General features: G+C 46.6%; 2 protein-coding genes across 2 annotated transcripts in view; both read right to left on the minus strand.

Annotated features, from left to right (window-relative positions):
* Positions 1–806: 806 nt before the first annotated feature.
* On the minus strand, positions 807–31,666 carry LOC310794832 (protein NLRC3-like; the record flags this gene model as incomplete). Its single annotated transcript, XM_083656885.1, has 4 exons — positions 807–1,475; positions 25,619–27,384; positions 27,746–27,850; positions 31,642–31,666. 4 exons carry the CDS (start codon positions 31,664–31,666, stop codon positions 987–989), a joined length of 2,385 nt encoding a protein of 794 aa, XP_083513011.1. The 3' UTR covers positions 807–986.
* A 17,058-nt stretch (positions 31,667–48,724) lies between these two features.
* LOC310794833 (NLR family CARD domain-containing protein 3-like) overlaps positions 48,725–72,089 on the minus strand; it is a gene marked incomplete at its 5' end in the record, with an annotated part of 41,070 nt that continues 17,705 nt past the window's right edge. Inside the window, 6 exons of the mRNA XM_083656886.1 lie at positions 48,725–49,455; positions 59,889–59,935; positions 60,091–60,264; positions 63,649–63,822; positions 63,918–65,715; positions 67,340–67,354. Of these exons, the coding sequence (XP_083513012.1) occupies positions 48,932–49,455; positions 59,889–59,935; positions 60,091–60,264; positions 63,649–63,822; positions 63,918–65,715; positions 67,340–67,354 (2,732 nt within the window). The 3' untranslated portion in view covers positions 48,725–48,931. The remainder of the gene's footprint in view (positions 49,456–59,888; positions 59,936–60,090; positions 60,265–63,648; positions 63,823–63,917; positions 65,716–67,339; positions 67,355–72,089) is intronic.

Raw genomic sequence — 72,089 nt, forward strand, 5'->3', positions numbered from 1 at the left:
GTAACCTGGATGACCGCCCATCATCTAAAACTCAATCTCGACAAAACAGAACTTATTTTCATCCCCGGTAAAAACTGCCCTCTCACAGACCTTTCCATCACCATAGACAATACCACTGTACGGCCATCAAAAACTGTCAAAAACCTAGGTGTAATTATAGATAATCAGCTTTCAACCTCATCTTTCATCTCTGCAACCGCCCGCTCATGTAGGTTCCAACTATACAACATCAGAAAAATCAGAAAATTTCTCACTAGGGAGGCAACTCAACTACTGGTACAGGCACTTGTTCTTTCCCGCCTTGATTACTGCAACGTTCTCATGGCGGGGCTACCTGCCTCGGCCTTCCAATCCCTCCAGCTCATCCAGAACGCAGCTGCCCGACTGGTGTTCAATCTACCTAAATTCTCTCACGTCACTCCCCTTCTCCGCGACCTCCACTGGCTCCCAATTATAGCCCGCATTAAATTCAAAACCCTTGTACTGGCCTACCGGGCAGTTCACCGGTCAGCCCCTACCTATCTGCAATCTTTAGTCAGTTTTCAAACAACCAACCGTCCCCTCCGCTCCTCCACCTGCACAGCTCGCCTTGCCCCTCCATCACTACGTGACCCTGGGGGCCGCTTAGCCCACTCACGACTCTTTTCCTCCCTGGCTCCTCAATGGTGGAACGAGCTCCCCCCCTCTGTTATGCTGGCTGACTCGTTGGCCATTTTCCGCCGGAGACTAAAAACACACTTTTTAGAACTACACCTGGGCCCCTCGAAAAGTGATGTGTGTATTTTATGTTCCCGTCTTTATTTCTATTTATTGTTGTTTATTGTTGCATTTTATTGCTGTATTTTTATGCTATATTGTAATATGCTGTAAGTCGCTTTGGACAAAAGCGTCTGCTAAATGAAATAAAGTAAAGTAAAGTAAAGTAAAGAGTGAAGCATCATGTCAGCAGCTGTGTTTGGTAACAGTGTGTTTCTCTCTCACTCTATCTAACACAGAGACACTGAGGAACCATCATACCACAGATGGAACCCAGGGTACAGAGGTTCAGTGAAGGTGGAGTTGAACGTGTGGAGATGAATCAGTTTGTCAGAGGAAACGTTGTAGAAGGACAGAGAGCCAGCAGGCCAGTCAAGATACACTGCGACTCTGTTAGAGTGAGAGGAGGGGTGAGGTATGTCTGTGGGTCTGTTATTGTGCCGGGCTCTGTAACCATCATCAGAGCAGTACAGACTCCAGGACTTTTCATTCCCTCCAAGCTCGCTGTCATCACCCTGTCCTCTCCTGCTGATTCCTCTGTAAGTCACTCCTATAACAACCCATCCTTCCCACTCCACCTCCCAATAACAGCGACCAGTCAAACCATCTCTACACAGCAGCTGTGCCCAGCTGTCAAATCTCTCTGGGTGATCAGGATATGGCTGCTCCTCTTCCACCATCGTCACCTTTCTGTTGTCTTCAGACAGGAGGAGCTCTCTGTATGCTGTGTTTGGATCCAGTGTGAGTTCACAGGCATCTGATGAGACAACAAGACTCAATACAGAAACTCTTTTGATTCTAATAGAGCTGTTTATTATCTGTTGATTTATGAACACTTTGACCTTTAATTTCTTCACACTTTCATGGTGACACATTCTATCAGCCATCATCTTCATTCACAGCAGGACTGAATGAAGAGATGTCACAAGCTGCTGTGAGGGATTTTCCATGTCAGCAGTTGACTGTTTAATACTTTATTTAGCTGAAACAAAGGAGGCTATTCTGATGTCTCTGTCAAAGCATAACACTGCTTTTAACACCATTGATATCATTTATATAGTCAAACATGTTCAAGTCCAAACTCTACTTCAATCTGCCTTTTCTCATGTTGATACCAGAGTAGGACACACACACACACACACACACCACACACGCACGCACGCACGCACACACCACACGCACAGACACCTCACCTCACCTCACCCCACACACACACACACACACACACACACACACCCACACACACACACCACACACACACACACACTGCACGCACACACAACCCACACATGCACGCACGCACGCACACACGCACCACACACACCACACGCACAGACACCTCACCTCACCTCACCCCCCCCCCCCCCACACACACACACACACTGCACGCACACACACACACACACACCACACACACACGCACGCACACACCACACACACACACACACACACACACATCACCCCCCCACACACACAGACACCTCACCTCATCGCCCGCACACACACATCACCCCCCCCCCCACACACACACACACACACATCACCCCCCCCACACACACACACACACACAGACACCTCACCACACACACACACATCACCCCCCCCCCACACACACACACACCTCACCCCCCCCCCCCACACACACACACAGACACCTCACCCCACACACACACATCACCCCCCCCCCCCCCACACACACACACAGACACCTCATCCCCCCACACACACACACACACAGACACCTCACCCCACACACACACATCACCCCCCCCCCCACACACACACACACACACACACACACACAGACACCTCACCCCCCCCCACACACACACACACAGACACCCCACCCCACACACACACATCACCCCCCCACACACACACCTCACCCCCCCACACACACCTCACCCCACACACGCACATCACCCCCCCACACACACAGACACCTCACCCCCCCCACACACACACACACCCACAGACACCTCACCCCCCCCACACACACCTCACCCCCCCCCACACACACACATACACAGACACCTCACCCCACACACACACACACACACACACACACACATCACCCCCCCACACACACACACACATCACCTCACCCCCACACACACACACACACAGACACCTCACCCCCCACACACACACAGACACCTCACACACACACATCACCCCCCCCCCCACACACACAGACAGCTCACCCCCCCACACACACAGACACCTCACCCCGCACACACACACAGACAGCTCACCCCCCCACACACACACACACCTCACCCCGCACACACACATCACCCCCCCCCCACACACACACACAGACAGCTCACCCCCCCACACACCTCACCCCCCCCCCACACACACACACACAGACACCTCACCCCCCCACACACACAGACAGCTCACCCCCCCACACACACACCTCACCCCCCCCCCCCCCACACACACACCTCACCCCCCCACACACACACCTTACGTCAAGTTTCATGCTATACGGCATAGCACCACCTACTGGCAAACACAGGAAGCGCTTTATCTCGATAACCGTTAGTCCGATCAACTTCAAACTTGGGGAAAGCGCTTGGGGCAGGTGTGGGCAACATGTTTTTCCTGAGGGCCATACTGACTTAACCTGACGCTGCCAGATGGACGGTATAGCTCCACATAGGTTTCACTAAACCAGTCGATCTGGGAATGAAGTCACCAGACCCGCTGACGGAGGCGGGCACTTTTTCCAAGCTACTTGGCAGGTGATTGGATGACCCATCTGTCTATCACCGCTGGTGGGTGTTAACTTCAACCAATCAGATCGCCGAAGGTGCCTGCCTGTGGATGATCTCCATGGTATTCATTGATTGAGTCCTCACGGTCGTAAAGTCACCTTCGAAGCATTTAGTTAGATTATAACGAACTAGTTGTGTGGCTTAGCCTTCCCAAATGTTGAGGGTCGTTTTTTTAGAATTTAATACATAGAATTGGGAACGTTACATTCAATTTCATTCAGACTGCCTGTCACCTCCGCGGCGGCAGCCATGTTGGCGAGTGAAAAGAACTACAAAGACCATGTACCCACTACTTGCCCAGACGAGCCAGAGCCCGCCTACGGCCGCCGCTGATTCGTCAAGCCGGCATGGCTCGACCAATCATCTTAACTGCCTGTGCGGGTCCAGACCGTCACGGAGAACCAAATGAAATGTGAGTTCACGTGACGGGCGGTTTACCAGGCTAATACTGACTTACATCAAGTAAGTGAAGGGCCACACATTGGAGACCATACCTGCCAACACTCATGATTTTCACGGGAGTCTTCCTATTTTTAACCCTCTCTCCTGTTGTGATTGGTAATTTCTTGTTAATCTCCTGATATACAGTAATAGTGATACAAATCCAATGGCTGTAGCAGATGAGATTTATTAACATAATTCTGCCTTTTATTGAGTTTTTGGGGGTCGTTTTGTTTTTCTTTGAGTCCGGCCCTGGGGCCGCATTTTGCCCCAGGCCCGCTAGAAATGAACTGTTATAACAGAAGTAGAGTATTGGCCAGAATGACATGAACATTTGGACACTTATTCAGCAGGTATCTTGTATGTTGTGTTCAGGTGCACTGTAAAAAAAAAAAGAAAAAAAAAAAAAAAAATGCAATTCCATCGTGGGCCACACCGCATGCGTGGGCCGTATTTTGTCCATGTGTGGCTTAGGGGGACCTGATAGGGTGCAGTGCTGAATTTTGTGCAATTGGCATAGCGCCACCTACTGGCAACACAAATTTTGTTTATCTCGAGAACCATTCGGCGGATCGACTTCACACTCGGGGAATGCGCTGAGGGGGAGCTCACGGATTTCAGTGCCGGATTTCATGCAATTCGGCATAGTGCCACCTACCGATACCTTACACACACACACACACAAACACACACGCGCACACGCACACGCACACACACACACAGCATAATACCAGCAAACTAGATTTGAAGGCCGCATAGTGGCCTGATAATCAAGTATGTTATATATCCTATAATAAAATTGCCTAGATGGATGGGCGGGCGTGTGGTGTCTGTCAGTCACGATTTGATTTAGTTTTGTGTCACGAAAGTGACATCGCCCGATGTCACCTTGGTGACGTTCAGTTCCAAAAAAATACCCTTAGACCTGAGGGTGTTAACACATTCAGTGCCAGCGACGCCATATGGCGTCATTAGAAATTTACCGTAGAGTGCCAGCGACGCCAAATGGCGTCAATAACTCGAATTTTTTTTTTTGCCGGGGGGGTGTCGATCTATGCCTCTTACATCGCCTCTTACAATATTCAGAGGTATTGAATGTGTCTAACCTATTTTACAGAACCCTTAGGTGGCAACAGCGCTCTCCAGATGAGAGAACGTGGAGTGAAACACACAGAAGAAGTCATTGGGGGGAAGGAAATCGCATCGCATCCGTCCGTATGCAGCGGCTTCATTGAAGCAACGTTTAGCTGTGCCCCTGCAGCAGCCAATCTGCTATCACAATTGAGCACCTCGGTGTCCGCTGCAACAGCCTCCGTGTCCGCTGCAACACATGATCAGCCATGGATTTGTTATTATTCTCAACTCGAAGCATGGGAGCTGGTACACGCGGCTGTAAAAAAGCAGGATCTAGCGGACTTTTTCAGTGCTGAGCACAGGCAGAGAAAACAGCAGAGCAGAGAGACACTCCTCCCACAACGGGGGGGGGGGGGGGGGAGGAGGAGGGGGGGAGGTGGGCACGCAGAGCCAAGTACACAACACAGACCCAGACAGCAGGACAGGGTTGGCAAACGCAAGCCAGAATATCCGATGCCCACCAGCAGCAAAAGATCAGCAAGAAGCTGCAACCAGCAGCGCATGCAGGCGCCAGCGCTGCTGGTTTCAGCTAAAAATATTATTCTTCCAAACAAAATTCCCTTGCCTTCACTGTTTTATTGAAGGAAATTATTTTTGAGGTGTGACTACATCAGAAAATTAGCTTCAGAGTCAGTGATGTGCTTGAAATGTTTAATTTCACAAAAGGCTCATTATCTCAGCTCGTAGAAAAAAAGCTCTGTTTTTCGTTCAATCAAGCTATCTTCTCCGGCTCATAACTAAAGAACGGAAAATGGGATCAATAAACTTTTTTTTGCAGGTGATAGAAGAGAGTCTCATCGTTATTTGTGCGTGTTCAGTGTTTACATAGTAATTATTAAAGAAATTATATGACTGTTTTAAAATGCATTGCGGCCTATGTGGCACAGCAAGCAACCTTTTGCCCAAGGGCCGTGGCACTGAAAGTGTTAATGTCCCTATACTATTCCTATAGGGGTTGACAGTGTGTCTGTGACCTCAGGGTGTTAATGTCCCTATACTATTCCTATAGGGGTTGACAGTGTGTCTGTGGTGCTGTCTGGGCTAACTGTATCTGAACACGAGGTTCAAAAGGTTCTGTCCAGGATCAAGGTGGGGAAGGCCGCTGGACCGGATGGCATTCCTCCCCGAGTTGCCAGGCCCTGCTCTGAGCAGCTTGCCCCTGTGCTGACAGATATTTTTAATATGTCACTGCAGCGTCGCATTGTTCCAAAATGTTTCAAGGAGTCCATTGTAGTCCCAGTCCCAAAGAAATCTCCTGTCACATGTCACAATGATTACAGACCCATTGCACTAACATCAGTGTTTATGAAATGTCTGGAGCGTTTAGTGCTGGACTACATTAAATGTCAGATTCCTCCTACTCTTGATCCTTGGCAGTTTGCTTATAGGAAAAACAGATCAGTTGAGGATGCAGTCTCTATAGCTTTGAACTCTGTATATGAACATCTGGATAAAAGTAAAAGGAGTTCACCCACAACAGCCAGATCCTTGTTAACTTTTATCGCTGTATTATTGAGTGCACTTTATTCCTGCACTTTAAAAGTGAGCTGGATGACTCGGGCCTTTATCCACAGATGTACCTGTCTCATTTTATTGTTTTATTCTCTTATTTTACCTTACTTACTTTTTAAACTTTTTTATTGTTTGTCTTTTTATATGCTCTTTTATGTTGTCATGACTTGTCATATATGTGTCTATGTTTTAAGCTCTTGCACCCCAATTCCAATGTAGTTTCGACTGCAAATGGTAAATAAACTGAATCTGACTCTGACTCTTAAACCCGAACCCGTTCGGAGCCCAAGTGGCGCGTGGGTCGGAGTCCGTTTCAGACTGAAAACATAACTTGTCTGAGATGACAGGTTGAGAGGCGGGTCATAGTAGCATGTTGATGATTTTATTTGACAATTATGGGGACTGGATTGGGCTTTGGCCAATCCTGGCGTGTTCCACCCCCAAATCGAGTGGGATTCAGCATGTTGTGGCGCTCTCCTCGGGAAGAGCCTGGTGACGCCAGGTTTAGTGGTTGAGTGGAGCTCAGCGAGCCGCAGGCAGCCAGCTGCCGGAGCGGAGAGTGCAGCCCGTCGGCCTGGAATCTCCGAGGTGCGACCCCTGACAACCAGGCTCTCAGGCACGCGCCATTAACGCCATTATTGTGGTAAATACAATATTCCTGGAATGCGAGTTTTAACGAGCCAGTTACATTTCTTTGCATTCTTAGGCATAACCGTTTTCTTTATTGTGTATTTCAACATACAAATGGCCAAGTTAGTAGTTAGTTTATGGGATAGGAATTCTGCCAGATGACAGGCACTAGGCGCCATTTTCTCCTTCATTTAGAAGAGAAAATTATCCTGAAATGAAGATTTGATTGACAGCTGCCATGTCGTGATATGATTGGATGAAATGGGGTAGAAATGTTAACGTACTATGTGACTTCAGCAAACTTTAGTTTACGGTTATGAATGAAATCTTGAAAAATGAACTTTTGATGTGAAAAAGTGTGAAAAACTAAATAAATTAGATTTTTGTGATTTTTTTTGGCATACATAGGGTGCACTGCATACCCAGGTATTTGAACTAAAAGAAAAGAAAAGTTTTTTTGGGTTCAGCTCGACTTTAAAGCCCCATTCAGCAACTTTTCCAAGTTTTGCTATTGGGAAAACAGCGCCCTCTGGGTGCAATAGTCTGTATCAGTATCGCCATTCAAAGTCAACAAAACACAGCACCAGAAAGCTCTATGTACATGTGACATTGGGTACTCACCACATGATGAAATAATAATCCATAGTTACGTGAAACGTCATTTTCGTATCAAATCCGCACCGAGTTACTTGTTTTACTGAACCCAGCGCTTCCGCTGTACAGCGCATGCGCGGTATGCCGCTCATGCTGTCTACGGGACGCAATCACAAAATGCTTAGTGCCAGGAGAGGCCTTTGGAGGGCGGTGTGTGACCAATAGAGGCGACATTCTGCCTCTTAGAATACACTGGACCATCTTATATTAAGGTGAAAAAGTTACTGATGGGGGTTTTAAAGCCCCTCTCACACACATCAACATTTGTGCCAAAGAGCTTACATTGATAAGAACCAAAGCCTAACTGGGGAATCGCACTGGTTGCATTTGCGTTGCGTTGCGGCTGTGCTCCAGTTTTGCTACGTGCTCTGTGCTCCGCCAACACTAACCGGCTGCGTGCAGAGCACGTCACGGCTCTGCTCCGCCAGACAGCTAGAGTGACGAGACCGACAAGTTCTCGCGGTGAAATCGCGCGAGACAATTTGTATGTGGGATAAATACAATGACAAACAGGCAGAAGATCATTGTTCCCAACTGGAGAAGCAGAGGAGGGGTGGACTTGCTTGGTGTTGTCCTTGTAAAAAGGATGCGTCGTGTCATATATTATTTTGTGATTTTCCACTTCAATTATGAACTTTTCCTCATACATGTTTGAATGCTGTAATGCTGTAAACACCTCTGCCCTGTTGATTTCATGCCTGGCTCCGCCCAACTTGCTACAGCTTTGCTCCGTCACCCGTGAAAAATTTGCGTATCTTTTTCGGAGAGCTCCGGATCGTAACAGTTTGTTCCACTGCAACATAATGACTGGAGGCGCTGTTGTAAAAGAAGCAGAACAGTCCTCGATAGGTCCTCTGACAGATCAGGTCGTTAAGTTTATTATGTCCGAGGAGTCTATTTAATGAGCAACTTTCAAGTGATATAGGACAAAAGCTGGTTATGACAACTATGATGTCACTCAGTGGTGATGGCTAAGTAGGTGGGCCTGAGTAATATCATCAGTAATGTCACTCAGTGGTGATGGCTAAGTAGGTGGGCCTGAGTAATATCATCAGTGATGTCACTCGAAATGTTCACAACAGCATGTGGAAAGCCCTTTGAGCCTGTATGATATGACACATTTAGTTCAGCTTCTCCTTATATTTACGCATCTACTTCTTCCTTTATTCTTTCACAAGCAAAAGACCAGGCAAGGCCTGACAACAGCAGGGCCATTTGCAACTATTTTTTATCAGATATTGGCAAACACTGCTTTGTTTCATGTATCTGGTTTATATGCACAGTCCTATGGTCAGTTAGGGAAGCTGGCTCTATTGAAATCTTCAAAACTACACTCAAAACCCATTTATTTTCCCAATCATATGGTTGTGTTTGATGGTGTCATTCTCTGGAAACATTTATTAGCGGTTGAGTATATATAATCCTGAATTGCTGAGCGGGCTGTCTCAAGCCAGCAATATCAGTATAAACTTAGACTTAGACCTAATTTAATAATATGGCATCAGTCGACCCAGTAGCTTAGATAGAAAAACTAATAGCTGGTGAATAAACTTAGTCCTGAACTGCTGAGCGGGCTATCTCAAGCCAGCAGTATCAGTCTAAACTTAGACCTAGACTACCTAGACCTGAATTAGCAGTATAGTATTAGTCATCCTAGTAGTATGGACAGAATATCTAATATCCGCTGAATAAACTTAGTCCTGAACTGCTGAGCGGGATGTCTCAAGCCAGCAGTATCAGTCTAAATCTAGACTTGATTTTGTAGTATAGTATCAGTTGTCCCAGCAGTATAGGCAGGAAATTATTAGCTGCCAAACTTAGTTCCACCTCTGCGCAGATTCCTTCATACTGGCTCTCCCCTCTTCTCTCTCTCCTCCTCAGGTGTCCTTCACTGGCCTGACTTGCACCCCCGCCTGCCCGTCGACTGCCACCGCAGCCCTCGATCCGATCGTCATCGTCCTGTCGTCACTCTGGCCCATCTACCCACTACTCCTTCGCTCCCCCCTTCCCCGACCTCATCATCACCACCGACCCCTATCCTCCCCTCCTCTCATCTTGGTTGATGTCACCAATACGGACTCATGGATCCCTCAGATCACCCTCGTGGAACTCCTGATCATTTTCCCCCTTTTCACCTCGCTAATTAGCTAGTATTCCCTGAACTTACTAACACTTAAAGACTCAATTTTCTTTTGCTTTTGTTGGACACCTATTTACATTTTCAATTTTCTGTTCTTTTGTAAATTTTATTTCTATAATGTGAAACTCTGTAAATGGTTAGCCCGGCATCTTCTTGGCCTGTCCCGGAGGGGGGTCCCCAGAGGGGGTCCATAGTTGGGCCCTTACAGTACATCGGCCCTCACAAGGTTCCTCCTCAGCCAACAAGTCACTGAGGCAATCCATGTGGTGCGCACTGGGGGGGGGGGGGGGGGGCATCGGTGCTCTGCATCACTAGTAGAGGGATGCCGGTAGGTTAGAATAGCTTAGGTTAGGCGATAGATTAGCTACAGCCTAACTGTAGGCTGTAGACCTGTTATAGTGTTCAGGCTAAAATCAGACTAGAGCAGAATAGGACAGGGCAGACTAGGCTGTAGATTAGCTAGATTCCCTGAGTTCTAGTTAGTTCTGGTTAATGGCTAGAGTAGTCAGATTGTCTGATTTGCTCCCCCCTTTTCCTGCTCTCTCCTCTCTCACACTCTAAAGCATATCACTCATTCTACTCTAAAGCATGGCATCCCCTCCTTTCCGTGTTCTCTCCTCATACTCTCTCTCATACTCCCCCTGCTCTCCCTCCCCACCTCCTCCCTTTCCTGAACTATCCTCCCCCACTATTCTAAAGCATGGCACCCATTCTATTCTATACCATTGCACCCATTATCTTTCCCCCGTCCCCTGCTCCTTCCACACCTCTCCTTCCCTGCTCTCTCCTCCCCCACATTTCCCATTCCCTCCCCACCTTCTCCCTTTCCCTGCTCTCTCCGCCCCCACATCTCCCGCTCTTCCTCCCTCCTCCCCTTCCCTGCTCTCTCCTCCCCTTCCCTGCTCTCTCCTCCCCTTCCCTGCTCTCTCCTCCCCTTCCCTGCTCTGTCCTCTTTCTCCCTTCCCCACCTCCTCCCCTTCCCTGCTCTCTCCTCCCCTTCGCTGCTCTGGCCTCTTTCTCCCTTCCCCACCTCCTCCCCTTCCCTGCTCTCTCCTCCCCTTCCCGGCTCTCTCCTCCCCCACATTTCCCATTCATGTGGGAAATTGACCTCATCACTTTCCTGCTCTCTCCTCTCACATTCCCCCTGCTCTCCCTCCCCTGCACACTCCCCACCTCCTCCCTCTCCTGATCTCTCCTCCCCCACTATTCTAAAGCATAGCACCCATTCTACCCTAAAGCATGGCACCCTTTCTATTCTATATTTCTATATTTTCTATATTTCTCTATCATATGATTGTTCAATGTGTTTTACTTCGTTTCGAACTCAAGCTCTCACTAGTGCCTTAAACGCTGCAACGCAGCCCTATGGAAGACTGTTATTTTGCTCCAAAATTACTTTTCATTAAAACCTGACCACCCACCCGTAGGTGGCGTGGTACCCCCTGGGACTGACACGGATCCACGTGACTACGTCACGTCCTGCCAGTCCAGGGAATAATCACTTCCGCTTTCTTCCACCCGCTGTGAAGACGTGTTTTGTTATATTATATAGCTTTAGATACTAGGCTCGTTCCGGCTGACTTGCCCACCTCAAGAGGGTCGCGTGCACGGGATAAAGCAGGCTTCGGAGACCGACCCTGTACCCTTCACCCTGCGGCGTCGGAACAAGTCATCTAAAAAGCTAAGAGTATCTTCCTTAGTTAACTGTTGTCAGACTGCCGCCGTGCAGTCGATGTGAAACGTTTCCCCGGAAACGGGGTAACGTTGTTAGGCTTGAGCGCATGACTCAGGTCTGCACTCATAACTCTAGCTAGGTTTGCATACATGCAGAATAGCTTGTACCGTTAGCACTAGAACAACAGGCTAAATAGCACAGTTGTCACAGATAGCTAGATGCATCCGTGCGGTTGCTTCTGTTGCTAGGTACTTTAGGAACGCCGGCTTTAGAGCGCGTGCGTTAGATAGTTAGCTAGTTTGCTCAGTGCAGCTAGCTTGGACTACCTTGTAGCACAGATAGCTAACGTGCACACGTGCAGTTAGTGTCTGTGTGCTAAGTACTTCGCGCCAGCTACCTCTGTGTAGGGCGCGCCTTAAGCGAGAGTAGTAATGCTCTTCAGTGAAATAGCTAGTTAGCTAGCTTGCCCCCATGCAGCCAGTATCTAGCGATGTGTAGTACTCCAGCTCTTACCGGTGCAGGCTTAGCTTGCACGTTAACCCCGTTTTCCTGTTAGCACAGAGAGGGGGGAACAGCTAGGTGCTGTATTAGCTGTGAGGCTACGCTGGCCGGTTACGACCGGCACAATTAATTTGAACAGGCGTTGCTGGGACCTACATAAATGTAGTGTAGCTTTTACTGGCGTCTGAGATTTTAGCTGGGCGATTCGCTAGCTAGGTGAGCTCGCCCCGCACCTTGTGTGGGCCGCTTCTCTCAGTACTTACGCCATCTTAGCCAGCTTGCTTGTCTGCTAAGTGTTTGCTTGCCTCGTGCAATTAGCATCTACTAGATTGCAACTCCCTCTGAGGAGTTTCTTCTGAGATTGACTAGCTTCGCGGGCCGCTGGCCTAATGCTTGCGGTCACGCTTGCTTCCCCGTGTTACTCAGGGTAGAGACGCGCGGCACCGGCCTGTGCGTAGGCTTGTGTTAGCGCACGCTTGTCTCTCAGTGCTTATGCTAGCTTAGCTAGTGGCTTCCACGTCTGTTCTCTCGGGTTAACAGGTTGTGGGTATTGGTGCCCCCCCTTCGGGATGGGCTATTGCCGCTTACGTTACCATTGCACGCGCACGTTCGCTAGCCTCCGGGTTGCTTACTGTCTAGCATGTGCTTTTTGCTAGCTTGCTTAAGCGGTACTCCCGCTAATAGGGTGCGCCCTGCGGGAGCTTGCTATTAGTGGTTAGCTTCCTGCTTCCTCTTGCTACTGAGCAGGGAAGGTCAGGGAGGGGATGGGCCGTGTGTAAAACTACTTGGCCGAGTATGAATCGGCACGTTAAGTGCGTGTTCGGCCTTGGGCACGAGCACGCTGCACGCCTTGAACCCTCGGTCTGGTCCGCAGCTAAGCTCTTGAGAGCTGGCCAAGGTCCGCTCTCAAAGAAGTGTTAAAGCTAGCTTGCCTTGCATAGGTGCAGATAGCAATATTAGTACTGTTTAGCACAGAACGATAGCATTTTGCAGATAGCTGGCGTGCACCCGTGCAGTTAGTATCTGTGTGCTAAGTACATTGGGCGCGAGATACCTCCGCTACAATAGACATACTGCTCCTTGCTGGCGCTACGCGTCCAGCAGGGCTTACAGCTCGCCAAGGTCTGGGCTCAGTGCCAGCCTTTGGCTTGTAGCTCTAAGGACAAGCCCACCGCCCTTGGTGCCCAAGGCCCGGGGTGGTTGGGAGCTCTCCATGGGTCGCACTCCCTTGTTGGGGTGCCCCCTGCAAGTGCAGGGAGCCTGGCTGGGGGCACAGCGCACCTTGGTCCATGGCCACGGCCTGGCCTCGGTTGGCGGCGCCCAGGTCAAGCCCACCGGTTGGCTCACCAAGGCTGGGCTTAGTTCCAGCCTGCGGCTTGTAGCTTTAGACCCACCGTCCTCGGTGCCCAAGGCCCGAGTTCGGTCGGGAGCTCGCCCAGGGTCTCATACCCAGCATCAAGGCTCGCCTTGGTCCATGGCTACGGCCTGGCCTCGGCTAGAGGATCCTAGGACAGCCCACCATCAATGGCACCAACGGCTCATTGCTGGTCGGGAGCTCGCCTGAGAACGTTACGTTACCTCCGCAGTCCCCCCAGCCTGCGAAAGGCGCACGGCGGGGGGGGGGGGGGGGGGGGGGGGTGTTACTTCGATACAACAGCGTGTCAGTAGGCGGAGCTTGCGTAAGAAGTTCTCCCCCAGCATGCACAGCTTCTACGGAACTGTCCATGCGGCGGGGGGGCGTAGCCTCTCACGTCCCGCCCCCCCATCAGGGCACCGGATCGAAAGGTCCCGGTGCCCAGCAATATGCTCATGACTATATTTCAGGGATCATTTCTATAGTTTCTAACTTGAGAAATGTGTTTCTAAAATGTTCAGTCTCGCTATCCACGATGATGAGACGGTGATACTCTTTTCTGAGCGGGAAGCGGGCAGAGAGACTTGATTCAGTTCATATGCTCTCTGCTTTTGATGACCGTTCACTGTCTCCTATGGGGACATTGAGGGAGAGAGTATGATCCGAGTTCCACTCCGTTGGCCACAAGAGACCATCTTGTCCAACAGGCTCGATGCCTGGGAGCATCTATGTTCCCCCGTCCCCATTATGGCGCACCCTCCAGAGGGGATACGCGCTACAGTTTGCCCACCCACGTTCGACGGGACCCCCGATCTGGCCGTGGAGGAGGAGGCCATGGACGGCTCCATGCGTCCAAAATTGGACCTTCGGCGTCTTAACAAGACGCTGAGGAAGTCCCGTCCCGAATGCTCTCTTCCCCGCCTGTGCAAGTTGAGACAGGGAGATTTCTTACTTCCAGGGATCTGGAAGGTGCGGTCTTCCATGTCCACATGGTCAGGAGACACAGGAAATACCTGAGGTTCTCCTTCCTGGGGAAGGCTTACGAGTTCTGTGGCTTGCCATTCGGCATGTCTTTGAGCCCGCGAACCCTCAGAACGGTGTGCATGGAGGCAGCCGTGGCTCCCCTCCGCGCGAGGGGGATCCGCGTCTTCCTATATCTCAACGACGTTCTCTTAGCGGCCGACTCGAGGGTCTGTGCCGCGGAACATACCAAGGTGGTGACCGATCACCGGCAAACCTTAGGGTTTTTGGTGAACTGGCAGAAGAGTTGCCTCGTCCCAGCGCAGGCAGCGACCTTCCTGGGGCTCGAGCTATACTTCCTGCGAGCCTTTCGCCAGAGCGACAGGCTCGCACGGTTCGGACAGCAAGCCAAGGACGTTAGGTCTGTGCCCTCGGTGTCAGTGCATCAGTGCACAGTGATGTTGGGCCTGATGGCCTCAGCACTGCATGTGCTCCCGCTTGGGAGGCTACACATGCTCTCGTGGTCCAAATATGGTTCTCAGGCTTCGCCTGGACTCGGCCGGGGACCGTCATCGCAGGGTTCCTCTGACAGGTCAGGCCTGGCAGGCGCTGGCTATATGGGCGGACCCCCGTTACCTCTCGAGAGGTACTCGGTGGGGCCCTGTCCCGCTCAGGATGGTGATTCGCACAGACGCCTCCCTCTGGGGAGGGGGTGCGATTTGCGGGCATTTTTCGGCGAACGGCCGGTGGGAGGCTCAGGAGCTTCGCCACATAAACGTGCTAGAGCTGAAGGCGATTCGCCGGGCTCTGCCTCAGGACAAGCCCACCATCAATGGCGCCGTGGGCCCATTGTTGGTTGGGAGCTCTCTTGGGGACCGCACTGCCGGACAAGTCCGCGTGCAGCCAGACTCGAAAGAGAACGTTGCCTCCGCAGTCCCCCCGGCCTGCGGAGGTAACACTTCCAGCGGCTCACACATGGGCACCATGTGCTGATTCGCTCGGACAATAGGGCAGCGATCGCCCACCTGAACAAACAGGGCGGTGTGCGGTCGGGGGCGCTGAACCATAGCGGGGATTCACCTGTGGGTGTATCCCCGTCTCCTTTCAGTGTCAGCGGTCTATCTGCCGGGACGGCGGAGTTACGACCGGCCTGCTGTCTCGAGGCAATCCCCGTTATACGGAGTGGTGCCTCCACCCTCGGGTGATGGAACAGGTTTGGGCCAGGGTTGGTCGCGCCTGCGTCAATCTCTCGCATCGCGGCGCGCGACACACTGCCCACTGTGGTTCTCGATCCAGGAGGACAGCCCCCGTTAGGTCATGACGCGCTAAAAGCGCACGCGTGGCCGAGGGAGGGGCTCTATGCGTTTCCCCCGACCCCCCCTGATCCGTCAGGTGTTGGACAGGGTGAGGGAACAGCGCCTCCGGCTCGTTTTAGTCTGTTTGGCACAGGCAGACATGGTTTGCGGACCTGGTCTCCCTGGCGCAAGATCCGCCCTGGGCATTGCCGGTACGGGCCGATCTCCTATCCCAGGCGGAGGGGGAGGTGTTCCACCCCTCCCCAGGCAGGTGGAAGCTAGCGGTCTGGCTCCTGAACCGGACCAGTTGCTAGCCCAGGGCTTGCTTGATAATGTGGGATGCACTATGCAGCAAGTAAGGGCGTGGATCCAGTGAACTGCAGTGTGCGACCAGTTCTCTGTTTCCTTCAGAGCCTGCTTGACGCGGGTCAGTCCCCGCAGTCGTTTAAGGTGTACGTAGCCGCGATTCTGCTTGCCATAGGGGAATTGAAGGGAGCCCCGTGGGGGCGTACCCTTTAGTCTTGCGCCTCATGAAGGGGGCGCGTAAACTGCGCCCGCCGTCGCGGTGCGTTTTTTCCCCCAAATCGGACCTGGTTACGGTGCTGGACGGGCTAACGGGTCATCCGTTTGAGCCCTTGGACTCCGCCGATTTAAGGGTCTGTCTTTAAAGACCGCGCTGCTGCTGGCCTTGTCGTCAGGAAAGAGAGTTGGTGACCTGATTGCCCTCTCGGTGCAGCAGGCCTGTGTGGTAATGATGGGCGCAGGGTTACGTTGCGACCTAACCCGGCTTACCAACCTAAGATTATTAATGTCAGCTTTAGGTCTATGGTCATAGACTTATCAGCATTCTGTCCCCCGCCGTTCAGTTAGAGACGGGCGAGGAGAGACGTTTGCTCATGCTGTGCCCCGTAAGGGCGCTCTCGGCCTATGTGGCCAGGACGCGTTCTTTATGCATTACAGATCAGCTGTTGGTTTGCTTTGGGCAAAGGGCCCAGGGCGGACCCCTTTCCAAGGATCGCTTATCACACTGGATAGTGGAGGCGATCGCGTTGGCATACTCTGCCGTGGGCAAGGTTCCCCAGGAGGGTATCAAGGCGCTTTCTACGCGAGGTGTTGCGACATCCTCTGCGTTGTTGCGCGGTGTGTCGGTGGAGGACATGTGTGCCGCGGCCTCATGGTCCTCTCATCACACTTTTGTCAGGTACTACAGTCTCGACGTGTCCGGTGCGCAGTTCGCGCACGCGGTGCTGTCGGTGGCAAGAAAGTAGTATCGTTGCCACTCTAATATGTCAGACGGTTAGGCATAAACGTTGCCATATGGCCGTGGTTCACCGGTGCCTTTCGGGTCGCCCTGTGGGGTGCTCCCGGCAGCAAGGTCGGTTGAATGGAGGCACTAGTGAGAGCTTGAGTTCGAAACGAAGTAAAACGTTAGGGTTGTGCTACAACCCAGGTTTTACGAGTAAAAACGAGAGCTCTCACTACCCAGCCTTGCTGTGTCGATGCGTCACGGGGTGCGTCGGATCTCAGCGGGCTGGAAGAAATTAGAGTGATTATTCCCTGGACTGGCAGGACGTGACGTAGTCACGTGGATCCGTGTCAGTCCCAGGGGGTACCACGCCACCTACGGGTGGGTGGTCAGGTTTTAATGAAAAGTAATTTTGGAGCAAAATAACAGTCTTCCATAGGGCTGCGTTGCAGCGTTTAAGGCACTAGTGAGAGCTCTCGTTCTCACTCGTAAAACCTGGGTTGTAGCACAACCCTAACGTTTTCCTTACTACTGTAATTGCTACTGTTGTGTCAGCTAGAATTAGCTAGACATATTTTCTGTGAAGTCCTCTGAGACATGCTTGTGAATTAGGGCTATACAAATAAACTTGACTTGACTATGGTCTCATGCAGTCACAGTAACGTACGTGCTATACTAGTTGACTGTTGTCTTTGCAGTGTGTTCAAGTGCACATTTTTGGCCGTGACACAGGAGATGTGAGGTGATGCAACAGTCGGCATTCTTTGTCTTTTGAAGTTTTGGTGGTGTGTTGCAGCCTTAAGATCTCCGCTGGAGAAAATAAAATCCATGCACAGATTTACCTCCTATAGGTCCACAAATTTCACATATATTATTAAGCTCCGCCAGCGCCACACAGCTTCCGGCTCGCTGGTTGCTCGCCAGCGCATCCCAGTGGGGCGGTGCTTATAGTAAAAATCTTGTCTAAAAGTATTAATATTGAACATGTCACGTGTCTAATTTGCACTATTCAACACTGCATTTTCTCAGTGTCTCAGAAACACACTCGGCAAGTTTGAAGTCGATCGGACGAACGGCTCTCGAGATGTGTGATAAACAGAGAACATACAGACAGACAGTCGTGCATTTATTAGGGAGATACACACTTACACTTCCTCACTCCTGGTTTCAACCTCTGGACTCCACCATGGTCCACACTGTGGGGCAAACAAAGTCAGACCAGAGTATTCTATTTGAGGACAGAAACAAAACCTTCCCTATGAAGGGTTTTCCATATAATAGGGACCGGTCGTTATTTATGGAAGGGGTCACTGGAGGAAATAGGGGAGGGTGATGCGTTTTAAATATATACCTGAGAGAGTCCAGTCTCCAGTGTGGATCCTCCAGTCCAGCAGAGATCAGCTCCACTCCTGGGCCTCCTGGATGATTGTAGCTCAGGTCCAGCTCTCTCAGATGAGAGGCGTTGGAGCTCAGAGCTGAGGCCAGAGAAGCACAGCCTTCCTCTGTAAGCAGACAGCCTGACAAACTGTACACACACACACACACACACACACACACACACACACACACACGCCTACTGTGAAATTAGTTGTGATAATGCCGTCAAATTCTAGCAAAACGGTTACTGCCTCATACAGTTGGCTGGTCAGCTCTGTGGTTATGTGCTGCAGTTTGAGAGTTCTCTACTCACTGTCTGACAGACAGTGAGTAAAATGCCCTCATGGAAAGTCATTCAGAGGGGTTATGAAGGGCTAAATGTTGGTATCACACCTGGTTTAAAAAATACATGGACAGAGAAAATCACCCACAGGTGTTTGTCTGCTGATAGTAATCTGTATGTAAAGCAGGATGTAAATGGCCATCTGTTGATCAGGTTAAAGAACAACAACAATGCTGGCAGTTGTTGGGGAATGTTTGATTGGTGTGCTATGGGCTAAAGCAGGGATACTCAACTGGCTTTACCCAGGGGCCACTTTTTGAACCACCAAGCAGAATATTAACAAGCATTATACCATGGTCTGGGTGAATACTCGATTCTGATTGGCTGCAAGGTGTCCATTAATTTGTGATAATGTACAGTGATAATGTACACCTAGCTAAATGTTCTGTTCACCGTTCATATCAATGCGGCAGGATTACGACCACGACAGAGCCGTTTGAGCTCTATACCACCGTTAACGCTTAATATGGCACTTTTATAAGTTTAGAAAAAACATTAGTCGGTCAAAGTTAGCTTGACTCTAGAATTGTGCCAGGTGCAGGCACTAAGCGGCCATTTTATCCAATGATAGCCTAATCTTGAGCAGCCGAGGGGACTATTTTGTCTCGCCAGTTCTCAACTCATATTCAAGGTTATGAAAACTAGATTTTGATTGCAAAATGCATGGAAATATAAATGAATGGTCTTGTTTTGTTTCTTTGGCAAGTGACCATGGTATAAGCGGGTTAATGCACTTCAAGGTGTCCATTATCCAGAAATTATTGGACTTCGCGGCTTCGCCTCGGACGGTTTACGCCTCCATGTCGTCCAATAATTTCTTATAATGGACACCTCGTCGTGCATTAACCCTTACATAATCAGAGTGAGAATGCAAACCCAATATCCAGTGTATTGGAGGTACTGTACAGCAAAAGGTAATAATTCAGTTTCTTCAATTCAGTTCAGTTCTCAAATGTGTTCAGAGTAAACCCTCTTCCCCAACAAATCAATAAAGGATCTCTCTTCAAAAGAAAATTAACCTACTTCTCATGTGTGCACAAAGCCGACCTGTTTGGTTACATTTATATCATATAAATTAAGTAGGCTACATATATAGTAAGTGCCTGGGTGGCAAGCAGGCTGCAATACTTGACAATTTAGCTGGAGCTCAGTCAAACTTTATTTAACAGAAGGGTTGAGTAAGCGCTGCGTGGGTCCTTAGTAAAATCACTGAAACAGGTGCTCTTTGGTGAGGGTGGAGAGAAGCATGAGAAAATGTTCAAGTTGGATCATTGTAAAAGTAAAAAAATGGAGTAGAGTACAGGAAAAACTTGAAAAATCCAAGGCCACTCTGTTTCAGGTAGAACAGTTAAAAAGCCTTTATTGTGGCATGGCTCAATCTTACACAATTAAAAAGACCAACGCGTTCAGCTACAGAGAGCCTTCATCAGGGTAGAGGCCCAACACTGAAATGCATGGCATTTCATGGTAATAGAAGTCATCCCCAAATCTGCCAGAGGAGGGGATAGACTCAAACATCTCCTCCAAAGAGAAACCTTTTGGATTGTAACCCTAAAAGCAAATGATGATATTGATTTCTCTCCATTTCTCTGAGTCAGACATTGTTTTTTGTTATTGAGATATTTTGCTCAGTTAAATTTATTTGGTTCCTCATCGTGTAGCTTCCTGGGAGGTCTCTATGGCCTCAAATGTGTAGGCTGCACAATTGTTGCTGGTACTGTATTTAGTTACTCCTGTCAGGTTGGAGTGTTATTCCTCCAATTCCCTTGCCCTGAGCCTGACCCGGGGGATATGTGAAGTGTACCCTTTCAGACATGAGGCATGTTGCTTTCATACATGTGGAGCATGTAAAGTAGGGTGTAAAGTAGAGAGGGAGTGGGGGTGGGGGGAATTTGGACATGACCACACAATGGGGAGCTGTGAAAACTGACCACACAGCTGTACTTCACTGTCTGAGCATAGCCTTAAAGCAGCTACGAGCAAGGTTTTCGATTGTTATTAAACAGCCTAATTTTAATATTGATGCCTCACATCTTACCTCTAATAGTAGACGAGACCAACGCAGAGTAGTCTCGCTTGAATTCTGAATGACCCATCTCACCTTTTATTCTGTGACTATGATCTGCTGCCCTCGGGCAGACGATACAGAGCGTATAGATGTAAGAGTAATCGCTTCAAGCTCTCTTTCCTACCCACTTCTGTGTTACTGCTGAACAAACAGGCGGCACTGCCCCTTCCCCTAGGAGGGTGTTCCCCACAAGAAGAGCGGGTAAGGACCCAGTCGTAGGAGGCTGTTCACTGCTGCTGTAACCTCTTTTAAAAACCAGGTCATATGCAGGTTGGTTTCTTCTCACTTTTTTATATTTTATTATTTTATTTTATTTTATTTATTTTACTATTTTTATTATGGTAAATGGCCTGCATTTATATAGCGCTTTTATCCAAAGCGCTTTACAATCAGTAGGTAGTCTACATTCACCCATTCATACACCGATGGCGGCAGGCTGCCACGCAGGGTGCCTACACACCATCGGGAGCAAGGAGGGTTAAGTGTCTTGCCCAAGGACACAACGACAGCAGCTGGGAGGGAGCGGGGATCGAACCGCCAACCCTTGCGTCATTGGCCGACCCGCTCTACCTCCTGAGCTAAAGCCGCCCACTTATTATTTTTATTTTATTTTATTCTCTTAATTCTTTTTTATTTTTACTCTTGTTTTTATATTGAGTTACTGGTTTTATTTAGTTGAGTACCCCACTGCTCTTGAGGAGAGGTCTGTACCTCCAAAAATTGTATTTATTTTATCTTCTATTCTTTTACATTATCATATGGGAAATTGCAATGAGGGTTGTGCAATAAACCCATGATGACTTGTGCAATATGCTTACGAGCAATTAGGATGAAGTGTTGAACCAATGAACCAACCAGTGTTCGCTGTCTTTATTTTTATACTACACCACTTGCACAATTTCCCAGTGGAAGTGCATGTTAGCAAGGGACTACACTGTATGTTTCGATGTGTTTTTTTCTGTCTGTTGTATGTATAGTGTCAAAACCTCTATGTACTTGCGATATGTGGCTGTTGTATGGGACTATATGCCCAAGACAATTTTCCCCTCAGGGACAATAAAGTTCATCTCATCTCATCTCATCTCAACACCGAGTGAATCGGCCAGTGTTGTCTTGATGATTAGTCTGTCTGCAGCCGGGGCAGATCAGGAAGTGAAATGAAACGGTTTGCGGCAGCCACTTCGGCCATAACCACAAAATAACAAAATTACTTCCAAACAAACTGTTAGAATATAACGAGAGATGTTCGCGAGAGTAGCAAGCCCCTGGATGTAGCGAGCATGGCGTTCTCCTTGTTTATGGTATGTTGCTAGGCAGAGCGAAACGGTTGAAGGCAGGCAGCTGCCGTAAAACGTTTCATTTCACTTCCTGATCTATCCGGCCCGCCGGAAGACAGACACAGACTCTATAATCATCAAGAGAGCAATCTCCGATTCACACGGCTTTGTTCTCAGCTACTATTATAGGTAAGATGTGATGCATCAATATTACATTCAGACTGTTTAATAACAATTGAAAATCTTGCTCGTAGCTGCTTTAAGTGAATCGCATTAACATTCAACAAACTATCATGACATGCAGAGTCTGAAAACAAGTTGCTAAAAATAGCTAATGGGCGATAACTGCTAACGTTCACAGCATATAATCGTTTGCGCATAACGTTAGTAATTAATTAAACAACCCTACAACTCACGCCCAGATGCATCGATTTCCTCGAGTCTCAAGCGCTAAAAATAAAACAGGTCTTTGCTATGTTCAGTCCTAAAATGCGTCAACCCTACTAGAATTATACAGAATACAGGAAGCTAGACGTTTTTACCTTCAAAATAAAATCAATGTTGTATTGCTTAGTAACAAGAAATCAGAACGGTCGACTCACTACGGGTTAAAATTGACTTTTCGAAGGGAGCAGATATTCTTCCAGTTTATCTCTGTTCTGTATCTTTCAGATAACACACACAAAAAAACATTACACGTGCATTTACTTCATTTAATTGCCATTATTGCGAAGGTTATACCCTAAGTTTCCGTTTATACTGCCTGACTTGACGCTACTTGGAATTTGCGGTTCTGCACGTGAATCTTCACAAACGCTGTGTAAACATTAAATCAAAGGCAACCAGATCCAGATACCCTACCTAGCGATGTCCAATACTGGGAAGCAGGACGGCCCTCGCGTCCAAAAATGCTAATTAAATGTGTGTGCTGTGCGAAGCTATGCAGAAATGAAATAAGATCAAAGCCATGAGCATTTCAATGCAGCAACATGTAGCCTGTTGGCTGACACACACGGAGCAGGTTCGAGCTTCATTTGGAAAAACTGAAACGGCATGATGTTTTTTTTGCTCGCTCATTCACATACAGTATAATTATAATCTGCCACGCTGGCTTTCTGTCTCCCTCCCTCTCCTCATGCACTCACTGAGCTGGCTACTTCACGTAGCTCTTGGGGGGGGGGGAGACAATCCTTCCCTGATACAAGGGCTCGAGGTTGTCTTACCTCTGGATAGTAGGAGGGTCACGGGAGCTTGCATAGCTCACCAAAATGTGTTCATACATACATACACCGCCATCCGGATGCCCTCTAGATACTGTAACTCCCGAATTCCAAGGCATGTCTGAAAGCGGCTTATGGTATCGGCGTTCAGTCACCCAAAATACAAATTCTAACAGTGCCAGAAACACTCACATGTACATGTTGTGACTTGTGTACTGACCACGCGATGAAATATAAACAGTGTTGGGCGTGTTACTGTAATTACTTACTTTTCCAGTAACAAAGTAATATAAGGCGTTACAATTTCCAAAACAGTAATTATATTACAGTTATTAATCCAAGAAAGGCTGCGTTACTGCGTTAGATCATTGCCCGCCAGAATGCAGTGTTTTCTATGTAAAAAGAGAAGAAAAGAAAAAGTAATCCTCACGATCTCAGGTAGACCTGTCACGCAGATGCGCACACATACGTCAGAGCGTGGTTGTGCACAACACGGGACACCGGCTACTTCACAGGCAGGAATTATTTCCTGTGCCTCTCTGTGGTGAATCTGAGTGGGATCAGCCTCTCACTGAACGTGCTCCTGTGTTTGACCAGCACGCCGTGGAGTGGGTGAGAGTCATTGTTCATGATGGAGCGTAGCCTGGTCAGCGTTCTCTTCTCCGACACCGCTGTCAGAGAGCTCAGCTCCAGCCCCACAATGTCCCTGGCCAGTTTGTTGGTTCAGTTTGTTGAGTCTGTTGGCGTCCGCTGCCTTCAGCCTGCTGCCCCAGGACACGATAGCATACAGGAAGGCACTGGCCACCACCGACTCATAGAAAATCCTCAGCATGGTCCGGCAGACGTTGAAGGACCTCAACCGTCTCAGGAAGTAGAGACGGCTTTGCCCCTTCTTGTAGAGTGCTTCAGTGTTCTTAGCCCAGTCCAGTTTATTGTCAATGTATACTCCAAGGTACTGGTACTCCGTGGATTGAAACAGGGGTCACCGGTGCCGGTGTTATGATCAATTAGGGTCCGGGTCGGGTCCGATTCTATCACTATCTATTCTATCATTATGTGTAATACCAGAGTAGACCTGTGAAGACCTCTATAAAGGATTGAACATGTTGAATCTGACCAAACATCTCCAAACAATTCCAAACAACGACAAGCAGCAACGGGGCACCAAACAAACATCTGTGCTTGTCTGTGTTTGTTGGAGAAGGTTTGATTGGTGTACCATGGGCTTAAGGGATACTGACCTGAGACTCTCCAGTCTACAGTGTGGACTCTCCAGTCCAGCAGAGAGCAGCTTCACACCTGGATCTTCCAAGTCATTGTTACTCAGGTCCAGCTCTCGCAGACTAGAGAACTGGGAGCTGAGAACTGAGGCCAGAGCTTCACAGCTTCTCTTTGACAGCTTACAGCCACTCAACCTGGGGAAGAATTAGCCATGAACAAGAAATTTGAAAATAGTTTTTTCTGTATATTGCATTTCATATTGAAGACATCAAGTTATGCATGCACCTACAGAGATTTATTGGAGGCTTTGACCAGCGGCAGCAGCCCCAGGAGAGCCTCCTCTGCGCGCGCTGTGTTTTTATACATTTCTCTCGTGATCAGCGCTGATCAAAATGTTCAATCCTTTATAGAGGTCTTCACGGGGCTACTCGGATCCTAGGACCTGGGACCCGACCCGAGACCCGTACGGGTCCGGGTCCATATTTATTATGATCAATTGGGGTCCGGGTCGGGTCCGATTCTATCACTATCTATTCTATCATTATGTGTAATACCCGAGTAGACCTGTGAAGACCTCTATAAAGGATTGAATATGTTGAATCTGACCAAACATCTCCAAACAATTCCAAACAACGACAGCCAGCAACGGGGCACCAAACAAACATCTGTGTTTGTCTGTGTTTGTCGGAGAAGGTTTGATTGGTGTACCATGGGCTTAAAGGATACTGACCTGAGACTCTCCAGTCTACAGTGTGGACTCTCCAGTCCAGCAGAGAGCAGCTTCACACCTGGATCTTCCAAGTCGTTGTTACTCAGGTCCAGCTCTCGCAGACTAGAGGACTGGGAGCTGAGAACTGAGGCCAGAGCTTCACAGCTTCTCTTTGACAGCTTACAGCCACTCAACCTGGGGAAGAATTAGCCATGAACAAGAAATTTGAAAATAGTTTTTTCTGTATATTGCATTTCATATTGGAAACATCAAGTTATGCATGCACCTACAGAGATTTATTGGAGTCTTTGACCAGCGGCAGCAGCCCCAGGAGAGCCTCCTCTGAAGCAGAGTATTTCTTCAGCTCAAACACATCAAGCTCTTTTTCTGATGACAGTAAGATGAAGACCAGAGCTGACCACTGAGCACAGGAGAGTCTGGCTGTGGAGAGACTTCCTGAACTCAGGTGCTGTTGGATCTCCTCCACTAGAGAACGGTCATTCAGCTCATTCAGACAGTGGAACAGATTGATGCTTTTCTCTGAAGAGGGATTCACCTTGATCTTCTCCTGGATGTACTGGACCGTTTTCTGATTGGTCTCCAAACTACTTCCTGTCTGTGTCAGCAGGCCTCTTAGGAGAGTCTGATTGGTCTCTAGTGAAAGACCCAGGAGGAAGCGGAGGAACAAGTCCAGGTGTCCATTTGGACTCTGTAAGGCCTTGTCCACAGCACTCTGGTAGAGGCATGTTAGTTTAGATTTGTGTCTTGATAGTGTTGACCACCAGGATGTTGATTGACTTTCTGACAGGAGATTGACACCAGTGTTGATGAAGGACAGAAAGACATAAACTGCAGCCAGAAACTCCTGAATGCTCAGATGGACAAAGCAGAACACAGTGTCCTCGTTCAGCCCACGCTCCTCTTTAAAGATCTGTGTGAACACTCCTGAGTACACTGAGGCTGCTCTGATATCAATGTCACACTTTCTCAGGTCGGCTTCATAGAAGATTAGGTTGCCTCTCTCTAGCTCCTCAAAAGCCAGTTTTCCCAGAGAGAGAATCATCTTGCTGCTCTCTGTATTCCAGATTGGATCTGTTTCAGCACTCCCATGATACTTGACATCCGCCTGTTTGGACTGAACCAGCAGGAAGTGGATGTACATCTCAGTCAGGGTCTTGGGCATGTCTCTTCTCTCTCTGGTTTTCAACACAAGCTCCAGAACTGTAGCAGTGATCCAACAAAACACTGGTATGTGGCACATGATGTGGAGGGTTCGTGAAGTCTTGATGTGGGAGATGATTCTGCTGGCCTGCTCCTTATCTATGAATCTCTTCCTGAAGTACTCATCCTTCTGTGAGTCAGTGAAGCCTCTCACCTCTGTTACCATGTCAATGAACTCAGGAGGGATCTGCTTGGCTGCTGCCGGTCGTGTGGTCATCCAGAGGTGAGCAGCGGGAAGCAGTTTCCCCTTGATAAGGTTTGTCAGCAGCACGTCCACCGAGGTTGACTCTGTAACATCAGTCACAATCCTGTTGTTCTGGAAGTCCAGAGGAAGTCGACACTCATCCACACCGTCAAAGATGAACACAACATGGAACTTGTCAAATCTGAAGATTCCTTTGGTCTCAGGAAAGAAGTGATGAAGAAGTTCCACCAAGCTGTACTTTTTCCCTTTCAGCAGATTCAGCTCTCGGAAAGTGAATGGAAATGTGAACTGTATATCCTGGTTGGCTTTGTCTTCAGCCCAGTCCAGAGTGAACTTCTGTGTTAAGACTGTTTTCCCAATGCCAGCCACTCCCTTTGTCATCAATGTTCTGGTTGGTTCATCTCTTCCAGGTAAGGGTTTAAAGATGTCTTCACTTTTGATTATTGTTTCCGGTCTCACTGGTTTCCTGGATGCTGCTTCAATCTGTCTCACCTCATGTTCATCATTGACATCTCCACTCCCTCCCTCTGTGAGGTAATGCTCTGTGTAGGTCTGATTCAGAAGTGTTGGGTTTCCTGCTTTAGCAATCCCCTCAAACAGACACTGGAACTTCTCCTTCAGACTGGATTTGTGATTACGTTGGCACACTCCAGCAAGAGTTTCTGAAAGTACAAATTACATCAATCAGTGGATGTTGCTGTAAATATGAGAAGTGTAAATATTAATATGTGAATGCATACTTTTCCTAACCCCATAGCATCTATTCTGCTCATCACTGGTGGACAAACAGGTCCGGACTGTGTGTGCTACCCAATGTGAAATGCATGCTGTGTTCAGCATTATACACCCACATGAATAAATCAATGATTTTAGCTGATGATTCATGAGGATTGTGAATATTATTTTGCAATCTGGAATTGAATCAATCTTTCTTGAGAAATGTCTATATTTAACTAATCATATATCTCCCATTTTCCCACCACTTCCTCCCTCCATCATGTTAAAGCTGTTAAAGCCTCTTACTGCTCTGCAGAGAGTCAGCCAGCTCCTCCTGCTTCATTCTCCTCAGGAAGAGCAGTGTGATGTTTAGAAAAGCCTCCTCCTCCTCCCTCGGACTCTCTAAGCATTCTGGGCAATCTGGACTCAGAACCAGCTGGACTCTCTTCAGCTCCTTCTTCACAAAAGTGACAATGTTCTCCTCAAGCAGCTGCAACAGAATAACATTTGAATTAAACATTCTGAAAAATAATAATAATACTGTAATAACATCAGATCCACTGGTCTAAAGAGTGCAGCTTGAAGACCTCATCAACCAACACTCTTTATTTTACCAGGCAAGAAGTTAGTTAAGAACAAATTCTTATCTACAATAATGACCAGGAAGTAGGCAAAATACCTCCTGATGGAACAGGGTTTGGGGAGAAATAGTCTCAAAGCCAGACCCATGAGAGTTGTTACGCTGATACACTACGTTACTGCATGCTGCAGATCTCTCTCTGGGTCTGGGACACTCCCCTCAGCCAGCTGGGGACAGAAGTGAACCGTTCACTTGGCCAGTGATTGGCCAGTGGTGGATTCAGTCTCCACCACTCAGTAACGACTTTGCAATCTGCGATCAGACGACATGGGAGTAGTGTCCTCTAGACTAGAGAGAGAGTGGCGTCAGCGGAGGACCAAAATCTGAGACTCATTAGCCAATGAACAGCCAGGAATGGGTCTCGCGCTACTTTTGCATGCTAAAATAAAGCTGATAATGTACAATTTGATTCAAGGGGGGGAAAACCCTTTCAGAGTACAACACAAACTGTCTATTTTGCTGCAACTCGGCAGTGCTGCTTAATCCAGGACCTTAATTCCTGGAACTCTTGAGAGTAAAAAACTGGTCCATTGGAGTGAATGGAGATGTCGGGACTCTTCTATCTACATGGCTCTGCACGGGAGGCGCAGCCCATTTTTCGAACCGCTCTCTCATTGGTCCTATGACCTGTCACTCATTCAATTTCAACCCGCCTAGACCCGCCCTCAAACCCCAGCAGTGGCTGTGAAGTGGCACAGACTAGTTTGTGTAGTATGCGGAGCGCAGGGATTCAACATAATATTTGAGTCTTGGGAGAGACTAGAGGAGAAACAACAACAACAACAACAACAACAGACTGTTATAAGACCAGAGTAGTTGTTTTGTAATTCAGTAGCTGCAGTAAAATGTGTTGTACATTTACACACCATAAATATGGAGTCTAGGTCTGTTTGAAGCTCCTGGACAGACTGACCACTGGGAACCTCTGACCTCTCCTGGTGGACTCTGGAGAACACATGAAGTATTAGGTCATATAATGTCACACACACACACGCAAACACACACACACACACACACACACACACACACGCGCGCAAACACACACACACACACACACACCCACACACACACACACACACACACACACACACACACACACACACACACACACACACACACAGTGAAATCCACTGTAAATTAGGGATGCACGATATGGATTTTTTTCAGCCGATACTATAACCGATAAATATACGCTTCTCCTGGCCAATAACGGATACAATAACCGATAATTATTTCACATCTTTGTATTTAAAGAAATAAGTTCTTAACCTGTATTTTATGCACACCTGGGGTGACAAAAGACAGATGTGTTGAGCAAAGATGGATGATTTAAAAGACTATTCCATAGCTCTGACCTAACCAAATCTAACTGACATCACTACTGTGAACACAAAACAAAGAGCACTTCTGATATAATATACATGATTGTTTTAGTAAAGTATCACTCAATTAAACAATACAAAAAATAAAGGCTTTTATTGAACTGAACCGCTTAGTCTGCAGATAAAACACAATGACAAAAGGCAGCCTAGTAATTTAGACTTTTATTGTCATGTTACTGATCTGTTTGAATTTTGCATTGGGGCCAGTTCTATTGAAGTGAATGGGGAAGACATGGAAAGATGAAAGATGAAAGAAAAGACACTATGTGATGTTGACAGATTTTTTTTATGTAATGTGTGTGTTTGTTTTCCTTATTATTGGTCTCCAAACAGATGATGACTCTGTCCAGTTCTGCATATAGCTACCCTACTTAACCTTGTCTGTAAGCACTTAGAAGGCAGTGGGAACCATGCCAGGCTGCTCTTTGTAGACTTTTCTTCAGCGTTCAATACGATCCAGCCTCACATTTTGGTTGAGAAACTTGTACGCCTTTTTTGTTTAGACGCGGGTCTTGTTGGATGGATTCTAGACTTTCTTACAAATAGATCACAACAAGTAAGAGTAAACGGAACTCTGTCCAGCTTCTTAACATCCTCGACCGGCTCACCACAGGGTTGTGTCTTGTCTGCCTTCTTGTATATTCTGTATACAAATGACTGTTTTAGTCGTCATGCCGACAGATTCATCATCAAGTACGCTGATGATTCCATCATTGTCAGCTTGCTTGATGAGGATGAGTATTAGGCGTGTTTATGCCCAAAAGTATTGTGGAGGTGTGGTAATGCCTGTGGCATGTGGTCTCCTACCTAAAGTAATCTAATGTTACACCACAGACCTGTATGGTCGAGAATTATGTAGCCTAATAAAACCATGACAAACAAATTCTCATTTTTAAATCAAGGTGTGTTTTTTCTGGAATGCAGGCTATAGTTGAAACTCAACGTGGCATTCCGAGGAGAGAAGAGTGTGTGCAGGCGCGAGGAGAGTGACATCCATGCCGTGAGTAAATGTATCCAAGCAAGGACTTCCTGCACTGCACGGAGATGTAGAGACTGTCTGCGCTCAGGCATACGTCTGCGTTTGCGCTAAGACCAGCTATTTCCTGGCGTTAAAATTGAGAGCACCCAAGGCGATTTCTTATTTCTTATAGGTGTTACTGTAAGTCGCTTTGGATAAAAGTGTCTGCCAAATGACGTAATGTAATGTAATGCGATTTTTTTCTAACACATTGCGCTGTAACGCCTATTTTGGAACGGGCAACTCCCAAACCTCTCTTTGTGCTCTGCACATACCGACGGTATCTTCCCCACAGCGCTAAATGACACTTGCGCGAGACACATGATAGGGTAGAGGCTGATCTGTTTCACATGATTGATAATGTGATATACACATTATCAATACACAGTTTCCAATACCGAGCCATTATTCACATGGAAGTGCCAAAGTTTTTAGCTCAGACACACCCTTCTTCGGCTGTGTCTCAGCCGTTTACATTTAATAAAGGTTTAAAGTTATGCATAATTAAGGCCGTGGCCCGGTTGAGTGACAGGCGGCCATACTGCCACTGGATAGTGCTTTATGGTTAGTTGTTGTCTGAGCTCTGGTCGTGTTTGTGGTGTTGCAGTCTTTTTGTCCATTTGATCCTGCAGCTGTAGCCTTGTCTCCTGCATACAAAACCATTGTCTGACACATTTTAATCTCATCTGTTTTGGAGTCTGGTCCGTCTGGTTATGCCAGCGAGCTAATCCAGCTCACGAAGCAGAGACGCAGACCGCACTGACTGGCTGCACTGCTGTGTTAGTTAGCGATAATAACAATACGACGTCCAGTCGGATATTTTCAAAATAAAACGATTCTGCACAAGTATAAAGCACACAGAAGCCATTGAAAACATTTTATTTTGCTATTTCCCTGCCTTTCTGTGTGTGCATGATGCGGGGGGAGAGATTGACAGCACGCTGTGGCACACACACTCAGTCATAGCGTGATCAGTGTGAATCTGTTTTTGACAACTCGGAAGTCAGCGCCAGACAGCGCCCGGCACACCCCCCCCCCCCCCCCCACACCCCACCTTCAAAAACTCAACAGATCTACATGAATCACACAAATGATCTATTTTGGATTAAAAACTGCGAATTTCGCCGAAAGGTGACAAGTTTGCACCCCTGCTTGTGCTTACCTTTGCTCAGTAGGCTGCTGTCCATCTTTGAAATTCATAGGATGATCCATAGACCAGTCACTCTTCATGGACACACAGCTGGGTACAGGGGAGTCTGCTCTCTCCTGCTGGATCCTGCTAAGGATGGGGGGACAACAGAATCTAGGTTTTAAAAGGTGGGGGGACATGTCCCTCGAAACCCTAGTGAAAACTTCGCCTATGTGATGCTTTTAAATGTCTATTTTATCTTCCTCTTTTATTCTCTTATTTTCTTGTGTCGACCATCTTATGTGAAGCACTTTGAACTGCATCTGTGTATGAAATGTGCTATACAAATAAACTTGACTTGACTTGATTATGTCTGTTCAGTAGAATCAAATAATAAACTTGTCTGTTTTCAGTTCTTACCTTTGCTCAGTAGGCTGCTGTCCATCTTTGATATCAAGAGGATGATGCATAGACCAGTCACTCTTCATGGACACACAGCTGGGTACAGGGGAGTCTGCTCTCTTCTGCTGGATCCTGCTAAGGATTGATCAAACAGGGTGGTGGCAGTGAACATGTTAGAGAAGCAGGGTTTTGACTAGTAGGTTGCCAGTTTGAATCCCAGTACCAACTTTCAAAGTCAGAGTGAATGATTCTTTCTCCACCCTGTGCAACTACCACCACTCGACCTTGAGCAAAGATCTCAACCCCCAGACGGATCTGGTAGCTGCTCAGTGACCACCAGGGGGCTAGCTCAGGGTTTGACCAAGGGCCAAGCCCACCACCTTTCCCCTGAAGATGCGGAAGTCTTTGTTTAAGCTGATCCTGCAGCTGTAGCCTTGTCTCCTGCATACAAAACCAGTGTCTGACACATTTTAATTCCATCTGTTTTGGAGTCTGGTCCGTCTGGTTATGCCAGCGAGCTAATCCAGCTCACGAAGCAGACCGCACTGACCGGCTGCACTCGTGTGTTAGTTAGCGATAATAACAATACGACGTCCAGTCGGATATTTTCAAAATAAAACGATTCTGCACAAGTATAAAGCACACAGAAGCCATTGAAAACATTTTATTTTGCTATTTCCCTGCCTTTCTGTGTGTGCATGATGCGGGGGGAGAGATTGACAGCACGCTGTGGCACACACACTCAGTCATAGCGTGATCAGTGTGAATCTGTTTTTGACAACTCGGAAGTCAGCGCCAGACAGCGCCCGGCACACCCCCCCCCCCCCCCCCCCACACCCCACCTTCAAAAACTCAACAGATCTACATGAATCACACAAATGATCTATTTTGGATTAAAAACTGTGAATTTCGCCAAAAGGTGACAAGTTTGCACCCCTGCTTGTGCTTACCTTTGCTCAGTAGGCTGCTGTCCATCTTTGAAATTCATAGGATGATCCATAGACCAGTCACTCTTCATGGACACACAGCTGGGTACAGGGGAGTCTGCTCTCTCCTGCTGGATCCTGCTAAGGATGGGGGGACAACAGAATCTAGGTTTTAAAAGGTGGGGGGACATGTCCCTCGAAACCCTAGTGAAAACTTCGCCTATGTGATGCTTTTAAATGTCTATTTTATCTTCCTCTTTTATTCTCTTATTTTCTTGTGTCGACCATCTTATGTGAAGCACTTTGAACTGCATCTGTGTATGAAATGTGCTATACAAATAAACTTGACTTGACTTGATTATGTCTGTTCAGTAGAATCAAATAATAAACTTGTCTGTTTTCAGTTCTTACCTTTGCTCAGTAGGCTGCTGTCCATCTTTGATATCAAGAGGATGATGCATAGACCAGTCACTCTTCATGGACACACAGCTGGGTACAGGGGAGTCTGCTCTCTTCTGCTGGATCCTGCTAAGGATTGATCAAACAGGGTGGTGGCAGTAAACATGTTAGAGAAGCAGGGTTTTGACCAGTAGGTTGCCAGTTTGAATCCCAGTACCAACTTTCAAAGTCAGAGTGAATGATTCTTTCTCCACCCTGTGCAACTACCACCACTCGACCTTGAGCAAAGATCTCAACCCCCAGACGGATCTGGTAGCTGCTCAGTGACCACCAGGGGGCTAGCTCAGGGTTTGACCAAGGGCCAAGCCCACCACCTTTCCCCTGAAGATGCGGAAGTCTTTGTTTAAGCTGATCCTGCAGCTGTAGCCTTGTCTCCTGCATACAAAACCATTGTCTGACACATTTTAATTCCATCTGTTTTGGAGTCTGGTCCGTCTGGTTATGCCAGCGAGCTAATCCAGCTCACGAAGCAGAGACGCAGACCGCACTGACCGGCTGCACTCCTGTGTTAGTTAGCGATAATAACAATACGACGCCCAGTCGGATATTTTCAAAATAAAACGATTCTGCACAAGTATAAAGCACACAGAAGCCATTGAAAACATTTTATTTTGCTATTTCCCTGCCTTTCTGTGTGTGCATGATGCAGGGGGAGAGATTGACAGCACGCTGTGGCACACACACTCAGTCATAGCGTGATCAGTGTGAATCTGTTTTTGACAACTCGGAAGTCAGCGCCAGACAGCGCCCGGCACATCCCCCCCCACCCCACCCCAATTTCAAACACTCAACAGATCTACATGAATCACACAAATGATCTATTTTGGATTAAAAACTGCGAATTTCGCCAAAAGGTGACAAGTTTGCACCCCTGCTTACCTTTGCTCAGTAGGCTGCTGTCCATCTTTGATATCAAGAGGATGATGCATAGACCAGTCACTCTTCATGGACACACAGCTGGGTACAGGGGAGTCTGCTCTCTTCTGCTGGATCCTGCTAAGGATGGGGGGACAACAAAATCTAGGTTTTAAAAGGTGGGGGGACATGTCCCTCGAAACCCTAGTGAAAACTTCGCCTATGTGATGCTTTTAAATGTCTATTTTATCCTCTTCTTTTATTCTCTTATTTTCTTGTGTCGACCATCTTATGTGAAGCACTTTGAACTGCATCTGTGTATGAAATGTGCTATACAAATAAACTTGACTTGACTTGATTATGTCTGTTCAGTAGAATCAAATAATAAACTTGTCTGTTTTCAGTTCTTACCTTTGCTCAGTAGGCTGCTGTCCATCTTTGATATCAAGAGGATGATGCATAGACCAGTCACTCTTCATGGACACACAGCTGGGTACAGGGGAGTCTGCTCTCTTCTGCTGGATCCTGCTAAGGATTGATCAAACAGGGTGGTGGGAGTAAACATGTTAGATAAGCAGGGTTTTGACCAGTAGGTTGCCAGTTTGAATCCCAGTACCAACTTTAAAGTCAGAGTGAATGATTCTTTCTCCACCCTGTGCAACTACCACCACTCGACCTTGAGCAAAGATCTCAACCCCCAGATGGATCTGGTAGCTGCTCAGTGACCACCAGGGGGCTAGCTCAGGGTTTGACCAAGGGGCAAGCCCACCACCTTTCCCCTCAAGATGCGGAAGTCTTTGTTTAAGCTGTAATTCCTCGAATGGCCACTTGAGGTAGGACTCAGAAGTCCCGTCGTTCCTGTTAAAATGCCCCAACAGTAATTAAACATCTTTACAGCCTGGACCGAAACACGGTTTTGGTCTATATAGCTAATTTAAATTTTTCATAACAACCGTAGGGGGGTCAATTTTTGCATAACTCAGCCGTTTACATTTAATAAAGGTTTAAAGTTATGCATAATTAAGGGCGTGGCCCGGTTGAGTGACAGGCGGCCATACTGCCACTGGATAGTGCTCTATGGTTAGTTGTTGTCTGAGCTCTGGTCGTGTTTGTGGTGTTGCAGTCTTTTTGTCCATTTGATCCTGCAGCTGTAGCCTTGTCTCCTGCATACAAAACCATTGTCTGACACATTTTAATCTCATCTGTTTTGGAGTCTGGTCCATCTGGTTATGCCAGCGAGCTAATCCAGCTCACGAAGCAGAGACGCAGACCGCACTGACCGGCTGCACTCCTGTGGTAGTTAGCGATAATAACAATACGACGTCCAGTCGGATATTTTCTAAATAAAACGATTCTGCACAAGTATAAAGCACACAGAAGCCATTGAAAACATTTTATTTTGCTATTTCCCTGCCTTTCTGTGTGTGCATGATGCAGGGGGAGAGATTGACAGCACGCTGTGGCACACACACTCGGTCATAGCGTGATCAGTGTGAATCTGTTTTTGACAACTCGGAAGTCAGCGCCAGACAGCGCCCGGCACATCCCCCCCCACCCCACCCCAATTTCAAACACTCAACAGATCTACATGAATCACACAAATGATCTATTTTGGATTAAAAACTGTGAATTTTGCCAAAAGGTGACAAGTTTGCACCCCTGCTTACCTTTGCTCAGTAGGCTGCTGTCCATCTTTGAAATTCATAGGATGAGCCATAGACCAGTCACTCTTCATGGACACACAGCTGGGTACAGGGGAGTCTGCTCTCTCCTGCTGGATCCTGCTAAGGATGGGGGGACAACAAAATCTAGGTTTTAAAAGGTGGGGGGACATGTCCCTCGAAACCCTAGTGAAGATTTCGCCTATGTGATGCTTTTAAATGTCTATTTTATCCTCTTCTTTTATTCTCTTATTTTCTTGTGTCGACCATCTTATGTGAAGCACTTTGAATTGCCTCTATCTGATTTGATGCAAACCCAATGCTGTGGCATGTACGGGCAACAGAAGACACAAGGTACCAGTAGAGGGTATGCTTGGCGTCCAAACTACAGTATAAAGACAAAGCTGTTATGAAATGTCTATTTTATCCTATTTTTTATTTTCTTATGTCATCCTCATCCTCATCTTATGTGAAGCACTTTGAACTGCATCTGTGTATGAAATGTGCTATACAAATAAACTTGACTTGACTTGACTTGACTATGTCTGTTCAGTAGAATCAAATAATAAACTTATCTGTTTTCAGTTCTTACCTTTGCTCAGTAGGCTGCTGTCCATCTTTGATATCAGGAGGATGATGCATAGACCAGTCACTCTTCATGGACACACAGCTGGGTACAGGGGAGTCTGCTCTCTTCTGCTGGATCCTGCTAAGGATTGATCAAACAGGGTGGTGGCAGTAAACATGTTAGAGAAGCAGGGTTTTGACCAGTAGGTTGCCAGTTTGAATCCCAGTACCAACTTTCAAAGTCAGAGTGAATGATTCTTTCTCCACTCTGTGCAACTACCACCACTCGACCTTGAGCAAAGATCTCAACCCCCAGACGGATCTGGTAGCTGCTCAGTGACCACCAGGGGGCTAGCTCAGGGTTTGACCAAGGGGCAAGCCCACCACCTTTCCCCTGAAGATGCGGAAGTCTTTGTTTAAGCTGTAATTCCTCGAATGGCCACTTGAGGCAGGACTCAGAAGTCCTGTCGTTCCTGTTAAAATGCCCCAACAGTAATTAAACATCTTTACAGCCTGGACCGAAACACGGTTTTGGTCTATATAGCTAATTTCACCTTTTCATAACAACTGTAGGGGGGTCAATTTTTGCATAACTCAGCAGTTTACATTTAATAAAGGTTTAAAGTTATGCATAATTAAGGGCGTGGCCCGGTTGAGTGACAGGCGGCCATACTGCCACTGGATAGTGCTTTATGGTTAGTTGTTGTCTGAGCTCTGGTCGTGTTTGTGGTGTTGCAGTCTTTTTGTCCATTTGATCCTGCAGCTGTAGCCTTGTCTCCTGCATACAAAACCATTGTCTGACACATTTTAATCTCATCTGTTTTGGAATCTGGTCCATCTGGTTATGCCAGCGAGCTAATCCAGCTCACGAAGCAGAGACGCAGACCGCACTGACCGGCTGCACTCCTGTGTTAGTTAGCGATAATAACAATACGACGTCGTCGGATATTTTCAAAATAAAATGATTCTGCACAAGTATAAAGCACACAGAAGCCATTGAAAACGTTTTATTTAGCTATTTCCCTCCCTTTCTGTGTGTGCATGATGCGGGGGGAGAGATTGACAGCACGTTGTGGCACACACACTCAGTCATAGCGTGATCAGTGTGAATCTGTTTTTGACAACTTGGAAGTCAGCGCCAGACAGCGCCCGGCACATCCCCCCCCCCACCCCACCACCCCAATTTAAAAAACTCAACACAACAAATCACACAAATTACCTATTTTGGATTAAAAACTGCGAATTTCGCCGAAAGGTGACAAGTTTGCACCCCTGCTTACCTTTGCTCAGTAGACTGCTGTCCATCTTTGAAATTCCTAGGATGACTCATAGACCAGTCACTCTTCATGGACACACAGCTGGGTACAGGGGAGTCTGCTCTCTCCTGCTGGACTGGCCTTCAACACAACAGAGACAGACAGAGCTTTGACTCTGGATAATGAAGGGTTAATGATGTCACTGCTGAGCTGTAATGATGTCACTGCTGAGTTGTAATGATGTCACTGCTGAGTTGTAATGATGTCACTGCTAAGCTGTAATGATGTCACTGCTGAGCTGTAATGATGTCACTGCTAAGCTGTAATGATGTCACTGCTGAGCTGTAATGAAGTCACTGCTGAGCTGTAATGATGTCACTGCTGAGCTGTAATGATGTCAGTGCTGAGCTGTAATGATGTCACTGCTGAGCTGTAATGATGTCACTGCTGAGCTGTTTTGGAGTCTGGTCCGTCTGGTTATGCCAGCGAGCTAATCCAGCTCACGAAGCAGAGACGCAGACCGCACTGACCGGCTGCACTCCTGTGTTAGTTAGCGATAATAACAATACGACGTCCAGTCGGATATTTTCAAAATAAAACGATTCTGCACAAGTATAAAGCACACAGAAGCCATTGAAAAGGTTTTCTTTTGCTATTTCCCCTAGTTGTTATCATCTGAAACTGTGGAACAGCCACACTGCCGGCAGCCATGTTTGGCTCTAGTGCGCCTGGCACCAGGTGCAGCTGTGACGTCACGAGCTCATGCAAAATGGCCATATTGGATGATAATGTATCGGTCCGTTAAATATGGTGCATTCCTACTGTAAATGCTGCTATGATTATTGGATGTGATGTTTTGAGAGAAGAAACTAAATCAACAGAGTATCATGACTTCTTTCCTCTGTTCAGTAGAATCAAATAAACTCATCTGTTTTCAGTTCTTACCTTTGCTCAGTAGACTGCTGTCCATCTTTGAAACTAGGAGGATGATTCATAGAAAAGTCACTCTTCATGGACACACAGCTGGGTACAGGGGAGTCTGCTCTCTTCTGCTGGATCCTGCTAAGGATTGATCAAACAGGGTGGTGGCAGTAAACATGTTAGAGAAGCAGGGTTTTGACCAGTAGGTTGCCAGTTTGAATCCCAGTACCAACTTTCAAAGTCAGAGTGAATGATTCTTTCTCCACCCTGTGCAACTACCACCACTCGACCTTGAGCAAAGATCTCAACCCCCAGACGGATCTGGTAGCTGCTCAGTAACCACCAGGGGGCTAGCTCAGGGTTTGACCAAAGGGCAAGCCCACCACCTTTCCCCTGAAGATGCGGAAGTCTTTGTTTAAACTGTAATTCCTCGAATGGCCACTTGAGGCAGGACTCAGAAGTCCCGTCGTTCCTGTTAAAATGCCCCAACAGTAATTAAACATCTTTACAGCCTGGACCGAAACACGTTTTTGGTCTATATAGCTAATTTCACCTTTTCATAACAACTGTAGGGGGGTGAATTTTTGCATAACTCTGCCGTTTACATTTAATAAAGGTTTAAAGTTATGCATAATTAAGGGCGTGGCCCGGTTGAGTGACATGCGGCCGTACTGCCACTGCATAGTGCTTTATGGTTAGTTGTTGTCTGAGCTCTGGTCGTGTTTGTGGTGTTGCAGTCTTTTTGTCCATTTGATCCTGCAGCTGTAGCCTTGTCTCCTGCATACAAAACCATTGTCTGACACATTTTAATCTCATCTGTTTTGGAATCTGGTCCGTCTGGTTATGCCAGCGAGCTAATCCAGCTCACGAAGCAGAGACGCAGACCGCACCGACCGGCTGCACTCCTGTGTTAGTTAGCGATAATAACAATATGACGCCCAGTAGGATATTTTCAAAATAAAACGATTCTGCACAAGTATAAAGCACACAGAAGCCATTGAAAACGTTTTATTTTGCTATTTCCCTCCCTTTCTGTGTGTGCATGATGCGGGGGGAGAGATTGACAGCACGCTGTGGCACACACACTCAGTCATATCGTGAGCAGTGTGAATCTGTTTTTGACAACTTGGAAGTCAGCGCCAGACAGCGCCCGGCACACACCCCCCCCCCTCACACCCCAATTTAAAAAACTCAACAGATCTACACGAATCACACAAATGATCTATTTTGGATTAAAAACTGCGAATTTTGCCGAAAGGTGACAAGTTTGCACCCCTGCTTACCTTTGCTCAGTAGGCTGCTGTCCATCTTTGAAATTCCTAGGATGAGTCATAGACCAGTCACTCTTCATGGACACACAGCTGGGTACAGGGGAGTCTGCTCTCTCCTGCTGGACTGGCCTTCAACACAACAGAGACAGACAGAGCTTTGACTCAGGATAATGAAGGGTTAAATGATGTCACTGCTGAGATGTAATGATGTCACTGCAATGATGTCACTGCTAAGCTGTAATGATGTCACTGCTAAGCTGTAATGATGTCACTGCTGAGCTGTAATGATGTCACTGCTAAGCTGTAATGATGTCACTGCTAAGCTGTAATGATGTCACTGCTAAGCTGTAATGATGTCAGTGCTGAGCTGTAATGATGTCACTGCTGAGCTGAAATATTGTCACTGCTAAGCTGTAATGATGTCAGTGCTGAGCTGTAATGATGTCACTGCTGAGCTGTAATGATGTCACTGCTGAGCTGTAATGATGTCAGTGCTGAGCTGTAATGATGTCACTGCTGAGCTGTAATGATGTCACTGCTGAGTTGTAATGATGTCACTGCTAAGCTGTAATGATGTCACTACTAAGCTGTAATGATGTCACTGTTGAGATGTAATGATGTCACTGCTGAGCTGTAATGATGTCATTGTTGAGATGTAATGATGTCACTGCTGAGCTGTAATGATGTCACTGCTGTGCTGTAATGATGTCACTGCTGAGCTGTAATGATGTCACTGCTGAGCTATAATGATGTCAGTGCTGAGCTGTAATGATGTCAGTGCTGAGCTGTAATGATGTCACTGCTGTGCTGTAATGATGTCACTGCTGAGCTGTAATGATGTCACTGCTGAGCTGTAATGATGTCACTGCTGAGCTGTAATGATGTCACTGCTGAGCTGTAATGATGTCACTGCTGTGCTGTAATGATGTCACTGCTGAGCTGTAATGATGTCACTGCTGAGCTGTAATGATGTCAGTGCTGAGCTGTAATGATGTCAGTGCTGAGCTGTAATGATGTCAGTGCTGAGCTGTAATGATGTCACTGCTGTGCTGTAATGATGTCACTGCTGAGCTGTGAGATAGAGAACAGTTATCTCATCTTACCTCCTAGCTTTGGTCCGGCTGTCATGTTCCTCAGACAGAGAGAGCCCCTCCTCTCTCTCCTCACACTGACTCATAGTGGAGCCAACAACACCTTCACACAAACACACCAACATGCTGTTAGCTGCACTCAGTCATTACTACAAGCTGTTATTACAGGATACATTTACAAAAACATACACAGCTAACTTCAGCTAGCTAATTTCATTGGTAAAATAGCTGTTGAATTCAACATATTGCTATAATCAGAGCGAAATATAAACAATATAAACACATATTGCATAATTGCACCTCAAATTAGGTCAAAAAACACTTTGATGATGTCAACTCAGACAAACTGTCATGCCCAGGCCACGGTGTGGCCTGCTCTGCATGCTGAGTGACATTTTCCGGAGGAGATTAACTCAGTGGACTTTATGTTTATAATAGAGAAATTAGTTATGTTTATCTGCTATGTCCAGAGATAATATGAGTTCTGTTTATTCCTTGTGTAGTCTGTCTTCTCCCCACCTGTTGCCCATTTTTCCCTGTTAGTCTGCCTTTCCTCCCACCTGTTGCCTATGTCTCGTTAGTCTGCCCCATTACCTCCCTACCAATCAGTTCTCCCGTTTTGCCCTGTGTTCCTGCCTCCCCAGCTGTCTCCCATGTTCCTGATGATCCCTTTGTGTATATATTGTCTCAGTCTGTGTGTTGTCTTTGTCGGAACATTGTCTACTGTTTACCCTGTCGTCGGTACGTTTTTGTCCTCAGTGTTCGCCTGTGTCTCAAGTTTATTGCCTAGCTGTGAGCTAGTAGGTTTTTGTTATTTTGTATTTATAGTTTCTAGTAAAAACCCTTTTGTTGTCCTTGAAACCTTGCCTGCTGCTTCCCTTTGTCTGCACTTGGGTCCACACATCATCACACCACCTTTACAGATCGTAACACAAACTGGAGATCTGAAATGATACCCGAATTTCTGACATGTAATTCCGACCTCGACAAGCGTTCAAATCATTTTTTACAGGTCAGAGCTAATTTTTCAAGTGTTCCAAGTTGTCTTGAATGCGGTATTAGACTCGGGGGATTGGCAGCCATCTTGGATTTGAGGTCAAATCTGACTTCCCTCCACATCTGAAAATAAACCTTATGGTAGATATTCACTCACTATGTGAGAAATGTCATGCTTTTCTCAAAAGGTGCACAACTGTTATGAACATTACATACATTTGAACATTAGACCCATGGGATCAGCGGCCATCTTGGATTTGAGGTCAAATCTTACTTCCTTTGAATTGCCTCTGTGTATGAAATGTGCTATACAAATAAACTTGACTTGACTTCCCTTCCCTCCACATCTGAAAATAAGCATTATGGTATTCAATAACTATGTGAGAAATGTCATGCTTCTCTAAAAAAAACTGTGCAAAATTATTGTGGTTATCCACTGTACTATTTTTATTTACCTTCAACTACCAACCAACTCTTTTTTGTGGCAATTTCATCTCCATATTTGCAACAGTCAAATGTTTAGCCGAGCATCGATTGCATCTCAGCCTGTCCTGGAGGAGGGTCCCCAGTTGGGCTCTATGTTTGGCCTCTAAGCTGCATCGGCCTTCACAAGGTTCATCCTCTCCTTTAAGGTGAGGCTATCCAGGGGCTATAAATTGACAGGTGGAAAGGTTTTCTTGTGGTTGTGGGGGTTGTGAGGTTGTGGGGGTATTTGTGGGGGTATTTCTCTGACTGGGCTCCACTTTTCATATCTTTGTGGGAGGGGGAGTGGGGACTGGGGTAGTCGGTGCCGGGGTAGCTCAGAGTGGTTTAGGTTAGGCTGCAGATTAGCCGTGATCGTATAGTGTTCAGGCTAAGATTAGACTAGATTAGAGTAGGACAGGGCAGACTAGGCGGTAGATTAGTTAGATTTCTTCTGTGCTAGTTAGTTCTGGTTAAGGTTAGACTAGTCAGAATGTCTACATTTGACTGATTGAGTAGCAGCTGTGCCAAAGGGCCATAATCCAGTACTATCGTTTGTCGTCTATTCAGTGGCATCATAACACCAGGTAATTATAATATATGATAATATGATAATTGGAGTACCAAATTTTAATTTTGCTTAATATATGACCCATATTGTGATATACATTATGTTTCTAAACTGACCCCTGTGACTATTCGTGATACTGATTTCAACCATATCGCCCAGCCTCAGACAGTATACCCTGTCTATTCTGCTCTCTCACAGCTGTATTTATCTGTGTTTGCCAGTGTAGGAATTTAGCCAGGGGCCACACACACACACACACACACACACACACACACACACACACACACACACACACACACACACACACACACACACACACACACACACACACAAAATCTCACATTAATTCCCCTAAAAAACATGATCATGAGGCAAAAATTGCCCCCAACATTTTGATAATTGTATTTTCATTCAATAGATTTAAATCCCATCTGTATCACACTCAGCACCTGCAAGCTGGATGCCAGAAGACAACGATGAAGAACACACACACAAACAGCGCTGTTGTTCACACTACACTTTAGCAACTTTATGCACTAATTACTATTTTTAAAGTGCCCCCAAAATGTTGTTAAAGCCCCCAATTTTTAGACCGTGGGGTCATTATATTATATACTATATAATTAAATGACGAGTGAGAATAGACCCTTTTCACGTGGGCCATTTTGTGTCAAAAAGGCAGAATAAACACAGGTGCAAGCCAAACACTAATGAGGGTTTCCAAATTCCAATCAAGAAGTTTGAAACCCTCATTAGTGTTTTGCTTGCACCTGTGTTTATTCTGCCTTTTCCACACAAAATGGGCCCCGTGAGAAGGGTCTATGAGAGTGCATCTAAAATCTGTCTGACGTCACAGTCTGCAATATCAAAAAGGTTATGGATGTATTATGTATACTTATAGCCTACATCCACACTTTTTTTATCAAGAGTAGGATTTATTCTAAAACCAACATTTGTTGTCTATCTTTTAGAGAGAGAGACAGAGAGAGAGAGAGAGAGAGAGAGAGAGAAGACAGACGGCTTTTCTCCTCTGTCAGTTCTAGGTGTGTTCATTTGATATGACGGTGCGCGCGCGGCCTCATAACTTCAGGGTAAAAGTCTAGTTTTGAATCAGTTTTTTTACACGGAGAAAACTTTGACAGCTGATAGTTCCTCTTTTTAGTCTAAATAAGCAAATAGGCTAACCGTTTTAACAGTGTTAACAGTCTCATTAAAGAGTCAAGTTAGAGTAAAAGTGTCAATAAAGTACTGTTACAACAGCCTACCTTCAGCTGGAGAAAATAATCTGCGCCACACCGAACAAGGAAATGATGAACTCGGAGGGTAGAGAGAGAGAGAGAGAGAGAGAGAGAGAGAGAGAGAGAGAGAGAGAGAGAGAGAGAGAGAGAGAGAGAGAGAGAGAGAGAGAGAGAGAGAGAGAGAGAGAGAGAGAGAGAGAGAGAGAGACGCACACGGCAGCAAGGTTTGTGAGCGGTTGTGACAGGAAAAGGACTCTAAAGCTTAGGCTCCGCCCTCTGCACATCTTGTACATAGACACATAGCCTAACTGTACAGATAACTTTTAAACTTTTGTCACCTAGCCTATGTAGGCTACATATTTGTTTGCAAGACCGAAATGTTTACATATCTCTGTATTATTATAACAGGCTAACATTATAGTTTATATTATTGTTATTATTGTTACTATTATAGTAACAGTACCTGTCTGAGCACGCAGCACAACTCCTGGTTCAGGCTCTTGTGTTCTCACACATTGACTACTGCAATACTGACAGGCCTGCCTGCATGAACCTTCAAACCTCTGCAGATGATCCAGAACGATCTATAACCAGCCCAAAAGAACACATGTCCCTCCACTGCTCATGTCCCTCCACTGCCTCCTTGTGGCTGCTGCCCGTATCAAATTCAAAGACTTGACACTCGCTTATAAAACTGCAACAAAGACAGCGCCTGCCTACCTGAAGTCCCTCATTCAGGTCTACACCCCCTCCTGCCTACCTGAACTCCCTCATTCAGGTCTACACCCCCTCCTGCCTACCTGAACTCCCTCATTCAGGTCTACACCCCCTCCTGCCTACCTGAACTCCCTCATTCAGGTCTACACCCCCTCCTGCCTACCTGAACTCGCTCATTCAGGTCTACACCCCCTCCTGCCTACCTGAACTCCCTCATTCAGGTCTACACCCCCTCCTGCCTACCTGAACTTGCTCATTCAGGTCTACACCCCCTCCTGCCTACCTGAACTCCCTCATTCAGGTCTACACCCCCTCCTGCCTACCTGAACTCCCTCATTCAGGTCTACACCCCCTCCTGCCTACCTGAACTCCCTCATTCAGGTCTACTAGCTAGACTAGCTAGACTCTTCTCCTCTGTAGTTCTCCGGTGTTGGAACGACTTATCAAACTCCATCTGATCTGCTGAGTTTCTGGCCATGTTCACATTACAGGCAAATCCGATTTGGTGATAAAGTCATTAATCATCATTATCTTGATTGGTTTCACAAATCTGATTTGGGAGTGTGACCGCACTGCCACAAATCAGCCTATCTGCATGGGTTGTTATGGTAACGACGTGGGCGTCAGTAAATACGTATGTTGGTGATGTGGTTTTCCTGCGCAGAAGCATTTGATGACGAGTTGCGAGTGACGTTCAAATCAGATTTGGTGGATCTGCGCGTCCGCACTGAAGACACATCAGTCAAAAGCACATTTAAAGCAGATTGGAAACTACCTCCAGTGGTTTGGGACAAGTGACACAAATCAGACTTGGAGCGTCCAGACTCATAAAACCAATCTGGATAAAGTCATTAATAGGTCACTAAAGTTCACAAATCAGATTTGGCCTCCTAGTCTGAACATGGCCTAGCTCTCTATCTTTAAGAAGAGACTCCAGACCCTGCAGCTCTTTAACCAACACCTTCACACTTGATGAGCATGAAGGATGAAAGGATGAAAAAGGGATGATAGATACATGAATGTTAATAGCATGAATGGTGATGAATGAGGGACATGAATGATAAATAAATCCTCTGCACTCTGTGCTGCCTGGTGACACCTGGGTCCATTCAGACTCAAGCTTGGCCTCATGGCACTTCCTCATGTTGTTGTCTTCTGACTAGATCATTGCTTGTGTTGTATAAAGCTCAGATGTACGTCTCTTTGGATAAAAGTGTCTGCTAAGTGAATTTTTAACCTTGTAACATTGTAACACTGTAAATTGTAACATTGTAACACTGTAAATTGTAACATTGTAACACTGTAAATTGTAACATTGTAACATAGGAGTGTAAACAGAGCTCTTATTATTGAGTCACTAAAGCTCCTGGTTTAAAAAAAGAGGCAGAGCTTCATCTTAATCTAGAGGGAAATCAGGAGACAGTGATGTCAGCGTGAGCTGAACCTGGAAGCATGGCACAGGGTCAAGGGTCAATTCACTTTCTATTCAGCCAGTTAAGCTGCTGGATTCAATCCACAAACTGAGAACAAAATCTTGAAAAAGGTTCATACATGCTGTCTTGAAAGACATCAATGAGAATCAAGACTCTATGACTGACCAATGGACAGAAGCTTGACTTCACTGGTTGAAATGAATTTGAGCCAAACCATGCACACAACTCATTTGATATTTGATAAACAATTTGTTTCTACCTGGTGCTCTCTTGCATTTTGCAATTTGATCCTTCTTTAATCTGTTTTCAATTCATTCCTGTTAGCTTTTACTTGTTTTATTCCCTGTCAAACACTTCATAACTCTACCTGCAAAAGTGCTAAAGAAATAAAACATAATTATTAATGTATTTATATTATTGCCAAACACCACTGTCTTTCTCACTAAGCATGCGGTGTACGCCCATGTGTTACTTCTTCAGATGATATTTGACATGACATGATATGACTGAGGGAAGGCAGAAAGCAGCTTGATTAGTTGATGCAGTCGTAGCACTTCATTGCTACTGTGCAGCCTTTTTGCACTAACTTATCAACTGAACACTCAGCACTTTGTATTGTTTTGATAACTTTGAATCATGCAGGGAAGTTTTGCTGATCGTGGCTCTTTAACAGCAACACTCTTCATATTCCTCGTCTGTTGACTTGCTTTGTGTTCAGTGTGAAGTCTTCAAACTAAATAATCAATTATAGATTTATCGGTTAAAATTAGACCTTTGCAGCTCGGACTCAGCAGGGAAATAAAACAGAATATGACCACATCAAATATGAAATAAAAATAAAGTTTCCTCAGTTGTCAGCAGCAGAGGGAGCCAGAGAGCTGTTGAAGAAGATGAGAGACTGTGATGCTGACAGACAGACATCACATAACTACACATTTACTCATTTACTGTGTAGTCATGTTTTCTTATTTTAGTTTCCATAATTAAGGTTTCTCTTTTAATTTAATTTAATCCAGATCAGTGGTTTTCAATGTGAGGTCCGGGGGGACCACCAGGAGTCTTTGTTGCAAAGTCTTTGTCTTTGGGTTCCAGGTGGTCCCAAGCAAACTGATGAATTAAATTTCCAAGAAGTGAAAACAAATAGATGTAGAAGAATGACTGTTTTGATCTCAGTTTCTCTGTTATCTCTTCAATACAGACACACATACATCAATGTGTCCAGAGAAACAACTGACTAGATCATTATACAAAACCAACATGCAGGAAACTTTGATTCCAACTGTGTATAGTTTACCACGCCCATTGTTATTGTCACATGACCCCACAGCTTCACTTCTCCCTCCCTAGAGAGCTCTCTCTCTCTCTCACTCTCTCACACACACACACACACACACACACACACACACACACACACACACACACACACACACACACACACACACACACACACACACACACACACACACACACACACACACACACACACACACACACACACACACACACACACACACACAGAGAGAGTCGCGCGCTGCAGTTTAAACTGCCGAGTGTGGGGAAAAAACAGAGTGGATGGACCAAACCACTTTGGCGCACATTGCGGGGGTGGGGGGTGTCAACAGCCTATCAGAATGCGGGTTGTGTGGTGGCCACGTGGGTCACTTGTAAATCTGACCAATCAACAACCACACACGTGAATATCAAGCGCTAGACAGAAGAATGGACGCATTGCAAAACGTTGTAAATGTGTCTCTAATCTTGATATGAAACAGTTTGAGATGAGGTGTAGAGGCTCTGCTGTGCTGTGGCAACATGTTGGAAGTTAACTGAAATCATTTGACTCCTCAAATCATCAAACTCACAGTTTTTACCACAACAATCAGCAAATGAATCAGGATGATTTCAGCCACACTTGCACACACACACACACACACACAGACGAGCGCGTGCAGACACACGCACGCGCGCACAGCGCACACACACACACACACACACACAGACACAAGTTTTGTATGAAATAATAGTGAAATAAGCAGAATGGGTCAGATTTGTTTAATAGCAGATGTTGATACTTATATGCACACTACACACTCATTTCTTCATGACCTCATATCAACAAGATATGGTTTTATTTGAGGAACATTGTAATCACATGTTAAGTCAAAGTTATTAAAAAGTCAAAGTTATTAAAAAGTATAGAATCAAATGTTTGAAACCAACACGATCAAACAATGTGAATTTAACCTTAAATTGTTGGAAACATGAGAGATGTTTAGTTTGGTGACATGAATAAAATACAAACATAACAAAGGTCCAAAAGAAAGAGATTTTAACCTGTCAATCATCAACAACAGACTCTGTGTGTGTGTGTGTGTGTGTGTGTGTGTGTGTGTGTGTGTGTGTGTGTGTGTGTGTGTGTGTGTGTGTGTGTGATGTACAGAGTGAAGCATCATGTCAGCAGCTGTGTTTGGTCAGTGTTTCTCTCTCACTCCTCTATCTAACACAGAGACACTGAGTCACCATAAGACCACAGATGGAACCCAGGGTACAGAGGTTCAGTGAAGGTGCAGTTGAACGTGTGGAGATGAATCAGTTTGTCAGAGGAAACATTGTAGAAGGACAGAGAGCCAGCAGGCCAGTCAAGATACACTGCGACTCTGTTAGAGCGAGAGGAGGGGAGAGGTATGGCTGTGTAGCTGTTATTGTGCTGGGCTCTGTAACCAGCATCAGAGCAGAACAGACTCCAGGACTTTTCATTCCCTCCAAGCCAGCTGTCAGCACCCCGTCCTCTCCTGCTGATTCCTCTGTAAGTCACTCCTATAAGAACCCTTCCTTTCCACTCCACCTCCCAGTAACAGCGACCAGTCAAACCATCTCTACACAGCAGCTGAGCCCTGCTGTCAAATCTCTCTGGGTGATCAGGATATGACTGCTCCTCTCTCACCATCGTCACCTTTCTGTTGTCAGACAGGAGGAGCTGTCTGCCTGCTGTGTTTGGGTCCAGTGTGAGTTTACAGGCATCTGATGAGACAACAAGACTCAATACAGAAACTCTTTTGATTCTAATAGAGCTGTTTATTATCTGTTGATTTATGAACACTTTGACCTTTAATTTCTTCACACTTTCATGGTGACACATTCTATCAGCCATCATCTTCATTCACAGCAGGACTGAATGAAGAGATGTCACAAGCTGCTGTGAGGGACTTTCCATGTCAGCAGTTGACTGTTTAATACTTTATTTAGCTGAAACAAAGGAGGCTATTCTGATGTTTCTGTCAAAGCATAACACTGCTTTTAACACCATTGATATCATTTATATAGTCAAACATGTTCAAGTCCAAACTCTACTTCAATCTGCCTTTTCTCATGTTGATACCAGAGTAGGACACAGACACACACACACACACACACACACACACACACACACACACACACACACACACACCGCACGCACACACACACCTCACCTCACCCCCCCACATACACACACACCTCACCCCCCCCACACACACACACACACACCTCACCCCCCCCCACACACACAGACACCTCACCTCAGCCCCCCCCCCACACACACACACCTCACCTCACCCCCCACACACACAGACACCTCACCCCCCCCCCCCCAGATACATACACACACACACACACACACACACCTCACCCCCCCCCACACACACAGACACCTCACCTCCCCACATACACATACACACACCTCAGCCCCCCCCACACACACACACGTCACCCCCCACACACACAGACACCCCCCCCCAGATACACACACACACACACACACACACACACACCTCACCCCCCCACATACACAGACACCTCACCTCCCCACATACACATACACACACACACCTCAGCCCCCCCCCCACACACACACACCTCACCCCCCACACACACAGACACCTCACCCCCCCCCAGATACACACACACACACACACACACACCTCACCCCCCCCCACATACACAGACACCTCACCCCCCCCACACACCTCAGCCCCCCCCCACATACAGACACCTCACCCCCACCCCACACACACCTCACCCCCCACACACACAGACACCCCCCCCCCCACATACACACACACACACCTCACCCCCCCACATACACAGACACCTCACCCCCCCCCCACACACACACTTCAGCCCCCCCCCACACATACAGACACCTCACCCCCCCCCCCCACACACACACACACCTCACCCCCCACACACACAGACACCCCCCCCCCCCACATACACACCTCACCCCCCCACATACACAGACACCTCACCCCCCCACACACACACACTTCAGCCCCCCCCCACATACACAGACACCTCACCCCCCCCCCCACACACACACACCTCACCCCCCACACACACAGACACCTCACCCCCCCCCCACACACGCACACCTCACCTCCCCACATACACAGACACCTCACCCCCCCCACATACACACACACACACACACACACACACACACACACACACACACACACACACACACACACCTCACCTCACCCCCCCACATACACAGACACCTCACCCCCCCCACATACACACACACACACACACACACACACACACACACACACACACACACACACACACCTCACCCCCCACACACACACACACACACACCTCACCCCCCCCACACACACAAACACCTCACCCCCCACACACACAGACACCTCACCCCCCACACACACAGACACCTCACCCCCCCCACATACACACACACCTCACCTCACCCCCCCCACACACACACACCTCACCCCCCACACACACAGACACCTCACCCCCCCCCCCCCCACATACACACACACACACCTCACCCCCCCACACACACAGCCACCTCACCCCTCACACACACACCTCAGCCCCCCCCCCACACAACCAGACACCTCACCTCCCCCCACACACACACACCTCACCCCCCACATACACAGACACCTCACCTCCCCACACACACAGACACCCCCCCCACACACACACAGACACCTCACCCCCCCACACACACAGACACCTCACCCCCCCCCCCCCACATACACAGACACCTCACCTCACCCCCCCCCACACACACACACCTCACCCACCCACACACACACACACACACACAGACACCTCACCCCCCCCCCCCACATACACAGACACCTCACCTCACCCCCCCACACACACACACACCTCACCCCCCCCCCCCACACACACACACACAGACACCTCACCGCCCCCCCACATACACACACACACACACACAGACACCTCACCTCACCCCCCCCCACACACACACACACACCTCACCCCCCCCCACACACACAGACACCTCACCTCACCCCCCCACACACACACACACACCTCACCCCCCCCCCCACACACACACACAGACACCTCACCTCACCCCCCCACACACACAGACACCTCACCTCACCCCCCACACACACACACAGACACCTCACCGCCCCCCCACATACACAGACACCTCACCCCCCCACACACACACACAGACACCTCACCCCCCCCACACACACACACACACCTCACCCCCCCCCCCACACACACAGACACCTCACCCCCCCACACACACACACACCTCACCCCCCCCCCCACACACACACACACAGACACCTCACCCCCCCACACACACAGACACCTCACCCCCCATACACACACACACACACACCTCACCCCCCCCCCCACACACACACACAGACACCTCACCTCACCCCCCACACACACAGACACCTCACCTCACCCCCCCACACACCTCACCCCCCCCACACACACACAGACACCTCACCCCCCCACACACACAGACACCTCACCGCCCCCACACACACACCTCACCCCCCCCCCACACACACACACACAGACACCTCACCTCACCCCCCCCCCCACACACACACACAGACACCTCACCTCACCCCCCCACATACACAGACACCTCACCTCACCCCCCACACACAGACAGCTCACCCCCCCCCCCCCCACACACACACACTCATAGGGCTTTCACACCGGCAGGGCTCCGTGCCGGTTCCGGTTCCAGAACCCTAATCTGAACTGGCCGGCGCGTTCAGACCGAAAAAATAATTGGTTCGGAACCTGAAAAGTTGGTTCTCAGTGGAACCAATAAGTAGTTGGTTTTCCTTGGAACCGTGACATCATCAGTGGGCATGTCTCATTCTAGGCTGTGACAACGAGCAGGAAGGAGAAGAAGGCAGTGACAACACAGAGAAAAATAATTTGCAGTGGTCTCCTGAGGAAAACCAAATGTTTAGTGGCGATTTGGGCATCTACCGAATCTCAAGAAAAGCTAGAAAGCAGTACAAGAAAGAACAAGTCGTATGCCGAACTTGCAGAAGAGAGGGCCAAGGTTCACTCAAACGCCAGACCAAATAATTAATAAACTTAAAAAAAAAAAAACTGAAGGAGGACTACTGAATAATGTCCTCCCACTTTGGTTCCACTTAAACTGGTGTGAACACGGGCTGATTCACCAGAAAGCACCAAGGTTCTGGGACTCCAGAATGGAGCCAGAGCCAGAGCCAGAACAGTGTCTGTCTGAAAGCGTAACAGACACCTCACCTCACCCCACACACACACCTCACCCCCCCCCCCACACACACAGACACCTCACCCCCCACACACACACCTTACGTCAAGTTTCATGCTATACGGCATAGCACCACCTACTGGCAAACACAGAAAGCACTTTATCTCGATAACAGTTATTCCGATCAACTTCAAACTTGGGGAAAGCGGTTAGGGCAGGTGTGGGCAACATGTTTTTCCTGAGGGCCATACTGACTTACATCAAGTAAGTGAAGGCCACACATTGGAGATCATACCTGCCAACACTCCTGATTTTCACGGGAGTCTCCCTATTTTTAACCCTCTCTCCTGTTGTGATTGGTAATTTCTTGTTAATCTCCTGATATAATAGTGATACAAATCCAATGGCTGTAGCAGATGAGATTTATTAACATAATTCTGCCTTTTATTGAGTTTTTGGGGGTCGTTTTGTTTTTCTTTGAGTCCGGCCCTGGGGCCAAATGTGGCCCCAGGGCCGTTAGAAATGAAATGTTATAACAGAAGTAGAGTATTGGCCAGAATGACATGAACATTTGGACACTTATTCAGCAGGTATCTTGTATGTTGCGTTCAGGTGCACTGTAAAAAAAGAAAAAAAAATGCAATTCCATCGTGGGCCACACCGCATGCGTGGGCCGTATTTTGCCCATGTGTGGCTTAGGGGGACCTGATAGAGTGCAGTGCTGAATTTGTGCAATTGGCATAGCGCCACCTACTGGCAACACAAATTTTGTTTATCTCGAGAACCATTCGGCGGATCGACTACACACTCGGGGAATGCGCTGAGGGGGACCTCACGGATTTCAGTGCCGGATTTCATGCAATTCGGCATAGTGCCACCTACCAATACCTTACACACACACACACACACACACACACACACACACACACACACACACACACACACACACACACACACACACACACACACACACACACACACACAAACACACACACACACACACACACACACACACACACAGCATAATACCAGCAAACTAGATTTGAAGGCCGCATAGCGGCCTGATAATCAAGTATGTTATATATCCTATAATAAAATTGCCTAGATGGATGGGCGGGCGTGTGGTGTCTGTCTGTCACGATTTGATTTAGTTTTGTGTCACGAAAGTGACATCGCCCGATGTCACTTTGGTGACGTTCAGTGCCAAAAAAATACCCTTAGACCTCAGGGGCCGGTTGCACCAACTGGTCTTAACTATGCCTGGTCGTAACTCCTACGTCGGTCTTAGTTAAGACCAGTCTTTAGAGTGGATTTATGCCTGTTGCACCAACACGGCTTACGTCTGGTCTTAACTATGCTGGTCGTAGCAATGCGCGTCCATGTGAATTCCCAGGGAATGCCCCCTGATTGGATGATGTTGCAAAAATGTGCCTCGCGACCTGCTTGGAGCGTCACTGTGCCACTACACTCTATCAGCCACTACTGTAAGTCCATCACTACACTACACTCCTCCTACCCTCCCTCGCTCCGGGGGAAAAATGGCGGTGATTGAGCCAGACAGACAGTCGGAATTAAATTGAATGTAACGTTCCCAATTCTATGTATTAAATTCTAAAAAATGAACGGCAACATTTGGGAAGGCTAAGCCACACAACTAGTTCGTTGTAATCTAACATCATGCTTCAAAGACGGAGAACTGGCTGTGTTACGACGATGACGGTAAGGACTCAAAAAGGTCTCCGCTGATAAGACACGGAGATCTCTGTTACAGGCAGGCGCTACGCCTCCTCCTGACCAGGCGTAAGAGTTACGCCTGGTCGTAGTGAAAAGAAGGCTTAAGCCGTCTTGGTGCAACCGGCGTAGCTGTTAGGTCGTAAAGTTACGACCAACTTAGCTTAAGACCAGTGTAAGACCAGTTGGTGCAACTGGCCCCAGGGTGTTTATATCCCTATACTATTCCTATAGAGGTTGACAGTGTGTCTGTGACCTGAGGGTGTTAATATCCCTATAATATTCCTATAGGGGTTGACAGTGTGTCTGTGGTGCTTAAACCCGAACCCGTTCGGAGCCCAAGTGGCACGTGGGTCGGAGTCCGTTTCAGACTGAAAACATAACTTGTCTGAGATGACAGGTTGAGAGGCGGGTCCTAGTAGCATGTCAATGATTTTATTTGACAATTCTGGGGACTGGATTGGGCTTTGGCCAATCCTGGCGTGTTCCACCCCCAAATCGAGTGGGATTCAGCGTGTTGTGGCGCTCTCCTCGGGAAGAGCCTGGTGACGCGAGGTTTAGTGGCTGAGTGGAGCTCAGCGAGCCGCAGGCAGCCAGCTGCCGGAGCGGAGAGTGCAGCCCGTCGGCCTGGAATCTCCGAGGTGCGACCCCTGACAACCAGGCTCTCAGGCACGCGCCATTAACGCCATTATCGTGGTAAATACAATATTCCTGGAATGCGAGTTTTAACGAGCCAGTTACATTTCTTTGCATTCTTAGGCATAACCGTTTTCTTTATTGTGTATTTCAACATACAAATGGCCAAGTTAGTAGTTAGTTTATGGGATAGGAATTCTGCCAGATGACAGGCACTAGGCGCCATTTTCTCCTTCATTTAGAAGAGAAAATTATCCTGAAATGAAGATTTGATTGACAGCTGCCATGTCGTGATATGATTGGATGAAATGGGGTAGAAATTCTATAGTACTATGTGACTTCCGCAAACTTTAGATTACTGTTATGAATGAAATCTTGAAAAATGAACTTTTGATGTCTAAAAGTGTGAAAAACTAAAGAAATTAGATTTTTGTGATTTTCTTTGCATACATTATTAAATAGGTGCACTGCATACCCAGGTATTTGAACTAAAAGAAAAGAAAATTCATTTTTGGGTTCAGCTCGACTTTAAAGCCCCATTCAGCAACTTTTCCAAGTTTTGCTATTGGGGAAACTGCGCCCTCTGGGTGCAATAGTCTGTATCAGTATCGCCATTCAAAGTCAACAAAACACAGCACCAGAAAGCTCTATGTACATGTGACATTGTGTACTCACCACATGAGGAAATAATAATCCATAGTTACGTGAAACGTCATTTTCATATCAAATCTGCACCGAGTTACTTCCTTGTTTTACTGAACACAGCGCTTCCGCTGTACAGGCGCGGTATGCCGCTCATGCTGTCTACGGGACGCAGGCACAAAATGCTTAGTGCCAGGAGAGGCCTTTGGAGGGCGCTGTGTGACCAATAGAGGCGACATTCTGCCTCTTAGAATACACTGGACCATCTTATATTAAGGTGAAAAAGTTACTGATGGGGGTTTTAAAGCTCCCCTCCTGTCAGTTACGCCTCCCTGTTTCACTTTTATGTTCTATGAAAACGTACATGTGCACACGCTGTAACAACACTCATCACCATTTGTGCCAAAGAGCTTACATTGATAAGAAGCAAAGCCTAACAGTTTGTTCCACTGCAACATAATGACTGGAGGCGCTGTTGTAAAAGAAGCAGAACAGTCCTCGATAGGTCCTCTGACAGATCAGGTCGTTAAGTTTATTATGTCCGAGGAGTCTATTTAATGAGCAACTTTCAAGTGATAAAGGACAAAAGCTGGTTATGACAACTATGATGTCACTCAGTGGTGACGGCTAAGTAGGTGGGCCTGAGTAATATCATCAGTGATGTCACTCAGTGGTGATGGCTAAGTAGGTGGGCCTGAGTAATATCATCAGTGATGTCACTCAGTGGTGATGGCTAAGTAGGTGGGCCTGAGTAATATCATCAGTGATGTCACTCAGTGGTGATGGCTAAGTAGGTGGGCCTGAGTAATATCATCAGTGATGTCACTCAGTGGTGATGGCTAAGTAGGTGGGCCTGAGTAATATCATCAGTGATGTCACTCAGTGGTGATGGCTAAGTAGGTGGGCCTGAGTAATGTCATCAGTGATGTCACTCCAAATCTTCACAACAGCATGGGCTTCAGGAAAGCCCTTTGAGCCTGTATGATATGACACATTTAGTTCAGTTTCTCCTTATATTTACGCATCTACTTTTTCCTTTCTTCTTTCACAAGCAAAAGACCAGGCAAGGCCTGACAACAGCAGGGCCATTTGCAACTATTTTTTATCAGATATTGGCAAACACTGCTTTGTTTTATGTATCTGGTTTATATGCACAGTCGTATGGTCAGTTAGGGAAGCTGGCTCTATTGAAATCTTCAAAACTACACTCAAAACCCATTTATTTTCCCAATCATATGGTTGTGTTTGATGGTGTCATTCTCTGGAAACATTTATTAGCGGTTGAGCCAGCAATATCAGTATAAACTTAGACTTAGACCTAATTTAATAATATGGCATCAGTCGACCCAGTAGCTTAGATAGAAAATCTAATAGCTGGTGAATAAACTTAGTCCTGAACTGCTGAGCGGGCTATCACAAGCCAGCAGTATCAGTCTAAACTTAGACCTAGACTACCTAGACCTGAATTAGCAGTATAGTATTAGTCATCCTAGTAGTATGGACAGAATATCTAATATCCGCTGAATAAACTTAGTCCTGAACTGCTGAGCGGGCTGTCTCAAGCCAGCAGTATCAGTATAAATCTAGACTTGATTTTGTAGTATAGTATCAGTTGTCCCAGCAGTATAGGCAGGAAATTATTAGCTGCCAAACTTAGTTCCACCTCTGCGCATATTCTTTCGTACTGGCTCTCCCCTCTTCTTTCTCTCCTCCTCAGGTGTCCTTCACTGGCCTGACTTGCACCCCCGCCCGCCCGTCGACCGCCACCTCAGCCCTCGATTCGATCGCCATCGTCCTGGCCACCTGTCGTCACTCTGGCCCATCTACCCACTACTCCTTCGCTCCCCCCTTCCCCGGCCTCATCATCACCACCGACCCCTATCCTCCCCTCCTCTCATCTTGGTTGATGCCACCAATGCGGACTCATGGATCCCTCAGATCACCCTCGTGGAACTCCTGATCATTTTCCCCCTTTTCACCTCGCTAATTAGCTAGTATTCCCTGAACTTACTAACACTTAAAGACTCAATTTTCTATTTCTTTTTGGAATCTACCTTTTTACACTTTCAACTTTCTTCCCTGATCTTAGGATCATTTAAAGACTACATTTTCATATTGCTTTTGTTGGACTCCTATTTACATTTTCAATTTTCTGTTCTTTTGTAAATTTTATTTCTATAATGTGAAACTCTGTAAATGGTTAGCCCGGCATCTTCTTGGCCTGTCCCGGAGGGGGGTCCCCAGAGGGGGTCCATAGTTGGGCCCTTACAGTACATCGGCCCTCACAAGGTTCCTCCTCAGCCAACAAGTCACTGAGGCAATCCATGTGGTGCGCACTGGGGGGGGGGGGGCATCGGTGCTCTGCATCACTAGTAGAGGGATGCCGGTAGGTTAGAATATCTTAGGTTAGGCGATAGATTAGCTACAGCCTAACTGTAGGCTGTAGACCTGTTATAGTGTTCAGGCTAAAATCAGACTAGAGCAGAATAGGACAGGGCAGACTAGGCTGTAGATTAGCTAGATTCCCTGAGTTCTAGTTAGTTCTGGTTAATGGCTAGAGTAGTCAGATTGTCTGATTTGCTCCCCCCTTTTCCTGCTCTCTCCTCTCTCACACTCTAAAGCATACCACTCATTCTACTCTAAAGCATGGCATCCCCTCCTTTCCCTGTTCTCTCCTCATACTCTCTCTCATACTCCCCCTGCTCTCCCTCCCCACCTCCTCCCTTTCCTGAACTATCCTCCCCCACTATTCTAAAGCATGGCACCCATTCTATTCTATACCATGGCACCCATTATCTTTCCCCCGTCCCCTGCTCCTTCCACACCTCTCCTTCCCTGCTCTCTCCTCCCCCACATTTCCCATTCGCTCCCCACCTTCTCCCTTTCCCTGCTCTCTCCGCCCCGACATCCCCCGCTCTCCCTCCCTCCTCCCCTCTTCTGCTCTCTCCTCTTTCTCCCTTCCCCACCTCCTCCCCTTCCCTGCTCTCTCCTCCCCTTCCCTGCTCTCTCCTCCCCTTCGCTGCTCTCTCCTCCCCTTCCCTGCTCTCTCCTCCCCCACATTTCCCATTCATGTGGGAAATTGACCTCATCACTTTCCTGCTCTCTCCTCTCACATTCCCCCTGCTCTCCCTCCCCTGCACACTCCCCACATCCTCCCTCTCCTGATCTCTCCTCCCCCACTATTCTAAAGCATAGCACCCATTCTACCCTAAAGCATGGCACCCTTTCTATTCTATATTTCTATATTTCCTATATTTCTCTATCATATGATTGTTCAATGTGTTTTCCTTACTACTGTAATTGCTACTGTTGTGTCAGCTAGAATTAGCTAGACATATTTTCTGTGAAGTCCTCTGAGACATGCTTGTGAATTAGGAAATAAACTTGACTTGACTATGGTCTCATGGAGTCACAGTAACGTACGTGCTATACTAGTTGACTGTTGTCTTTGCAGTGTGTTCAAGTGCACATTTTTGGCCGTGACACAGGAGACGTGAGGTGATGCAACAGTCGGCATTCTTTGTCTTTTGAAGTTTTGGTGGTGTGTTGCAGCCTTAAGATATCCGCTGGAGAAAATAAAATCCATGCACAGATTTACCTCCTATAGGTCCACAAATTTCACATATATTATTAAGCTCCGCCAGCGCCACACAGCTTCCTGGCTCGCTGGTTGCTCACCAGCACATCCCAGTGGGGCGGTGCTTATAGTAAAAATCTTGTCTAAAAGTATTAATATTGAACATGTCACGTGTCTAATTTGCACAATTCAACACTGCATTTTCTCAGTGTCTCAGAAACACACTCGCCAAGTTTGAAGTCGATCGGACAAATGGTGTGATAAACAGAGAACATACAGACAGACGGTCGTGCATTTATTAAGGAGATAAACACTTACACTTCCTCAGACCTGGTTTCAACCTCTGGAGTCCACCATGGTCCACACTGTGGGGCAAACAAAGTCAGACCAGAGTATTCTATTTGAGGACAGAAACAAAACCTTCCCTATGAAGGGTTTTCCATATAATAGGGACCGTTCATTATTTATGGAAAGGGTCACTGGAGGAAATAGGGGAGGGTGATGCTTTTTAAATATATACCTGAGAGAGTCCAGTCTCCAGTGTGGATCCTCCAGTCCAGCAGAGATCAGCTCCACTCCTGGGCCTCCTGGATGATTGTAGCTCAGGTCCAGCTCTCTCAGATGGGAGGGGTTGGAGCTCAGAGCTGAGGCCAGAGAAGCACAGCCTTCCTCTGTAAGCAGACAGCCTGACAAACTGCACACACACACACACACACACACACACACACACACACACACACACACACACACACACACACACACACAAATTAATCCATGTCAGATTTGATTAGTAGCCTACTGTGAAATTAGTTGTGATAATGGTGTCAAATTCTAGCAAAACGGTTACTGCCTCATACAGTTGGCTAGTCAGCTCTGTGGTTATGTGCTGCAGTTTGAGAGTTCCCTACTCACTGTCTGACAGAATATTAGAAGTTCTTTCTACTTTTTCAGGTTTCAACAACTGAGGCACAGAGAGGTCAGCTGACAGAAGCCGGGCTCTCAGCTGTCAACTGTCCTTGTAAAAGTCAAAACATTTAGTAGAGTACAGGAAAAACTTGAAAAATCCAAGGCCACTCTGTTTCAGGTAGAACAGTTAAAAAGCCTTTATTGTGGCATGGCTAAATCTTACACAATTAAAAAGACCAACGCGTTTCAGCTACAGAGAGCCTTCATCAGGGTAGAGGCCCAACACAGAAATGCATGGCATTTCATGGCAATAGAAGTCATCCTCAAATCTGCCAGAGGAGGGAATAGACTCAAACATCTCCTCCAAAGAGAAACCTTTTGGATTGTAACCCTAAAAGCAAATGATGATATTGATTTCTCTCCATTTCTCTGAGTCAGACATTGTTTTTTGTTATTGAGATATTTTGCTCAGTTAAATTTATTTGGTTCCTCATCCTGTAGCTTCCTGGGAGGTCTCTATGGCCTCAAATGTGTAGGCTGCACAATTGCTGCTGGTACTGTATTTAGTTCCTCCTGTCAGGTTGGAGTGTTATTCCTCCAATTCCCTTGCCCTGAGCCTGACCCGGGGGATATGTGAAGTGTACCCTTTCAGACATGAGGCATGTTGCTTTCATACATGTGGAGCATGTAAAGTAGGGTGTAAAGTAGAGAGGGGGTGGGGGTGGGGGGAATTTGGACATGACCACACAATGGGGAGTTGTGAAAACTGACCCCACAGCTGTACTTCACTGTCTGAGCATAGCCTTAAAGCAGCTACGAGCAAGGTTTTCGATTGTTATTAAACAGTCTAATTTTAATATCGATGCCTCACATCTTACCTCTAATAGTAGACGAGACCAACGCAGAGTAGTCTCGCTTGAACACCGAGTGAATCGGCCAGTGTTGTCTTGATGATTAGTCTGTCTGCGGCCGGGGCAGATCAGGAAGTGAAATGAAACGGTTTGCGGCAGCCACTTCGGCCATAACCACAAAATAACAAAATAACTTCCAAACAAACTGTTAGAATATAACGAGAGATGTTCGCGAGAGTAGCAAGCCCCTGGATGTAGCGAGCATGGCGTCCTCCTTGTTTATGGTATGTTGCTAGGCAGAGCGAAACGGTTGAAGGCAGGCAGCTGCCGTAAAACGTTTCATTTCACTTCCTGGTCTATCCGGCCCGCCGGAAGACAGACACAGCCTCTATAATCATCAAGAGAGCAATCTCCGATTCACACGGCTTTGGTCTCAGCTACTATTATAGGTAAGATGTGATGCATCAATATTACATTCAGACTGTTTAATAACAATCGAAAATCTTGCTCGTAGCTGCTTTAAGTGAATCGCATTGACATTCAACAAACTATCATGACATGCAGAGTCTGAAAACAAGTTGCTAAAAATAGATAATGGGCGATAACTGCTAACGTTCACAGCATATAATCGTTTGCGCATAACGTTAGTAATTAATTAAACAACCCTACAACTCACGCCCAGATGCATCGATTTCCTCGAGTCTCAAGCGCTAAAAATAAAACAGGTCTTTGCTATGTTCAGTCCTAAAATGCGTCAACCCTACTAGAATTATACAGAATACAGGAAGCTAGACGTTTTTACCTTCAAAATAAAATCAATGTTGTATTGCTTAGTAACAAGAAATCAGAACGGTCGACTCAGTCACTACGGGTTAAAATTGACTTTTCGAAGGGAGCAGATATTCTTCAAGTTTATCTCTGTTCTGTATCTTTCGGATAACACACACAAAAAAGCATTACATGTGCATTTACTTCATTTAATTGCCATTATTGCGAAGGTTATACCCTGAAGTTTCCATTTATACTGTCACTTGACGCTACTTGGAATCTGCACGTGAATCTTCACAAACGCTGTGTAAACATTAAATCAAAGGCATGAACGCAACCAGATCCAGATACCCTACCTAGCGATGTCCAATACTGGGAAGCAGGACGACCCTCGCGTCCAAAAATGCTAATTAAATGTGTGTGCTGTGCGAAGCTATGCAGAAATGAAATAAGATCAAAGCCATGAGCATTTCAATCCAGCAACATGTAGCCTGTTGGCTGACACACACGGAGCAGGTTCAGCTTCATTTGGAAAAACTGAAACGGCATGATGTTTTTTTTGCTCGCTCATTCACATATAATAATAATCTGCCACGCTGGCATTCTGTCTCTCTCCCTCTCCTAATGCACTCACTGAGCTGGCTACTTCACGGAGATCTTGGGGGGGGGGGGGGACAATCCGTCCCTGATACAAGGGCCCGAGGTTGTCTCACCTCCAGATAGTAGGAGGGTCACGGGAGCTCGCATAGCTCACCAAAATGTGTTCATACATACATACACCGCCATCCGGATGCCCTCTAGATACTGTAACTCCCGAATTCCAAGGCATGTCTGAAAGCGGCTTATGGTATCGCCGTTCAGTCACCCAAAATACAAATTCTAACAGCGCCAGAAACACTCACATGTACATATTTTGACTTGTGTACTCACCACGCGATGAAATATAAACAGTGTTGGGCGTGTTACTGTAATTACTTACTTTTTCAATAACAAAGTAATATAAGGCGTTACAATTTCCAAAACAGTAATTATATTACAGTTACTAATCCAAGAAAGGCTGCATTACTGCGTTAGATCATTGCCCGCCAGAATGCAGTATTTTCTATGTAAAAAGAGAAGAAAAGAAAAAGTAATCCTCACGATCTCAGGTAGACCTGTCATGCAAACGCACACATACGTCAGAGCGTGGTTGTGCACAACACGGGATGCCGGCTACTTCACAGGCAGGAATTATTTCCTGTGCCTCTCTGTGGTGCATCTGAGTGGGATCAGGGACCCGACCCGAGACCCGTACGGGTCCGGGTCCATATTTATTATGATCAATTAGGGTCCGGGTCGGGTCCGATTCTATCACTATCTATTCTATCGTTATGTGTAATACCCGAGTAGACCTGTGAAGACCTCTATAAAGGATTGAACATGTTGAATCTGACCAAACATCTCCAAACAATTCCAAACAATGACAGCCAGCAATGGGGCACCAAACAAACATCTGTGTTTGTGTTTGTTGGAGAAGGTTTGATTGGTGTACCATGGGCTTAAGGGATACTGACCTGAGACTCTCCAGTCTACAGTTTGGACTCTCCAGTCCAGCAGAGAGCAGCTTCACACCTGGATCTTCCAAGTCGTTGTTACTCAGGTCCAGCTCTCGCAGACTAGAGGACTGGGAGCTGAGAACTGAGGCCAGAGCGTCACAGCTTCTCTTTGACAGCTTACAGCCACTCAACCTGGGGAAGAATTAGCCATGAACAAGAAATTTGAAAATAGTTTTTTCTGTATATTGCATTTCATATTGAAGACATCAAGTTATGCATGCACCTACAGAGATTTATTGGAGGCTTTGACCAGCGGCAGCAGCCCCAGGAGAGCCTCCTCTGAAGCAGAGTATTTCTTCAGGTCAAACACATCGAGCTCGTTTTCTGATGACAGTAAGATGAAGACCAGAGCTGACCACTGAGCAGGGGAGAGTCTGGCTGTGGAGAGACTTCCTGAACTCAGGTGCTGTTGGATCTCCTTCACTAGAGAACGGTCATTCAGCTCATTCAGACAGTGGAACAGATTGATGCTTTTCTCTGGAGAGGGATTCACCTTGATCTTCTCCTGGATGTACTGGACCGTTTTCTGATTGGTCTTCAAACTACTTCCTGTCTGTGTCAGCAGGCCTCTTAGGAGAGTCTGATTGGTCTCTAGTGAAAGACCCAGGAGGAAGCGGAGGAACAAGTCCAGGTGTCCATTTGGACTCTGTAAGGCCTTGTCCACAGCACTCTGGTAGAGGCGTGTTAGTTTAGATTTGTCTCTTGATAGTGTTGACCACCAGGATGTTGATTGACTTTCTGACAGTAGATTGACACCAGTGTTGATGAAGGACAGAAAGACATAAACTGCAGCCAGAAACTCCTGAATGCTCAGATGGACAAAGCAGAACACAGTGTCCTCGTTCAGCCCACGCTCCTCTTTAAAGATCTGTGTGAACACTCCTGAGTACACTGAGGCTGCTCTGATATCAATGTCACACTTTCTCAGGTCGGCTTCATAGAAGATTAGGTTGCCTCTCTCTAGCTCCTCAAAAGCCAGTTTTCCCAGAGAGAGAATCATCTTACTGCTCTCTGTATTCCAGATTGGATCTGTTTCAGCACTCCCATGATACTTGACATCCGCCTGTTTGGACTGAACCAGCAGGAAGTGGATGTACATCTCAGTCAGGGTCTTGGGCATGTCTCTTCTCTCTCTGGTTTTCAACACAAGCTCCAGAACTGTAGCAGTGATCCAACAAAACACTGGTATGTGGCACATGATGTGGAGGGTTCGTGAAGTCTTGATGTGGGAGATGATTCTGCTGGCCTGCTCCTTATCTATGAATCTCTTCCTGAAGTACTCATCCTTCTGTGAGTCAGTGAAGCCTCTTACCTCTGTCACCATGTCAATGCACTCAGGAGGGATCTGCTTGGCTGCTGCCGGTCGTGTGGTCATCCAGAGGTGAGCAGCGGGAAGCAGTTTCCCCTTGATAAGGTTTGTCAGCAGCACGTCAACCGAGGTTGACTCTGTAATATCAGTCACAATCCTGTTGTTCTGGAAGTCCAGAGGAAGTCGACACTCATCCACACCGTCAAAGATGAACACAACTTGGAACTTGTCAAATCTGAAGATTCCTTTGGTCTCAGGAAAGAAGTGATGAAGAAGTTCCACCAAGCTGTACTTTTTCCCTTTCAGCAGATTCAGCTCTCGGAAAGTGAATGGAAATGTGAACTGTATATCCTGGTTGGCTTTGTCTTCAGCCCAGTCCAGAGTGAACTTCTGTGTTAAGACTGTTTTCCCAATGCCAGCCACTCCCTTTGTCATCAATGTTCTGGTTGGTTCATCTCTTCCAGGTAAGGGTTTAAAGATGTCTTCACTTTTGATTATTGTTTCCGGTCTCACTGGTTTCCTGGATGCTGCTTCAATCTGTCTCACCTCATGTTCATCATTGACATCTCCACTCCCTCCCTCTGTGAGGTAATGCTCTGTGTAGGTCTGATTCAGAAGTGTTGGGTTTCCTGCTTTAGCAATCCCCTCAAACAGACACTGGAACTTCTCCTTCAGACTGGATTTGTGATTACGTTGGCACACTCCAGCAAGAGTTTCTGAAAGTACAAATTACATCAATCAGTGGATGTTGCTGTAAATATGAGAAGTGTAAATATTAATATGTGAATGCATACTTTTCCTAACCACATGGCATCTATTCTGCTCATCACTGGTGGACAAACAGGTCCTGACTGTGTGTGCTACCCAATGTGAAATGCATCTGTGGTGGCATTTGTTCTTAAATAATACTGTGTTCAGCATTATACACCCACATGAATAAATCAATGATTTTAGCTGATGATTCATGAGGATTGTGAATATTATTTTGCAATCTGGAATTGAATCAATCTTTCTTGAGAAATGTCTATATTTAACTAATCATATATCTCCCATTTTCCCACCACTTCCTCCCTCCATCATGTTAAAGCTGTTAAAGCCTCTTACTGCTGTGCAGAGAGTCAGCCAGCTCCTCCTGCTTCATTCTCCTCAGGAAGAGCAGTGTGATGTTTAGAAAAGCCTCCTCCTCCTCCCTCGGACTCTCTAAGCATTCTGGGTAATCTGGACTCAGAACCAGCTGGACTCTCTTCAGCTCCTTCTTCACAAAAGTGACAATGTTCTCCTCAAGCAGCTGCAACAGAATAACATTTGAATTAAACATTCTGAAAAATAATAATACTACTGTAATAACATCAGATCCACTGGTCTAAAGAGTGCAGCTTGAAGACCTCATCAACCAACAATCTTTATTTTACCAGGCAAGAAGTTAGTTCAGAACAAATTCTTATCTACAATAATGACCAGGAAGTAGGCAAAAGACCTCCTGATGGAACAGGGTTTGGAGAGAAATAGTCTCAACGCCAGACCCATGAGAGTTGTTACGCTGATACACTACGTTACTGCATGCTGCAGATCTCTGTCTGCGTCTGGGACACTCCCCTCAGCCAGCTGGGGACGGAAGTGAACCGTTCACTTGGCCAGTGATTGGCCAGTGGTGGATTCAGTCTCCACCACTCAGTAACGACTTTGCAATCTGCGATCAGACGACACGGGAGTAGTGTCCTCTAGAGAGAGAGTGGCGTCAGCGGAGGACCAAAATGTGAGACTCATTAGCCAATGAACAGCCAGGAATGGGTCTCGCGCTACTTTTGCATGCTAAAATAAAGCTGATAATGTACAATTTGATTCAAGGGGGGAAAAACCCTTTCAGAGTACAACACAAACTGTCTATTTTGCTGCAACTCGGCAGTGCTGCTTAATCCAGGACCTTAATTCCTGGAACTCTTGAGAGTAAAAAACTGGTCCATTGGAGTGAATGGAGATGTCGGGACTCTTCTATCTACATGGCTCTGCACGGGAGGCGCAGCCCATTTTTCGAACCGCTCTCTCATTGGTCCTGACTCCTATGACCTGTCACTCATTCACCAGCAGTGGCTGTGAAGTGGCACAGACTAATTTGTGTAGTATGCGGAGCGCAGCGATTCAACGTAATATTTGAGTCTTGGGAGAGACAGAAGAAGAAGTCTAGAGGAGAAACAACAACAACAGACTGTTATAAGACCAGAGTAGTTGTTTTGTAATTCAGTAGCTGCAGTAAAATGTGTTGTACATTTACACACCATAAATATGGAGTCTAGGTCTGTTTGAAGCTCCTGGACAGACTGACCACTGGGAACCTCTGACCTCTCCTGGTGGACTCTGGAGAACACATGAAGTATTAGGTCATATAATGTCACACACGCACGCGCACACACACACACAGATACATGTGCACACACACACACACACACACACACACACACACACAGACACAGACACAGACACAGACACACACACACACACACACACACACACACACACACACACACACAGTGAAATCCACTGTAAATTAGGGATGCACGATATGGAGCCGATACGATAACCGATAAATATCTGCTTCTCCTGGCCGATAACGGATACAATAACCGATAATTATTTCACATCTTTGTATTTAAAGAAATAAGTTCTTAACCTGTATTTTATGCACACCTGGGGTGACAAAAGACAGATGTGTTGAGCAAAGATGGATGATTTAAAAGACTATTCCATAGCTCTGACCTAACCAAATCTAACTGACATCACTACTGTGAACACAAAACAAAGAGCACTTCTGATATAATATTAGGGATGCACGATATATCGGCAATCATATTGGTATCGGCCGATGTTGCTTTGTTAATAGCGGTTATCGGTATCAGCAAAATCCTTCACATTGAGATGAAATAATGCAGTAAATCTATGATTTATGGGCTTTTACAAATGTTTTTGAAATAAAGAAATGTATAACTTTTTCAAATTCAGTGTTTACATGTGTTTTTCAGTATGTACAAAATTTTATTATCATAGAAATGTGTTTTTATACAGATCATATCGACATCGGTAAATATCGGTTATCGGCCATAACAGCAATCTTAATATCGGTTATCGGCATCAGCCAAAATTTTCATATCGGTGCATCCCTATATAATATATATGATTGTTTTAGTAAAGTATCACTCAATTAAACAATACAAAAAATAAAGGCTTTTATTGAACTGAACCGCTTAGTCTGCAGATAAAACACAATGACAAAAGGCAGGCTAGTAATTTAGACTTTTATTGTCATGTTACTGATCTGTTTGAATTTTGCATTGGGGCCAGTTCTATTGAAGTGAATGGGGAAGACATGGAAAGATGAAAGATGAAAGAAAAGACACTATGTGATGTTGACAGATTTCTTTTATGTAATGTGTGTGTTTGTTTTCCTTATTATTGGTCTCCAAACAGATGATGGTTCTGTCCAGTTCTGCATATAGCTCAACTCAAAAGTCCCTATTTGGTTTATAGTGGGACTCCTGGTTAGCTTAATAATGTTAGTGGATTGGATTTTGGAGTTCATACTCCCAGAGCTGGAGTAAACCATATAGAATCATCTTTACCTGAAATGAAACGTCCAGGGATTGTGTGTTTAAGTGCTTTGAATACGGGGATGTTTGATCAGCCTGAGTGCCTGAGAGCAGGCCACGCCAGTTGAGCTAGTGTTCGCTAGCCACAGCAGCTAACATGAACACTAATCAAATGCATCCTCGTCAGGTTTGGTTTAACGTAACTTAGAACACGGCTCTCTTGAATACTCGATTCTGATTGGTCAATCAACAAGATTCACCGGTCATTATTTCTCGACAACCGACCGCTGCTCTGCCACACCTGGATTAATCAGTTGATAAGAGCCTTTTGTCTACTACTAATTAGGCCAACCAGTTGCAGCTGTGGTGTCTTGTGTGCCAATTATGAATGAAACCGCTTTGTCGTTGAAAACGCTATTAACACGTTCACTGCCAATGACGAGTTGACTCGTCAAAAAAAATCCAACCGTTGACTGCCAATGACGAGTTGACTCGTCAAAAAAAAAAAAAAAAAATTTGACGGTGGGACGTGGATCACGTCTCCTATAAAAATATTGGAGCCACCGAACGTGTACAACCCATTCCACCGACCCACTAAGTGGCGACAGTGCTCTCCAGACTAGAAAAAGCCGAGCCAAAACTGCAGGGGAACGCGCGAGGAAACCATTCTCATACTGTAAAATGGATTGGCGAAAACGCTTTCGCTTTCGCGCATTATCGCGCTGGGAGCTGGCGGTGGGGGATTGCAAATTTGCATAATAGATTATGCGTGCAACACACTTTGAAACACCGCAGAAAGCCCACAATCGCACGCAGCTTCATTGCAGCTGAGCTCACAACCGAAACGACTCATGCAGACTCGCCCAAAGAGCAGCCGCCAGCAGCCAGGCAGCACAGACAGGCAGAGCCTCGCTTGTGACAAACGCTGCAAAGCCACCAGAGACACACCCACGGAGGGAGGAGTTTGAAGGAGAGGGGGGTTTCCTGCTGCTATGGACGAAATTACTGTTCAAAACTATTGTTTAGATGTCTGACGTCTTACGCCAAAAATAAATGGTTAAAGTGACTGTTCTATCGAATTTCACTAAAAGCCATTTATCTCAGAATAAATTTTCAGACGCTGAAACCATGCTGTATTCTACTGCTAATGCCTACATAACTACTAACTCTACAAACTAACTCTTTTAGACAGAGAAAGCACACATTCTACATTACGGTAGTTCTTTTGAGATCATTTGTGTTCACAAAATCTTAGCAGAAAAGAATCCTCGGCTCTTGAAAGATGAGCCAGAATCCTCAAAAAAAACCTTGGCAGAAGCTACCTACAGTATTGAAAAAACGGCTGGCAGTGAATGTGTTAAAAAATCTATTTGAATAATTATTTTTGTCAGATTATTGAATGATTTAGTTGTAGGCCGTGTTCTAAGCGGGATAATGGATAGTGAGCCGGTGATTACTGGAAATAATGACCTTCAGGTGAATGATTAAGCCCTCCGCTACGCGTCGGGCTCAATATCACCTGTCGGTCATTATTTCGCCAGTAATCACCGGCTCACTATCCATTATCCCTTACGTAATGGCCACTCTGAGACTGCTCATACACATGAGGTTACTAACTCTGTCCTCAGCAGCAGCAGCAGCAGTACACAGGATGTCCCCCTTCGTCAACCCACCACGAACACAGAGCCACATGATCCTAACAGCAGTCCCACTCCTTTGAAACCCTCTAGCAAGTTTAGAGGTAAATCCTACTTTATACCTCCCAAGTACAGAAACCCATCTCTGGACATTTATTGTAGACTGGTTGAGAGGGATGTGTCTACTATCTTTAGTAAAAGAAAGGAGTACAAAGTGAGGAATAATCTATCTAAGGAACAACTGGATGAACTTAAGGCTATATAAGGGATGATAAAACATTGGTGGTTCAGAGTGCAGATAAGGGGGGTGCTATCGTGGTCCTCAACCACGACTCATATGACAGGGAAATCCAAAAGCAACTCAACAACTCTAAGTTTTACAGAAAGTTCTGTCTTTAAGACACAGGTTCACAGTCTACTCAACCAGCTCCTTGAAAATAAACTTATCACGAAACCTGAACACGCATTTATGAAAGTTGAGTATCCAATCACACCTGTATTTTACACCCTTCCTAAAATTCATAAATCATTTGTGGACACACCCCCTGGACGCCCCATAATTGCTGCTATGGGTTCCGTCACTGAAAGAATCTCGGCCTTTGTGGATCATTCTCTTCAGCCCTTAGTGACAGCCCTCCCTTCATACACAAGGGAGGAGGACACCCGTAGCACCCAGTGCATCTTGGATCTCATTGAGTGTGTACAGTGTGCTCACATCTAATTATTGTTTATATGGTGCTGATTTCTTTCTTCAGGTGTCAGGAGTGGCCATAGGGTCCAAGTAGCCGCGACACACAACTCTAAATGGATTCTCCTTTAGAGTTGCGCACGGCTTGCCCTTCTCCGTGGAAGTCAGACCCAAAGCAAGCCCGGCTGGCTTCAAACATGCACGAATCACAAAGACAAAAGTACTCGCACGTAGCCACGGGTGTCTTCCCTCACGCCGGTCTGGCAACGATGTTTGTTACCTTTCAGTTTACGAGTACTATGCTTATTTGTGTAGCCGGAAACGGTATCTTTCCCTTTTCAGAGACTCTTCTTCTGGGGGCGTGGTGCTGCTGTGCAGTTGAAAGGCGGGCACGCCCCCAGAAGAAGAGTGGAGAAATACATATTCACGGACTTAACACATTCACTGCCAACAACGTGTAAACACGTTTTCAGAATCCAGCTGTTGACTGCCAACAACGTGTAAACACGTTTTTGGCATCGATTTTTTTTTTTTAACGGGGGGTTGTGCATCTAACCCTTTTACATATCTTATATAAGTATTGGACGTGTACAACGTGTACAACCCATTCCACCGACCCACTAAGTGGCGACAAGGACGTAGGAAGGCAAGCAAAAAGCAGTGTGATCCATTTCCCTTCTCATGAAAATGGATTGGCGGAGGCGCTTTCGTTTTCGCGTTGATTGCTGGCGGTGCGGGATTGCAAACTTGCATCGTGGATTGCGGATGGAGCACACTTTGAGGCACGCAGCGTAAATATGACCAGAGTCGCAGGGGCTTCATCGGAGCTCTCGGCCAGGGCTCCGGGAGGCGGGCGAGTCCAGCCGGGCTTCCTCGGGGAGCGGCCACGCAGACAGGCACAGCCAGGCACAGCCGCACAGCGGCAGCGGGGCAGTGAGACCGGTGACAAGCTTGTGGTGCAGCAGGCGATTTTGCCTTGCAAAATAGCACCAAATTGGAAACAGCCATAAAAGGCTTTTAGAATGGGATTTTCAACCCATTCTTTTTTGTTTCTTTTTCGCTCTAATTTAGAGTAATTTAATTTCTATTCAGAAATTTATTTGAGAGGTCGAGAGTATGAGAAAGTGCATTTGCAAAGGTAGGAAAGTGCTTGTGACTAGGGGTGGGAATCGCTGAGTAGCTCA

The sequence above is a fragment of the Poromitra crassiceps genome (genome assembly GCF_964638095.1).
Source record: "Poromitra crassiceps genome assembly, chromosome: 20".
Lineage (NCBI taxonomy): Eukaryota > Metazoa > Chordata > Actinopteri > Beryciformes > Melamphaidae > Poromitra > Poromitra crassiceps.